The 72,089-nt window shown below is 42.9% G+C and overlaps 1 pseudogene across 1 annotated transcript; it reads right to left on the reverse strand.

Moving 5' to 3' along the window:
• Window positions 1-14,554: 14,554 nt before the first annotated feature.
• Window positions 14,555-21,626, reverse strand: LOC308535775 (ornithine aminotransferase, mitochondrial-like; annotated as a pseudogene). The gene is made up of 4 exons: window positions 21,468-21,626; window positions 20,000-21,097; window positions 16,388-16,476; window positions 14,555-14,625 (listed from the first exon to the last, which is right to left on the reverse strand). The product of its transcript is annotated as an ornithine aminotransferase, mitochondrial-like (transcript).
• Window positions 21,627-72,089: the final 50,463 nt, after the last annotated feature.

The raw sequence follows: 72,089 nt of genomic DNA on the forward strand, positions 1-72,089 counted from the left end.
ATTTTAACAACTTCACACTCAGAAGTGGTTCTGAGTTTACTGCCAGTGAACACTGACCAAACTGGTTTTTGTTTTTAAGTTTTCTAAAAAAAATATATTTTATTGACTTTTTACAGAGAGAAAGGGAGAGGGACAGAGAGTTAGAAACATCAACGAGAGAGAAACATCAATCAGCTGCCTCCTGCACACTCCCCACTGGGTATGTGCCCGCAACCAAGGTACATGCCCCTGACTGGAATCGAACCTGGGACCCTTGAGTCCGCAGGCGGAATCTCTATCCACTGAGACAAACTGGTTAGGGCTTTTTTTTTTTAAGTTCATTCCTTTGAATCTTGCCTGTAATGGCTTAGGGAAGCACAGGGACAAAGTCCACCTGGATGAAGAGAAACTAATCCATGCTGACTGAATCCTGTGGTTATTTCCTACCAATCCCCATCGCTCTCCTTCACCCCTGCAAAGTCCCCCGGGTTGATTGGCACCCTGTGATGTCCTTCATAGGACCATCAAGTTTGTCAGGTTCCCCTCCAGAACCTCTGAATTCGGCTATAGCCCTGAGATGTGCTTTGACTAATAAAATGTGTTGGGAGTGAAACCTGTCACTACTAACATGAGTGTGGAACCGGAGACTGGCAGTCTCTCTGTTCATTGCTACTAACACCTAGCAGTTACCTACACGGTAACTGCACCTTTATCCTGGTCCCTAGAGAACCAGGGAGGTCATGTGGCATGAACAAGAAAGAGACCTTCTTTAGTATAAGCCACTGAAGCTTTGGGGCTGTTTATTACTCACTGTAACATCTAGCTGATAGGTCCTCCCTTTCCACAACTGGTGGGCGGAGTATGACATAACCTGTGGCCTGGAAATACCTGAGTACCTATCCAGACACCTTATATGGACTATACATTGAACCACCAATCAACACCTGCCAAATACCCTAAGCCTTTGTTCCTATATAGGACCTACATTTAGCTACCAATCAGTGCGAGCCAAGTACACTAAACCCCCAAGCCTTCCCATTCCGCCCCTCAAAAGGAGTGCCCACCTCTTCATGAGTTGCTGTTCTCCCATTGTGAGACAGCCCAGCAGGTCTCATTCTCCTAATAAAGCCTGTAATTCCGGTTCTACATCCTGCTGGATTTGTCTTTCCAGCAGAATTTGGCTCGAACCCTCATCATAGCCACTCCAATCCCAACATATTGGACCACTAACTTAACTCTTACCTATACCAGACCTCAACGCACCCTATACAACATCTCTCTCTTTAATACAGAAAACACTACCTGTTTAACAAATACCTCTCAAACCACTAGCTCAACTACTCCTACACCTTACTACCGTGCACAATCTATAAATTTACCCCCTCCCTTAGCCTCCCCTCCACCGGGTATTTTTCTCCTCTGTGGGACTACAGCCTACACCTGTGCTCCCCAGGACTTGTCACACTCGCTCTGCCTTTATGTCTTCCTAACCCCCAATCTTTCTATCAGAACAGAGGGAGAAGTCGAATCCCCTCGTGGTCTTCTCAGACCTCGCCACAAAACGGCGACCCTTGTTCCCCTCTTAGTGGGTATGGGAGTCCTCACTGCAGTAGGGACATGAGTAGGAGGCATTTCCTCCTCTGTTTATTTCTACCACAAATTGTCTGCTGAATTTTCAGAGGCTATCTCCATCATTAGAAATTCCCTTGAATCCCTTTAAAGGCAGGTAGACTCCTTAGCAGTGGTAGCCCTACAGAACCGGCGCACTTTAGATCTCTTGACAGCAGAAGAAGGAGGTACCTGTGTCTTTCTTGGAGAAGAATGCTGCTACTTTTAAATGAATCAAGAATTGTCACAGATCACATTAAATCCCCCTGGGACAGGATTGACAAAAGACGATGTAACCAGCTAGCAGGGGTTATGCCATCTTTGGCTCACTTACTCCATGACTCCTCCCACTATTAGGCCCACTGATATTTATTCTTTTAATTTTGCTCTTTGGCCCCTGTCTCATGCACTGTTTTACTAGCTTTTGCAGAACAGAATGCAGGCGTTTGCCAACCAGAAGGTGGGAGAAATCTATCTGGCCTTGAATTCAGAACCTAAAAACATCTACGTCACCAGAATCTTCAAGACCCCAGGGAGATGCCCCTGACGATGCCCCCTCTCAGCAGGAAGTAGCTACGTAAGACGGACCCTCACCCCCTGACCTTGCCCAGACTCTCAATTTTTTTACTATAACCAAAAGCCTGGAATGATAGATCCTCCCTTTCCCCAACTGGTGGACAGAGTATGATGTAACCTGCAGCCCGGAAATACCTGAGTAACTAACTATGTACCTTATATGGACTATACATTGGACCACCAATCCACACCTGCCAAGTACCCTAAGCCATTGTCCTATATGGACAACACAGTAAGCCACCAATCAGTGTGCACTGAGTACACTAAGCCCCCACCCCTTCCCATTCCGCCCCTCAAAAGGCATGCCCACCTCTGCACGTGCTGCTGTTCTCCCCTTGCAAGACAGCCCGGCAGGTCCTTCTCCTATAATAAAGCCTGTAGTCCTGGTTTTCATCTAAAAGTCCCTGGTTCGATCCCGGGTTTCGGCACCAAAAGTGAAAAGTCAGACAGAGGCCAAAAACCAGGACGACAGGCTTAATTAGAGGAGAAGGACCTGCCGGGCTGCCTGGCAAGGGGAGAACAGCCACTCGTGCAGGGTGGGCACGCCTTTTGAGGGGCAGAATGGGAAGGGGTGGGGGCTTAGTGTACTTGGCGCACACTGATGGTGGCTTTCTGTATGGTCCATATAGGAACAAGGGCTTAGGGGATTTGGCAGGTGTGGATTGGTGGTCCAGTGTGTAGTCCATATAAGGTCCATGGTTAGTCATTCAGGTGTTTCCGGGCTGCAGGTTATGTCACACTCCGCCCACCAGTTGGGGGAAGGGAGGGTCTATCATTTATCTTCCGTTTTCTGACCAAAACCTTAAACCAGATAATGATAAGGAAATAAATGTTGACTTTGGTACCATGGGGATGATCTGATACAAACATGTATTCTACATAATACACTGTTTCCATGCAATTGTTTGAAAGTAAGCAGCATGCAGGAAAGATTAATAAGATGCTCCAGGGTCCCCAGGTCGAAGGACTAGAACAGATGTAAGAAAGTCCCAGGATACCGCTATTTCAGAGGTCATGAGGTCAGGCAGGCATCCAGAGTGGTTAGGGGCAATCACACAGGCAAGCAGGTGATCAGTTAGTAAAAAAACAGTCCTGGATTGCAATAGGGATGCCCAACTGCCAGTTTAGGCCCAATCAGGCCTTATTGGCAGTTGGACATCGCCCAAGGGGTACTGGATTGCGAGAAGGTGCAGGACAGGCTGAGGGACCCACCTCCCCTCAACTCCCCATGCATGGATTTTGTGAACTGGGTCTCTAGTAAAATATAATGATTTGCTCCTGAAATAGCATATCATATCCTTGTTCAGTGCCATCATTTTGACTGTTTGAAACTAACCACAGTGAGGGTATTTACATGAGTGAAATTAACAAAGATAATAAACTTAGACTTCACTTAATGTATTATTGAATGCTTATACTTATAAAAGAGTGGTGTAGAATGTTACCCATGCATATAAAACCTGTAGGTATAAGGTATATGTGGGTTTAAATTGTACATAGAATAAAAATTGAGAAAATCAGTTTTTCTTACAGTATTCAAAACCCATAGTTCCATATAGGAAAGGAGTCAGTTGAGTTATAGAGGAATGAGTGAAATTCAAATATATATCTCAGATTGTGAAATATCCTCATATTGGTTAAAATAATAAATTATTTTAAAATAGGCAAAAATTTGGAGTCAACATTTTAACAAATGAGATAAAGACTATGTCAATACATATATGAAAAATGTTCACCATAAAAAATTCGTATGGAATGGAATTAGAACAAAATCAATTTCACATATAAAAAAATTCAGGCCAACTATTTAAAAAGAGTAAGATTCACATGTGATGGCAGGGTTGCACAAAAAATGGAATTTTTATATACTGTGCCTGGGTGGGAAGGCAAAGTGCATGACCATTTTAGATCACAGCTCTGCAAATGTTAAAATGTGAAACATTAACCTAGAATGAAAATGTTTCAGTAGTAAAAGATCTATAAAAATAACTGAACACAAATATTCCAAACGTATTTATTTATAATACCCCAAATCTGAAAATAAACAATTTTATAGACAGATCAATAGATGAAGTTGGTTATCAAGAGAATACAGTACCACTCAGCAATAAAACAAATTCAATATTCACATAAGCATTTGTATTGGATCTCAAAATATCTGTGGCATTAAGGATATCAGTATTTATAAAAAAGTACACAACTTATAGTGCATATAAAATTATGAAAAAATATGAATTAATCTAATATAAAGGATGGAAGATGAATGCGTGGGAGACTGGGAAAGTCAGAAAGAGAAATAAGAAAAGGGCAGGAGGAAAATGTAGAGTGTGGGAAATGTAGGATTAGGGTTGTTGATATGAAAAATAATTAATACATAAAAATGTGGAATAAACTTTTCTTTCACTGTGTACCTCAGCTGCGGGGGGCGTGTCATCCAGTGCACTGAAACGTTCTGGTTCAATTCCATGTCAGTTCACATACGTGCCTGGGTCCCCAGTAAGGGGTGTGCAGGAGAGAGCTCAGGTATGTTTATCTCTCTCTCCTCCCCTCCTCTTGTCCTAAAAATAAATAAAATAAAGGTATTTTTAATAATATTTTTTAAAAGCATAAGCGGTGCGGTTTGTATACTCACAACAGAAAGTCTGCTTTTGCCACACCTTGAATATAGTGACAGATAAGATTTCACCTGTGGTGGTTTCACAGCTTTATGTCTAGGTCAAGGCTCACAAAATAACACACATTAGAAAAGTGCACTTTCTTGCATATCAATTCTCATTTCCTGGGAGGAACAGCTTTGCCTCAATGGCAGCACATATTAGCAAGCAGTGAAGATTATGCCATGGATTCAACAGGAATGCTGACTGGTTACAAAAGACACATCCTGGGACTGATTACAGGATTATCCCTCCTTCAGCCTTGAGTTCTTACATATTGAGAAATGACCTTGAGGTGAACACCATATACAGACCAGGGGAATCCACAAAACCATTAAATTGTTTTCTCTGCCAATGACTTCAGCTACAGGAAAAAGTTCTGGAGGCGCTGAGAATGTCTGTACACAAAGGACACACAAGCCACAGGCCCAGTAACATTTGTGGATTTACATTCAAAAGAGACACTTTCCATTTAATTTACTGCACTCTCTCCCATCACTATGAATACAGTGTGTCTGTCTCAATAGTAGGTTACCTCAGAGACTTACAACAAATGTCACAAGATTATGAAATTTTCTACTTAATGTCACATGGCTCCTTTGCAGTATGTGGGGAGCAGCTCCCCTAAACATTGCTGAGACTTATGTAACACATACTGTGAACAGAGAACATAATTCATATTGTTCACAGAAGGACAGCAAAATCCTCCTCTTCTGGGTGACCACTGACCTCACCAATAACCAAGGTACCGGGATGTAAATTAAAACCACAAAGTCATGCCATCTTTCTTTCAGGGCCTTGGGCAGCAACGCAAAATAAGCCGGGACTGGACAAAGAGTGATTTTCTGCCATCATGCTCTGCCTTCTGAAGCACTGAAGTTTTGATGCCTCCACAATATCTGTTCACATCTACATGTTGACAGATCACAAGAGTGCTTTCAAAACATGGCAGGAAGTGAATAGAACCAACACAATGAAAGGTACAACAGAAAAAACACCTTCACTGAGATACCATAAACCAGAGCCAGTGGGGTTCAGATTGGTGAAATAGCCAATCATCACAGCATAATGTGAGAACCACCTTAAGAGGTACTACTTCTTTGCTGCAGATGGGTATTCTGGACAAACCTTGAGTCAGGCCCATTCCCTAGTCAGAGAGGAAGGAGTGAAGATCCTGCCAAGAGTTCAGAGTATTCATGCATTTGTTTATTTATTTACTTTTAAATCAGAGACTTTATTTAAATTTTTCCAGTTCTTTTATAAAAAATATTTTTTAAAATTTATTTCAGAGAGGAAGAGAGAGGTAAAGAGACATAGGAACATCAATGTTGGGAAGGAATCATTGATCAGCTGCCTCCTTCATGCACCCCCCTCGGGATATAGCCTGAAACCCCAACATGTGCCCTTGACTGGAATCAAACACAGGACCATTCTGTCTGAAGGCCAACACTTTATCCACTGTGCCAAACTGGCTAGAGCAGCCGTGGGCAAACTACGGCCCGCGGGCCGGATCCGGCCCATTTGAAATGAATAAAACTATTGAAAAAAAAGACCATACCCTTTTATGTAATGATGTATACTTTGAATTTATATTAGTTCACACAAACACTCCATCCATGCTTTTGTTCCGGCCCTCCGGTCCAGTTTAAGAACCCATTGTGGCCCTCGAGTCAAAAAGTTTGCCCACCCCTGGGCTAGAGTGTGTTCAGAGTATTTAGAAATTATTCAAGCACAAGAGACCATGCAGGTTTTTGACTGATTCACACTGTTCAGGTGATCCAGGTGGTAGAGAAGAAATCACTTGAGCCATACACCCTCACAGTGACATCAATCACATAGTAGACCTAAGCAGGATAGAAAGAGAAAGCAGCTCCTTATGACCTCACTTGTACCTGAAACTTATGAGGAATCTAGCAGAGTGTATGTCCTGATAAAAGGGGAGTATATTAAGGTAAATGTGTATCATAGTCTCCTTAGTGTTATTATTCTGGGGAAAAAAAAAAAAAAGGAAACATTCCCTATATATTTAAGGCTTTTTCTCCAGTGTGAAGCCCCAGGTGTCTTTTAACGCTTCATTTTTGGGTAAAAGATTTCCCACAATCTGTACACTCCTAGGGCTTTTCTTCAGTGTGAACTTGCTGATGTTTATTGAGATAAGACTTATTTCAGAAGGACTTCCCACAATCACTACACTTACAAGGCTTTTATTCAGTGTGAAGTCTCAGGTGTATCATAAGGCTACCTTGTTGGTTAAAAGATTTCCCACAATCTATACACTCATCTGGCTTATCTCCAGTGTGAACTCGCTGGTGTTTATTGACATCAGACTTACTTCTGAAGAAATTTCCACAATCACTACACTTATGAGGTTTTTCTCCAGTGTAAATTCTCTGATGGCAAGTGAGGGTAGACCTTTTACTGAAGCACTTCCCACAGCCTATACACTCATATGGCTTTTCTACAGTGTGAACTCGCTGGTGTTCATTAACATAAGATTTACTTCTGAAGGACTTCCCACAATCACTACACTTATAAGGCTTTTCTCCAGTGTGAATTCTTTGATGTTGAATGAGGATGGAACTCTTACTGAAGGACTTCCAACAATCTGTACACTCATATGGCTTTTCTACAGTGTGAACTCTCTTATGTTGAATGACTTTAAAGATTCGTTTGAAAACTTTCCTACATTTGTCACACTGACAACTCAGTTCTCCAGAACATACACCCTGAGATTCAATAACATTCTCGTTTTGGCTGGCAGCTATTTCACATTCACCCCACGGGTGATGACTTTTTCCACTACAATATTCTTGTGAAACCTCACTGCCCCAGTGTGGCTCCTTGGTGTTCTGAGAGACCTGGGGCTGGAGAAGCTCTGAGTGAGCTTGGATGTCTTCCCCAACTTCGCAGTTGGTTAAAGGCACCTCTGATAAGTATGAGCTTCACCAGGTCACAAATGAGGGCCTGCCCATAGCTTCTTTCCATGATGTCTCTCCACTGACATCCTTCTATTGCTGGTGAGGGTTTGCACTGAAACAAAAGTCTCTCACACATGCATCACTGAAGAAACATCTGTGCTGAAAGTACTCCGCTTGTGACTCAGTCAGGTGCAAAATATCTTTTAACACTGAGAAACACCACTTACAGGAATGCGACTTCTGGGTTACTGGAGCTTTCTTAGAAGCCCTGCCATGTGACTCTCCTTGTACAGATACTCTGTGATCAGAACAGGCCTCTTCCTCATCCTTTTTATGCCAACAACCTGAAAACAGAAAAATGGTGAGCAAATGAATGAAGACTGCGGTGACAGGGGGAAGTTCCATTACAAAAGTATGTTGCCCTTGACACTTTGGCTCCATGCAATTTTCTGAAGAGATGTGCAGGAAGCATTAATAAGAGGCTTCTGTGAAATTCTGGGCCTCCGAAGATCATAAAAGTAGGCAGACCATACCAGGAATATGACACAAAGATGGCAAGCACCACATGGAAGAGAGGTAAGACTTCCAGGCCCTCCTTAGACTAACAGTGATCGGTAGGGCTTGTCTGCAGGTCACATAGGCAAGCTCTGCAGAATTTTGCTTATGTCTTATTTCAAGAATAATTCAATAAATGAGTAGCTGGTGTTTGAAACCTACTTAAGCATGTATGTGCACTTCAGAACACATGTGTAAGTCAGTGTTAAAGAATACTGCAGATGCAGCAATGCAGAGGAACAGGTGATGTAAAAATGCCACAAAGGTTAACATAGCCCAAAGCCAGGTGAAATGACATGTCAGAAAGAGTAAAATGGATAAAAGATAAGGTAGAAGTGTGGTGTAGCCAGTGGCACCTGAATCTGAACACTGATGGAAAGGAGTTGGTTCCTGGTATGAAGGAGGGTCTTACAAGATCAGCCCATGGTTCATGCAAGTAAAAACCAAAATATGGCAGACAGTCACCCAGGAATTTAGCTATAGGAAAGGGGCAGAAGTGGAAGCCATGGATATGAATATAGTCACCCTCCCAGGAAGAGAAACAGCAGGTGGGATCAGTTAAGCTGTCTGTAAGATCCTTGACTCCCAGAAACTTCTGGCACTTCCAGAGTCAACTGTTGTAAGAGAAGTTTGTGGAGTGTATTGCTCAGGGCTCTCCACAGTGTTCAGCACTGGCAGCCACGGCACATTTGAAAAGACAGTGAGGAATATTTGTAGAACCCATGGTCTGTCTGTGAGAGATAGAGTGCTATGCCTGGAGAATAATGTGAGAGAGAACATCACCTCAGGACACTGGGAGAATGTGAAGTTCTTATCTACAGATGCTACAAGTGCAAACACTTCCAGCATCACACTGCAGTACAGATGTCTCTGAGCCTCATCAAGAAGACCCCACTCCTGAGAGAAGGCAATGCCCACATCCTCAAAGTTCATATCCTATCATAACAGGGACAATACAGACCATGATCAGATTCTCTCCTAACATTCCAAGTCTGTCATACCCATCTGCCCAATCTACTCCCACATCAGAGAAAATACCAGGCCTTGGTCCCATTAAAGTCAATCTTTCCTTATAGTCCTACTAATGCTGTGTATTCCCACAGCAATAAAGAGAGTTGAGCAGATAGAAGATACCTGTGCTCTGGGTCTCAATGTGAGTCACACTACCCCGTCTCAATAACAGTGAGTGTCAGGTGTTAGGGTAATGAGAGCTGTTGCATATAAAGGGAATGTGAGAGAACCAAGATGGCGGCATAGGTTAACGCCGGAGTTTGCTGCTTTGAACAACTACTTCAAAAGTGAAACCAGAAAACGGAAGGGACATCACCCAGAACCACAGGAACGCTGGCTGAGTGGAGGTCCTATAACTAGGAGGAAAGAGAAACGCATACGGACACTCAGAGGAGGCGCAGTGCTGAAGTCAAATTCTGAGGTGCGGAGTGCGCGCGCGCGGAGCGGGCTGGCGGCGGAGGGTGCGGTTGGTGTTTTCAATCAGGAGGGAGTCGCAGACTCTGAGCTCCAGATACAGGCGAGTCTTTAGGGACCCAGACTCAAACGGGAGAAGCGGGACTGTCTGGCTTCGGTCAGAGCGAGTGCAGCTTTCTCTCCGAGGTTTGCAGCCGTTGCTGGGACTCAGAGAGTTAGAGCCCCTGGGGACAGGACTGAGAGCCGCCATAACTGCTCTCTCCGGCCCACCCTGTTGATCCTGTGCGACCCACCCTGCCCAAGCCCTGCACAGAGGCATTTGCCGGATAGCCTCAGGCAAAGGCTGGATTAGCACCTCCCTAGAGGACAGAAGTTCTCTCACTGCTGACACAGCTGATTCTCATAGCCACTTGGCCTGGAGGTCAAACCCTCCCTGGTATTAGCTACAACAATCAAGGTTTACAAGACTGCGAACAAAGACCACTAGGGGGTGCACCAAGGAAGCAAAACAAAATGCGGAAACAAAGAAACAGGACAAAATTGTCAATGGAAGATATAGAGTTCAGAACCACACTTTTAAGGTCTCTCAAGAACTGTTTAGAGGCCGCCGATAAACTTAATGAGATCTATAAGAAAACTAATGAGACCCTCGATCTTATATTGGGGAACTACCTAGAAATTAAACATACACGGACTGAAATAACGAATATTATACAGACTCCCGACAGCAGACCAGAGGAGCGCAAGAATCAAGTCAATGATTTGAAATGCGAGGAAGCAAAAAACACCCAACTGGAAAAGCAAAATGAAAAAAGAATCCAAAAATGCGAGGATAGCGTAAGGAGCCTCTGGGACAGCTTCAAGCGTACCAACATCAGAATTATAGGGGTGCCAGAAGATGAGAGAGACCAAGATATTGAAAACCTATTTGAAGAAATAATGACAGAAAACTTCCCCCACCTGGTGAAAGAAATGGACTTACAGGTCCAAGAAGCGCAGAGAACCCCAAACAAAAGGAATCCAAAGAGGACCACACCAAGATACATCATAATTAAAATGCCAAGAGCAAAAGATAAAGAGAGAATCTTAAAAACAGCAAGAGAAACAAACTCAGTTACCTACAAGGGAATACCCATACGACTGTCAGCTGATTTCTCAACAGAAACTTTGCAGGCCAGGAGGGAGTGGCAAGAAATATTCAAAGTGATGAATACCAAGAACCTACAACCAAGATTACTTTATCCAGCAAAGCTATCATTCAGAATTGAAGGTCAGATAAAGTGCTTCACAGATAAGGAAAAGCTAAAGGAGTTCATCACCACCAAACCAGGATTATATGAAATGCTGAAAGGTATCCTTTACGAAGAGGAAGAGGAAGAGGAAGAAAAAGGTAAAGATACAAATTATGAACAACAAATATGCATCTATCAACAAGTGAATCTAAGAATCAAGTGAATGAATAATGTGATGAACAGAATGAACTGTTGATTATAATAGAATCAGGGACATAGAAAGGGGATGGACTGACTATTCTTGGGGGGGAAAGGGGTGTGGGAGATGCGGGAAGAGACTGGACAAAAATCGTGCACCTATGGATGAGGACAGTGGGTGGGGAGTGAGGGCGGAGGGTGGGGCGGGAACTGGGAGGAGGGGAGTTATGGGGGGGGGGGAAAGAGGAACAAATGTAATAATCAGAACAATAAAGATTTAATTAAAAGAAAAAAAAATGTTATGTGTCTAAAAAAAAAAAAAAGGGAATGTGAGTGATTCGGCACCGCTCTTTTTGGGTAATATGCTCTCAATTATTCCTCCAGGACACCAATAAACATGGCATCACACTTCACCTTTCTGACTCCAAACCCAGATTGCAGAGTCCATTACATTTCACTACATCATATTTCTTCACATAATTCTTTGAACCACACTCCTCTCAAGCAGCTTCATTCCAAGAGGCACAAACTCACTGGTAACACAAATATGCCGTGACAAGCACATGTTGTTTCCTAATTAGCTTCTTTTTCAAAATTCTAATTTATCATCTCTATAATGTATTTCCCTCTTACCGTCTCCCTTCCTCATGCCAGTGGAGGTTTTCAAGCACAGGTGACACTGATGTCTGCTATCTCATTCCTGTTGATCACTGGGGAAGCCCTCAGCAAGAAACAGCAGTTCAGTGTGTGTGTATATTATTTACTATATATCATATAAGCTCTTCATCTGGCATGTAGAACCAATGCTGCTCTTTTCAGGAATTACCCCAAAATTCCCCATATCATACCGTCCAGTCCCCACCAGAAATGGAATTACCCTTCTTTCATTCTTACGTCAATATCAGGTCCCTGCGGTCCATGAATGCACATACCCTCTCCAAGTGCACACCACTTTTTTCTACCACACCTGTCTCACACCTGCACTCCCACATCCTAAGCACCCATAGTCATCCCCTTGACCTCATACTCATTATTGAGCATGCGTGACCCAGATAATGCCTAGAAAATTCAAACTGGGTGATGTACCACCCATAATCTCAAAGTTCACAATCATAAAGGAAGCATTGTGTCCTGCTCTGAAGATTTCCATCGCTGATTTTTTTTTCCTTCCACATCTCCTAATATGACCCACATCAGATCTCAGATATTCAGAGCCCACCTTCACTGTTACTGCACTTGATGTCTCTTCACCAGTCTCAGCCTTTCATCACTTATGGCCCTCTACCCCATGCTCAGTGAGTCTCAGAGATGAGCACTCACGCCCCTAAACAATTCCACCAAACTGACTGAAACAACCCACCCAGCCACAGCAATGGTAACCAAAAACCCCAGTAAGTGTTTCTAGAAGAAAATAAGCACCAACCACAGTCTCATCTTGTTTGAAATACTCTTTGGCATCCAATTCAAAACAAACAAACAAACAAACAAACAAACCAATAAAGGTGATCTACAATTCCTATCTGGTCTATACATTTTCCACTACATTTAAGGAAGTCTTCCTACTGAACGGCTCATCAGAATTCTAGGTGCTCTTGAACGGCTCTCTGAAATACCCTAACAGGCCAAGAAATAAAAGTTTTTGTATCTCCTTTGAACATAACACTTTCTACTATGAATTTCTCTGTCTGAGTTGATGGTGCTTTCAAACATTGAGGTGCTAAATCCAAGCCTCAATGACAACTCTGACTCTTACCTCTCTGTCTCTCTCAGCCTCACATTAGAAAATCCAGGTGGCCACACCTAAATCACCGATCCGGAATGCAACTGCTCCTTCCATCTCCACAGCCACCATCATGAGCCAGTTACCATCACACTCACCCAGTCTATCACAGCTGCTGCCTTCCTAGTCTTTCTACCTCCTCCCTCATAGGCATATTGATCATCATGCTGCAGCCACAAGGAGGCAAATGAGACCTGGGTCAGATCACCTGCCTCCACTACTGCAAATCTCCCATTGCTCCCATCACCTGCAGAGCAGACTTCCAAGTTGTCACAAGCTCATCTAGATCTGATTTTAACCCATTTTTACTACTTCCCTTTTTTAAAAAAAAGAGGATGCCTGCAAGCCCCTGAACTGCTTTGGTCTTTACTCCATGTGTTTACACCAGGGGTCCTCAAACTACAGCCCGTGGGCCACATGCAAATACAAATACTGTATTTGTTCCCGTTTTGTTTTTTTACTTCAAAATAAGATATGTGCAGTGTGCATAGGAATTTGTTCATAGTTTTTTTTAAACTATAGTCTGGCCCTCCAATGGGCTGAGGGACAGTAAACTGACCCCCTGTATAAAAAGTTTGAGGACCCCTGGTTTACACGTTCTTGGAGGAATTCCCACATTGCCAAAATCAGGGAGCACATCATACAACACAGTCTCATCTTGTTTGAAATACTCTTTGGCATCCAATTCAAAACAAACAAACAAACAAGCAAAACAAACCAATAAAGGTGATCTACAATTCTTATGTGGTCTATACATTTTCCACTACATTTAAGGAAGTCTTCCTACTGAATGGCTCATCAGAATTCTAGACGCTCTTGAATGTAGACCTGAACTTTGGATTCTGAGCTTAGTGTGTTTTAAAGGTTCCCAGGCCCAAGGGCTGGAAGAGTGGCAGGACAGTCCCAGGACTCCACTATCTCCGAGGCCACAAGAGTGTGAGGCCCTGAAATAAGCTACACAAATCAGTACCCCTAAACGATTCTTCATTTGCAGCAATCTGTGAAAACTAAAGGTCTGTTGAGAACTTGGCAACCACCATCAGGATTCATGGCTCTGCCTGTCAGAACCTTTCCCCAGCCCCTGGAGATGACCGCATTATATCAGGGCCTCAGTCCTAAGGGCACAATCTTGCCGTGTTGGCTATCTTTCAAGGGACTTCTGCTTCCTGTCTCCAACTGGGATCCTCTCGCTTCTAGGTTCATTCCCAGCAGTTGGGAAGAGTTTAAAACTCTATTTCAGACAATGTCCCTCTTTTATTCTCCACCATCGATGGCCCTAGGATCCTGAAAATTAAACGGAAACTTCTCACCAAATACTTTGCCTCGTCTTCTCTGTTGCCTTTAGATACAAAACAAGGCCAGGATTCCCGAGTCCTCCCAGCTCAGCCACACCAACCAAAATCTTACAGGGTGGCACTGCAGCCTGTCACCCTCTTTCTCACATCACACCACGTATCACCCACAAGTGACTCACTGTTCTGGACTCAGTGACCTGGGTTTCAGGATCCGACAGGCACCGGCAGGCAAGGATGGAGGGTAAATGGAGTGAGGCTGAGTAGAAATCTTCAAGCAAAACAGAGTCTGGGACGCACATAGTCCTCAATGCTGACTGTTGCTGCTCAACAAGCTTCAGACAAACCACTGCACCGTGGGGACAGTGCCTCTGAAGCCTGGTCCTAGTTGGGACCCAGCGCTGGAGCCTACAGGTTAACAGAACAAAAAGGTAAAAGTGAGTACCTGGAAGCAACACCCAAACCAATCAGCACTGGATAAGACCCCTGGCCTGGACTTCAATGGGCTAAATGCAGCCATAATTAGGCACGGTGCACTTTGGGTAACTTACTTTTTCAGGCCCAACAGGTGGAATTTAGCTCTCAATCACTGACTGATCATCACAAATACTGGTGTTGGGGACTCCCGGTGGTGCTGGAAAATGACAAATTTAGGATTTGGGGGCTGGTCACAGGTTGCATGACCCCACACACAGGCTTACACCCAGAAAAATTGGCTTGTGCCTCACAAGGAATCTAACTGGTAACCTTTCTGTGCATGGGACTACACTCAACCAACAGACCCACTCCAGCCATCAGATATTTTATTTTTATCAAAACATCCTATTATTAATAGAAAAATCAGGATAGGAGAAAATGTACATAATCCTCTCCTAGTTGTTTAAAAACAAAATTTTAAAGGGTACACGGCCAAGAAGTTGACCTTTCCTACATTGTCTGCATGTTTGCAGTCATCACACATTGTGAAACTATGGAGGTAAGAGTTACTGAATGTTTACTACACGTGCCAAGCCCTGGATTCAATGCTTTACATGAATTATTTCAACATAAATTGCATAATTATAGAGTTAATAAAAGGCAGGACTGGAAGACAAACCCATGTGTCTCTAACAACAGAGTTCTGGCTTCTACTGTTAGGCTCTGTAACTATTAGGATTGGCTAGATGTTGTTATAAATTACAAACAGACCCAAAGATTTATTGGTTTTTATATTAAAGAAGGTATTTTTCTTATTCATGCCACATGCTCTCCCTGATTCTCCTTGGACTTGTATAAAGAGAAGCCACCACATACATACCTCCTGGATATATCAGAGATGTACAGAGATGGTGGCAAGTCTCGGTGCTTCCAGACTTTTCTGTTAGCAGTGACAGGCTTCACGCTCAACACATTTCATTGGTCAAAGCACTTCACAGGGCTGCAGCAAATTCACGTGGTCAGGAGGGAAGTCTGACATACTTGATGGCCATATTCATGTCACTACATGGGGCCAGCCTCTCTTGGGGCTGTGTATGGGCGAAGAAGAGCAGTGAAGATTGGTAGGAAGTGATAGTGGAAATTAGTTCAGGAGGTTCACTTTCCCCTCATCCAGGTGTGTTTTGTCCCAGAGCTGCCCACGACCACCTCTGTCTAGATTCCAAGGAGTGAACTTCAATAAGAGGAATTTGGTCAGAAGTCATTGGCCATGAACTCAGAGCCCACTTCTGAGTGTGACCTTTAAGAAATCCCTGGCTGCCTCGGTTCCCCCACTATGTTCGAGGTGAAGATCCACATGTTAAGAAGGTTTATTGGAAGGTACAGGACTGCAAGCATTCCAGCATCCATGTACTTTGAAATTAATATCAGTCACTACTCTGTCTCCGAGTCTCTTTATCATTTGCATAGCTCAGGTGAGGGCTCCGTCAGGTGGGGCTGAATGTAAACATGCTGACATTAACATCAATGTTGGTCCTAGGTTCCCATTCATTTGTGCCTGAACCTGTGCTAAATGTGGTCCCTCCATTGTTCTCTTCATCCCCATTGGAGGGAGCACTGGGCCTAATTTTCCCTCCTTGTCTCAATGTTCCTGAGTGTCCAAGCTCACCCAGTAAATGATGAGAGTCCAGAGGTCATCAAGTGATGCTCCGAGCAACCCCAGGCACCTTCCTTATTAGGTGTCAGAATAGCTTACACACGGGCAATGGATTGACCTTCTCTTCAGGGACCAGGAGGACTACCTGAATATCCCAGCCTTCTCCAGGGGTATCCAGGTCATCATTCCTAAGGGGGAATTAGGGTCCTAGGATTCTTCACCCTCAGATTTCCCCCATATGCACCCATCCAGTGATTCCTTTTCAGGGATTCAGGATCTTCCAGATTCTCCTCAAAGGCTTAGAGTCCGCCAAAAACAGTGCCTCCACAGGCTATTCTTCCATTCTGCCACCAGTCTTTCCCGATTCTCCAACTTCACGCAGCCTGCAGTTCTATGTCACTTCACTTCATCCATCCATGAACCTGAGATGGGACCTAAAGGGGTATAACAGTGGCTTGGAAGAGAAGGGGCTCAGCCTGGGGAGCAGAGAAGAACATATTGTGTTCTAAATCACCCCTTTGGAGATTGCCTATGCATTTTCCTGTTGCTGGGGTGCACACATACAATCTCACAGGGAACATGCAGACATCATAAGCACACAAATGCACGGGTACAGAACACCCCCAGGCGAAGATGGGCTCTCAGGTGCAGGGCTTGTGGCCAGGCTCACACAGACCCAGACTATAGACTCGGACATCACTTTGAGGGGAATACACAAATACACACAGATAAGAACACATGGGAACAAGACAGCGTCAGGATGCACACCCACACACACAACGGACACACACAGGCACACACCAGAAGGGACATACGTGGACACAGTAGACAGACACAAAGAAAATAAAAAACAGAGATACAATCAGGAACACTCAAAGGGGCAGCAATTCACACATACAACCAACACTGACAAGCAAAGCAACACTCCCCTTAATGCTGAGTCATACTAATACACTGTTTTGAAGGAAACATTAAGAACTGAGGTGCTGCTGAAACCGGTTTGGCTCAGTGGATAGAGCGTCGGTCTGCGGACTGAAAGGTCCCGGGTTCGATTCCGGTCAAGGGCATGTACCTGGGTTGCGGGCACATCCCCGGTGGGGGATGTGCAGGAGGCGGCTGGTCGATGTTTCTCTCTCATCGATGTTTCTGACTCTCTATCTCTCTCCCTTCCTCTCTGTGAAAAATCAATAATATATATTTAAAAAAAAAAAAGAACTGAGGTGCTTTCTTAAAGAGGTAGTACAGTGGGTTGGAGAATCATCTCATAATGCACCTCCCCCCCCACACACACAGACTTACACAATAGATTGTGGATTTGATCCCTGGTTGGGGCATGTATGAAAGGCAACTGATCCATGTTCCTCTATCATTAATGTTTACTTATTTCTCTCCCTGTTTCTCTTTATTCTTTATCTAAAATCAATAAACATATCCTCAGCTGAGGATTAAAAAAGAGAAATGTATTGAATTTTCAAGAACATAGCATTAAATCCAGAGCAATCTCTCTAGAACAGTTTTCAGAGAATCATCTGAATGCAGTCAATGTGTCTTCTTTTACCTGGGAGGCTAACAGAATCACTATCGCTGATCTCAGAAAAACCCCACATAATTAGTGTCATAGTCATGATCCCCTCCTTGCTTTCATTTAACCACTAAAATATGATGGTTTGTGAATAAAGTCATCCCTTCATTTCCATAACTTAGGTTAGACTTTGAGTGATAAAAATTAACTTATCTTAGTAGAAGCTGTTTCTGAGGGATTCCAACATAACTTTAGGCACTGGAGTGAGTAGAGCCTAATTCTCCCTCTAGGTCCCATGTGGCCATGCACCCCCTGTAGATAACTAGAACCTAGAGGTCGAGGAGTGATGCTCTGAGTAGACCCAGACATCTTCCTCTATTAGTTTTCAGCTTAGCTTTCACATGGGACAACCTCTCCAGGGATGTCCAGTTCCTCATTATTAGTGGGGACTTAGGAGCCTAGAAGTCTTCCCCTCAGCTATCCCCCATATGCACCCATCTTCACATTCCTTTCCAAGGATCCTGGATCATCCAGCTACTCCAAGAAGGCACAGTCTTCCACAAACATTTCCAATCCACGCTCTATACCTCCTGTCTGTCATCACAGTCTGCCCCAATTCCCCACCTTGCTACAGCCTGAGGTTCTTGGCCCTGTGCTTAACTCATACCCGAGATGGGACCTCCAGATGCCTCAACGAGCAGGAGAATAAGGGGCTCAACTGGTGGTGGGGAAGAAAAGCAGGTAGTCCTCTACATCTCCTCTCCTTCAGGAAATGCTTGTACTTCAGAATGGTCTCACCATTAAAAACACAGAGCACCATTTCCTGGAGAATCCATGCTACCTCCAGACCTGGTTGGGCAGTGGTATTTTTAATGAAATGAAAATGGAAAATTACCCAGAAATGCAAAAATAGAGAGATTGAAACAATGCTCGTGGGGCTTAGGAGAGTGTATGGGCTCCTCAGAGGTCGGTGAACTCATTTGAGGGCCTCAAGTATTAGGGGCTGCTCCAGAATGCCTGGGAGGGATCTGGGCTCCTCAACTACCTGAATCCAAAATAGCCCAATCTCCACCCCTGGCTGGAAGGTGCTGAGACCACAAAGCCCATGTCCAGTCCCGGAGCTTTTCCCAGCCACTTAGGGTTTAGTCTCAGGGAGCACAAATGCCATGATTACCTGTGGATGACTCAGCTCAGCCCCAGTTCCCCACCCTCCACACTGACAGCAGGGTCCCTCCCCTCCTGTCCTCTCCCTCACTGTGTGCTCTGCCCTCATGAGAACCCTCATGGCTGGTTCACCACAGGGTCCCTGCCTGGTCTGTGATGGTGTTCGCATGTGTTGACTCGTTTTGTAAAAATCACACAAATATATTGATGAGAGAGAAAGAGAGAGAAGAATAGGGAGAGGGAAACACCCATTTTGTGTTCCACTAATTTTATACATTGTTTGATTCTTTTTTTAATATAAGCTTTATTTTAAATGTAAAGAAAAACTGAAAGTAAGTATTTTTTTTACAAATTATACCAACATTGAAAACGTAATTTGGGAATGTTGAACATTAGTTCTCAATTCAAAATAATGACGTCTTGGTGTTGGCTAATGTAAAGTTTATTTAAACCTAGGACTTTATAAAGCTTAACCATTTCATCCTTCCTAAAATTCAGTGATTATGATTCAATTTGATAAGGTTAAAGCAGTCTTCTATGTAAAACCCCATATAACTTTTTGAAATACAATATATTTACTCCAGCGAGGAAATGATAAAAACCTGTAAAAACCACATGGGACTTGCCGAAAAGGCTGCCTACATACAGAGAGAGCATTTCGCCTCAGCACACACACGTGATCAAACAGACTCCCTCACGTTCTCTTACACAGCCACCTGCGTGGTTATAAATGCCGCTCTAGCATGTATGAACTGAAAATAACATGTTTTAAAAGGTCCCTGAAGACACAGGGGAGTGGAATGAGCCCGCGCTGAGAGCAGCACCACACAGGCTGTTATGAGGATGTGGCCAAGCTGCCATCCCAGCTGGCTCCGCCCCCGGGGAAGCAGGCCCCGCCCTCAGGGAAGCAGGCCCCGCCCCCAGGGAAGCAGGCCCCACCCCACAGGGAAACAGGCCCCGCCCATGGGAACAGGCCCCGCCCCATGGGAACAGGCCCCGCCCTCAGAAAGCCAGCGGAGGCGAGCCCAGAAAGACTGATGATCTTGTTGATGATCTCCTCGGCCTCCTGGACCTCGTCCTCCTTGATGACCAGCGGAGGCGGAACCTGATGATGTCGCCGTGGGTGGGCTTGGCCAGAAGTCCATTATCTCCAAGGCGCAGGCGCACCTTCCAAGCATCGGAATCTCTGGTGACGATGGCGTTCAGCAGCCCCTTCCTGCGCACGGCGGTCACGATGTCCGAGGGCAGCTTCCTGAGCTCGTTCTCTTCTTCCAAAACCTCGCGGGGGGCAATGGCCCCGCGGCTGCCCAGGGGGTTGCCCCCGTGCGTGGAGCCGCGGTCCCGGGCTGGATGGTCATCATGATCTCATGGTCACACAGCGCCGCCCACACGGGGTACAGGCCACCGGAAAGGGCCTTGCCCAGGAGGCCGAGGTCAGGCCTGACGTTTTCATGGCCGACCGCCAGCCACCGGCCAGTCCTGGCCAGTCCCGTCTGGGTCACATCCAATAAACAGGACCTGGTGGGGGGCGCAGAGCTCGCGCACACCCATCAGGCAGCCTGGGTCGGGACAATGACGCCCGCCTCGCCCTGAATGGATTCGACCATGAACGCTGCATCTTTTGGATCCTGAAGAGCACTCTCGAGAGCAGGCAGGTCGTTGTAGGGAATGGTCTCGAACCCCGGCATGAGGGGGCCAAAGCCGTCGTCGCTGCTGGGGTCCATGGAGCTGGAGATGGCACACAGAGTCCTGCCCCAAAAGTTTCCAGCTGCGAAGACGATCTTGGCTTTGTCATTGGGGATGCCCTTCACGGTGCAGCCCCACCACCGCGCTAGCTTGCAAGCGGTCTCCCCGGCCCCACCCTGTGCTCATGGGGAGAACCTGGTGGTAGTTGAGCTTCGTGATGATCTCCGTGGCCTCGCCCGGCACATTGTTGTAGGAGGGCCGCGAGGTCGGCGTCAGCTTCTCCTCCTGGCTCTTCAGGGCATCCACGATCTTGGGGTGGCAATGCCCTTGCTTGACGGCGCTGTGCGCACTCAGGAAATCAAAGCATTTCCTGCCTTCCGCCTCCCACAGGGAAATACCTGTCCCTCTCTCCAGGGTGAGTGGTAAGGGGTGGTAGAGTGTCCCAAAATTCACGCAAGATTTGAATTTTGCATGGGCATTAACAACAACAAAAAGTAAAAGCCTAATTTTACTTGGTTTATTGAATCAGATTCTAATATCTGTTACCCTGTGACTTCAATCCCTTCAATTTGATAAGCATTACCAAGTACCAATGATGGCCCAGGAGCAGGGACAATGAAGACCAATGAAGACCACGGGTTTGCGTATGTGCCAGCAAAGCCGTGGAGGCCATTTACCTGATGTGCTATTCCATCCATAACCCTATACTGTATACTTTATGAATCAATAAAAAATTTACAATTTTTAATTATAAACCTGTTTTCTACCAAAATTACTTCTTGCGTGAATTTTGGGACACCCTTTAGTTGTGAGCGCCATACTTGGCTTCCCGTTCAAAATCGTCCTCAGACGATAGACGGCCTTGGACCATCTTCTTAGTCGCCACTGATGTAGCAGAAGCCACTGGCGTGTGGGCGCCCCGCAAAGCCCCGCCACAGTCTGCAGACAAGCTAGCTTGGAAAGCATTGTGTCCTTGGAGCAGGAATCCCACCGCCCAGCTACCCTTTCTTCCCGTGGTTCAGACCGAAATGCAGATTGTTCAGCCTGGATCCAGGGACGATCTGCTGGGTCCAATAAGCCCTGGTGGCGCCTCCGGCTCCGGAACCAGCAGCTACGTCTCGGTGGCAGCACATTGTTTGATTCTTGCATGGAGCCTGTCAGAGGATGGAACCCACAACCTTGGCACTACTGAGATGATGCTTTAATCAACTGAGCTCTCTGGCCAGGGAGAAACTTATCGGGGGTTTTTAGTAAAATAAGTCACTAATGTATCTGAGAATGGATAGATACCAGAACCACTGGGATGAGAGATAGTGATGGAAGGCAACGGCGATTCTCGGTTCACGCATCCCGGAACCAGAGAGGAGGGAGCCTGATTCTGGGTTGTGTCACCTGACAACTGCCCTCTCATAATCCAGGACCCCTCAGCAGATATCGGAGAGCTGGTTTCGGCCCGATTCCCTGCAGGCCAGGCTGCAGGACCTCACCTGCCAGAGGAATCCCACTCACTCCACAGACACCCTTGAAGCCAAGGCGCTGCCCCAGGTGCGGCCTAAAGGGGAGGGACTGGGGAGGTTTGCACTAGGGTGCGAGGGACCTCACTTGTCATTTTCTAATTAATTTCCTTTCAATGTGCACAAGTCCATACCCCCAGTCACTAGTAAAATATAATGATATACTACTGAAGTATCTTATATCCACGTTCAGTGCCATCATTTTGGCAGTATGAATGTGGTGGTGATATTTACACCAGGAACGTTTTCAACTACTACAAACCTAGACTTCAATGTATCATTAAATGCTTAAACTTAAAGAACACTGGTGGAGAATTAACAATGCAGATTAAATGTATAAGTGTATGGTACAAGTGGGCTATAAATCATACATAGGGTAAAAACTGAGAAAAACCATTTTGTTTATAGAATTCCAAAACCAAGAATTCCATATGGCCAAAAAATCAGTCGAGTATCTGAAGACTGAGTGAAATTCAAACATATGTCGTAGAGGCTGCACCACCTCCTATTGGTTAGAATAGAATAATAAATTAACTTTAAAAGTAAACAAAAAATACTGAGCATTTTAACAAAGAAGATAAAGACAGTGAAAGAAATACACGAAGAAATAATCACCATCAAACATTTTCATGGAAATTACGTTGAAACAAAAGCGAATTAACAGTACACTCATTGATGGGGCTAGTACTTAAAAAGATTAACCTTTGCATGTGCTGGCAGAGTTGTATAGAATTTTCTGGGTGGGTGGGAAGGCAAAGTGATTGACCATTTGAGGTCACAGTTCCATATATGTTGAAATGTACCACATTCACTGACACTGGAACAATTTAAGACATACATCTGTAGAAAGAATGGAATACAATATTCTGAGCTGTTTTATTTATAAAACCCCAAACATAGAAATAATTCAAATCATAGGCAGCTCAGTAGTAAAAGTGGTTATCCATAGAATACAATGTTTTCTAGAAATAAAAAATTAACTATTTATATAAACGTTCGTGTTAAATCTCAAACTATCTGTGTAGCATGAAGGAAGCCAGTGTTTGTTAAAGAGAATTCACCTTATAGTGCCAATAAAATTATGAAAAATATGAACTACTCTATTCTAAAGGAAGGTAAATCAATGTCTACATGGAGGGTTGGGGAAGCAGAAATATTACAAAATGACTGGAGGTAAATACAGAGTGTGGCAAATTTAGGTTTAGAGTAGTTGGTGTTGAAAATAATGCACTAATAAATAACAACACAAATATAAAAACACCTTTAGAAAAAAGATCATAAACCAGAGCAGAGGAGAGCTCAGAGTTTGCAGGTTGGTGAATAAGAAACCCTCAAAATTTATCAAAGCATAATGTGAGTACCACTATGTCCCTGAAAGAGGTAGCACTTCTTAGCTGAGAACGGGTGCTCCGGATGAATCCTGGGTCAGGTCCATTTTCTAGTCATAGAGAAATGAATGAAGATACTGTCAAGAGCTTGGAGGAACCATAATTACCTCAAGCAGAAGCGAGAACACAGAATACATTTCCCTGAGCACCCAGGGAATGTGACCGATGCACACTCCTCAGGTGAGCAGGTGTTAGAGGTGAAATCTCTTTAGCGATAAACACTCACAGTGACATCATTTGGGTTGTAGGTCTGGACATGTTAGCAAGTACAACACAGCTCCTTCAAGTCTCACTTGTACCTCAAATGTATGATGAATCTAGCAGAGTGTATGTTCTTATTAAAGGGGTTTACATTCATGTAAATGGGTCCCATAGAGCCCCTTAAGTGTTCTTATTCTTAGTGAGAAAAATAAAACAATCCCTGCACATTTACATCTTTTCTCCAGTGTGAAATTTCAGGAGTCTAACCAGGTTGTGGTTGTAGCTAAAAAGAATCGCACACTCACTACACTCACCAGTGTGAACTCTCTTGTCTTCACTGGGGATAAAGCTTTCACTAAAGGATTTCCCACATTCACTACACTCATATGGCTTTTATCCAGTGTGAACTCTGTGGTGTTTAGTGAGGGCACACCTTTCACTGAAATGCTTCCCACATTCACTACACTCATATGGCTTTTCTGCAGTGTGAACTCTGCAGTGGTAAGTGAGGGTAGCCTTTTCTCTGAAATGCTTCCCACATTCACTACACTCATATGGCTTTTCTGCAGTGTGAACTCTGTGGTGTTTAGTGAGGGTAGCCTTTACTCTGAAATGCTTCCCACATTCACTACACTCATATGGCTTTTCTCCAGTGTGAACTCTGTGGTGTTTAGTGAGGGCAGTCCTCTCTCTGAAATGCTTCCCACAATCACTACACTCATATGGCTTTTCTCCAGTATGAACTCTTCGGTGTATAGTGAGGGCAGCCTTTTCTCTGTAATGCTTCCCACATTCACTACACTCATATGGCTTTTCTCCAGTGTGTACTTTGTGGTGTACAGTGAGGTGAGCTCTTTGACTGAAGGACCTGCCACATTCACTACACTCATATGGCTTTTCTCCAGTGTGAACTCTGTGGTGTCTGGTGAGGGCAGACCTTTCTCTGAAACGCTTCCCACATTCTCTACACTCATATGGCTTTTCTCCAGTGTGAACTCTTTGGTGTATAGTGAGGTGACACTTGTGACTAAAGGATATCCCACATTCACTGCACTCATATGGCTTTTCTCCAGTGTGAACACTGCGGTGTTTAGTGAGAGCAGTGCTTTCACTGAAGACCTTCCCACAATCGGTACACTCATAAGGCTTTTCTCCAGTGTGAACTCTCCCATGTGCAGGGTGGTTAAACATTTGTCTACACACTTCCCCACATTTATTATACTCATAAATCATATCTCCAGAGCAGAGACCTTTCTGATAAGCAACTTTCTGTTTCTGGCTGGCAGCTCTTTCACATTCAACCCACTGGTGATGTCTTTTTCCACTGAGACTTTCCTGTGAAATATCATTGTTACTGTGTGGCTCCATAGTGTTAAGAGTGGCCTGGTGCTGGAGAAGCCCTAAGATGGCTGGGGAGTCTTCCCCAAGCTCTGTACTAGCTACAGGCATCCCAGATAAGTAGAAGCAGCAACTGGTCACAAGCAAGGTACTCTCCATATCTTCCTTCCAGGGCTTCTCTCCACTGGCATCCTTCTGTTGCTGGTGAGGGTTTGCACTGAAACACAAGTCTCTCAAACATGCACCACTTAAGAACACATTCTTCTCAAAGTAAACCACTTGTAACTCACTCAGGTGCAAAATGTCTTTTAACACTGAGAAGCACGGCTTACACAGATGGGTCCTCTCGGTGGCTGCAGCTGTCTTGGAAGCCCTGACCTGAGAATCTCCTACAGATACACTGTGCTCAGAATAGGCCTCCACATCATCCATCTTACGCCAAGGACCTGAAAACAGAGGAATGATGAGGAAATGAATGTTGACTCTGGTGACAGGGGGAAGTCCCATCATAAAAGTGGGTTGCACATACTACATTGGTTTCATGCAATTGGCTGAAAATAAAAGACCTGAAAGATGGACTAGTAAGAGGTCACTGTGAAGTTCTTGAGCACTGAAGATCACAAAACAAGGGAGACTTCAACAGAAATAGAGCAAAAACATGACAAGCACCACATAGAAGAGAAGCGGACTGTTCAGCGCATTCTGCTGCTAACAGCATTCAGTAGATCAGTGATGGCGATCCTATGACACGTGTGTCAAAGTTGACACGCGAACTCATTTTTTTGGTTGATCTGTCTTTGTTAAATGGCATTTAAATATATAAAATAAATATCAAGACTATAAATCTTTGTTTTACTATGGTTGCAAATATCAGAAAATTTCTATTTCTGACACGGCACCAGAGTTAAGTTAGGGTTTTTCAAAATGCTGACACGCCGAGCTCAAAAGGTTTGCCATCAGTGCAGCAGATCTTCTATGCTGGTGACACGGGCAAGCCAAGGTTGGTTACATCTCATTCCAAGTATTCAATAAACAAGTAGCTGGTATTTTAGGGGTATTTAAGCATGTACACTGAGTGGCCAGATTATTATGACCAGCCAGATTATTATGACCACTGCATCAGTACAATGAAATGAATTAGTTATGCAAATAATAATAATAATAATAATAATAATAAAACCTTGAGAGTATTTGCTTAGGAAGTTTTCAATATTCAGTATTTTCGAAGTGTCAATGAAGTACTGATGGGGTAGTCATAATAATCTAGCCACTCAGTGTATGTGCTCCTTATAACACTTGCATAGGTCCATGTTGTAGAATACTGCAGAAAGAGATGTGCAAAGGAATAGGTGGTGAAAAAGGACACAAAGGCAAAGATAGCCAAAGATAGAAAGTCATTGATGAAATGAGAAGCCAGCAAAGTGTCAAATATGGAAAAGGAAATGCATAAATGAGGGGTGGCCATTGGAACTTGCACCAAACATCATTAGACAGGAGCAGGTTCCTGGTACAATCTGAACACCATCCTTATGTCATACCTCCCCCGAGTTGCCACACAGCCAGGCCAGGCTTCCTCTAGGACCATCCTGTACGTTCACCCTGCAGAAACCAAGGTTCTCCCTGCACCTCCTTCTCTAGAAATATGTACAAACTAAATATTCCAAGTATCAATGAAAGACAACAGAGGTGAGCAGCCATCACTTGCCCATAGCATTCGGCTTGCAATAGTATTCAGAAAAGGTAATATTACAAACAACAATGGGAGGAGGGTCTTACAATAACAGCCCCTGGTTCATGTATGTAAAGAAGATACCTGGCACAGGCATTCACCAAGGTCTTTATCTACAGGAAAGGTGCAGAAGTGGAGGCCATGGATCTGGATATAGTCACCCTTCCTGGGTGAGGAAGAGCAGGTGGGACCCATTAAGCTGTCTGTAAGACTGCTGACACCCAGACACTTCCTGCAGTTTCTGAGGCAACTGGTGTTAGGGAAGTTTGTGGAGTCTATTGCTCAGGGCTCTCTGAGAGCTCAGCACTGACATCCACAGCCCATTTCACAAGACAGTGGGGGAAATTAGCAGAGCCCATGGTGTGGCTTTGAGAGAGAGAGAGAGTGCTATGTCTGGAGAATAAATAAAGAGTGGGCATTACTTCAGGGCACTAGGAGAGATGAAGGTCTTACCTATGAATGATACAAGTGAAAACACTTCCAGCATCACATCACAGTACAGACGTCTCTGAGCCTCATCAAGGATCTCCCACTCCTCCTGAGAGAAGGCAATGGCCACGTCCTCAAAGTTCATGTCCTGTCATAATGAGGACAGTACATCCCATGATAAGATTCTCTCTTGAGATGCCAAGTTTGTCACACTCCCCACCCTACATATCCATCTGCTTCCTCTACACCCCACATCAGGGAAGACAGCAGGCCTTAGTCCCATCAAAGTCAATCTCTCCTTATATTCCTACTAGAGGCGCGGTGCACAAAAATTTGTGCACTTGGGGGGGGGGGGCGTCCATCAGCCCAGCCTATGCCCTCTTGCAGTCTGGGACCCCTTCAGAGGATGTCCACCTGCTGGCTTGGGACCACTCCCTGGGGGATCGGGCCCAAGCTGGTAGTCACACATCCCTCCAGCAGCCCAGCAGCCCTCGGGGGATGTCCATTTGCCAGCAGAGAGGAGGCCTAAGCTGCAGTCGGACATCCTTAGCAATGCTGAGGAAGCGGGAGAGGCTCCCACCACCACTGCTGAACTGGCAGCCATCAGCCTGGCTTGTGGCTGAGGAGAGCTCCCCCTGTGGGAGCACACTGACCTCCAGGGGGAAGCTCCTGCATTGAGTGCCTTCCCCCTGGTGGTCAGTGTGTGTCATAGTAACCAGTCATTCCCAGTCGTTCTGTTGTTAGGGTCAGTTTGCACATCACCCTTTTATTGTATAGGATAGAGGCCTGGTGCATGTGTAGGGGCTGGCTGGTTTGCCCTGAAGGGTGACCTGGATCAGGGTGGGGGGTCCCACTGGGGTGCCTGGCCAGCCTGGGTGAGGGGCTGATGGGTGTTTGCAGGCTGGTCACACCCCTTCAGAGTGGGGGTCCCCACTGGTGTTCCTAACCAGCCTGGGAGAGGGGCTGATGGCTGTTTGTAGGCTGGTCACACCCCCTTCAGGGTGGGGGTCCCCACTGGGGTGCCTGGCCAGCCTAGGTGAGAGTCTGATGGCTGTTTGCAGGCTGGTCAAGCCCCCCCCCCCCCCTCAGTGGGGACCCTCACCCCATGGAGGTTTGGCTAGCCTGGGTGAGGCGCTGATGGCTGTTTTCAGGCTGGCCACACCCCCTTTAGGGTGCCTGGCCAGTCTGGGTGAGGGGCTGAGGGCTGTTTTCAGGCTGGCCAAGCCCCCTGGTGACGGAAGCTCCCAGCCTCTCCTTTTCTTTTTTAATTCTGGGATTTATTTACCTTCTATAGTTGAAACTTTATAGCTTTGAGAGGAGCTCAGAGCTGGCCAGGGTGGGCGGGAGAGAAGCCTCCTGGTTGCTCCAGCTCCGTAGCTACGGCCAGCTGAAAGCAGGTATCTGGGGTTTATTACCTTCTATAATTGAAACTTTGTTGCTTTGAGTGGAACTCAGAGCCCACCATGGTAAGCGAGCAGCTTGGCTTCCTCCATCATTGGGGTAACCAAGCCTCCTGCTTGCTCCAGCTTTGTGGCTGCCGGCTGCCAACTTGTTTGTTTAATTTGCATATAGTCGCTCTGACTGGCTGGTGGGCGTGGCTTAAGGCACAGCAAAGGTACAGGCAATTTGCATGTTTGTCTTTTATTAGTGTAGACTGATGCTGTGTCTCTCACAACAATAAAGGCAGATAAGCAGTTATAACATACCTGTGCTCTGGGCCTCAAATGAGAGTCAGACTGCCCCTTTTCAATTACAGTGCTGTCAGTAACATAGGGTAGGACGAGATGTTGCACATAAAGGGAGTGTGAGTGACTTGACACTGATCTTGTCACGCAGTACCCATGTTGTCCTCCAAATTGTCCCTCAAAGACACCAAAATGGTAATGCACATGACACTTCCGACTCCAATCCCAGTTTGCTGAGGCCATCACTTTGCATTACCTGCTGCCCATAGTTCTTTGATCCACACTTGTCTCACAGCTTCATTCCCAGAGGCACATCTTCACTAGTGACATCAATAAGCCATCACAAGGGCAGGTTGTTTTCTAACTAGCTGATTTTCTAAAATTCTAGTTCACCACCTCTGTAATATATTTCTCTCTCAACCTTCTGTGTTCTCCCTTCCCCATGCTGGTGGAGATTTTCAAGTGCAGGTGACACTGATGTATGCTATCTCATTCCTATTGTTCACTGGGTCAGCCCTCACCTGCAAATGACAGGTGGGCACATATATGTCACCTAAGGTCTGGACCTCGCATGTAGCACCACAACAACCCATCTTGTTAGAAATTATCCTAAAATTTCCCATATCATATCATGAAGACACCATCAGAAATGGACTCCCTTTTCATTCACTCGTCTGTCAATGTTAGTGCCCGGCTGCTCCGGTTTTAGTCCCAGGGACCACACTGATGTCATCATGCCCTGTGGGTGACTGTGCAGCTCAGCCCGGTTCCCCCACCTGCTACACTGACATAAAGGGCACCTCCCATACTGTTCTTTGGATCATTCATTGCATGCTCTGCCCTCAAGAGAACCATGATTGCTAGTCGCCACAGGTCCCTGGGCTGTGCTGGTGTTCACATGTGTGTGGACTGACTAGTTGATTAAAACACATATATTGATTTGAGAAAGAGAAAAAGAGATTATATATATATATATATATATATATATATATATTCAGATTATTATGACCAGCCAAATTATTATGACCACCCCATCAGTACAATGATGGGGTGAATTAGTTATGCAAATAATAATAATAATACCTTGAGGGTATTTTCTTAGAAAGTTTTCAATATTCAATATTTTTGGAAGTGTCAATGAAGTACTGATGGGGTGGTCATAATAATCTGGCCATATATATATATATATATATATATAGAGAGAGAGAGAGAGAGAGAGAGAGAGAGAGAGAGAGATCGATGATGAGAGAGAATAAGTGATCACCTGCCCCCTGTGCACACCGCACTAGGAATGGAGCCCACAACTGGGCATGTGCTCTTGACTTGAATTGAACCTGGGACCCTTCAGTCCACAGGCTGATGTTCAAGCCACTGAGGCAAACAAGCTAGGGCTCATTTTATATTTTTAATGTCTTATTGTTGAAAGAATTACTTATGTCCCATTTTCAACCCTTTGACCTCTCCAGCCGAACCCCTCCTCCCCCACCCTGGCTTCCACTCCCGCATTGTCTGTGCCCATTGATTATGCTTATACCCATACAAGTTCTTTGGCTGATCTCTTATCCTCCAAAACCCGCTCACCCTCTCATGCCTTTTTTCTGAGGTTTGACAGTCTCTTTGATGCTTTTGTCTCTGAATCTATTATTGTTCATCACTTTATGCCAGTGGTCCTCAACCTTCCTAATGCCGCGACCCTTTAATAAAGTTCCTCATGTTGTGGTGAGCCCCAATTTCATTGGTACAAATTGAACATAATTGAAGCATAGTGATTAATCAAAAAAACAATATATAATTATATATGTGTTTTCTAATGGTCTTAGGCAACCCCTGTGAAGGGATCGTTTAATCCCCAAAGGGGCCGTGACCCACAGGTTGAGAACCGCTGGTTTATGCTATTCATTATATTCCACAAATGATGATATCATGTGACACTGATCTTTTTCTGACTGGCTTATTTTGCTTAGCATAATGCTCTCCAGGTAATAAATTCATTTTAAAAATTGTTAAAACATTCTGAGCAGACATTTTAACAAATATGATAAAGACAATGTGAATATATGTATGAAACAAATGCTCACCATCAAAAATTGTTAGGTAAATGAAAGTAAAACAAAGGTGAGGTAATCCTATACTCATTTATTGGGCTAGTATTTAAAAAAATTTACCATCGTATGTGCTGGCAGAGTTTCAGAAAAACGGGAATTTTCATTACTGTGGGTGGGTGGGAATGCAAAGGAAATAAGCATTTTAGATCACACTTCCACATATCTTACAATGTAAAACATTCACCTACACAACAACAGTTTGATCAGTAAAACATACATCTAGATAATGAACTGAACACAATATGCGCAGCAGATTTATCTACAATACCCCAAACCTAGAAAAAACCAAAATCATAGATACATAATTAAAGTAGTAATTCACAGTACACAATTTGTGTTGAATTTCAAAATAACTATGTAGGGTGAAGGAAACCAATATTTGTTAAAGAGCACACACCTTCTAGTGCCTATAAGATTATGAAAAATATGCACTACTGTGTTGTAATGGAAGGAAAATAAATGCCTACTTGTAGGACTCGGGAAGGTAGAGAGAGAGTTTGTAAAAGGGCAGAAGGTAAATATAGGGCATGCCAAAAGTAGGGTTAGAGTTGTTGGTATGGGAAGTAATACAATAATTAACACATAATAATACAAGAATTTACTCTGCCCTGGTTAGTGTTACTCACTCAGTTAGGCATCATCCCCTACATTTAAAGGTCACTACAAGAGGTCAGGGCACAAGAACATGTCTTCCTCAAACCCCAGTAGGGGGCATGCAAGAGGCATCAGATTAACATATGTCTCTCATATAGATGTTTCTCTCTCCCCCCTTCGTTCCCATTCTCCCGAAAAGAATCAATAAAAGCAATGTTTTTCTCTCCCCCCATCCTTCCCATTCTCCCTAAAAGAATCAATAAAAGTCATGTTTAAAATACTTTTTTAAAAACAATAAACTATGCGTTTCGGGTGCTCACTATTGTAAACCTATTTTTGCTCCACCCTGTACATTGGTGACAGATAAGTTTATTTCATGTGTGACAACTTCACAGCTTTATATGTACATCAAACCTCACCAAATAGTACATATTAAAAAAGTGCAGCTTGTTGCATGTCATTTCTCATATCCTGGAAGGAACAGCCTTGCCATAGTCCCAGCAACTATTGGTAAGCAATTTAGACTATTATCATCAGAATCCATAGGAATGTTGATTGGTTGCAAGAAACGTCCTGGCATTGATTATAGGATTATTTTTCCTCTACCTTTGAATTCTTGTATGTTGAGCATCAACCTAGAGGTGAACAGCCTAGGGGGGGCCAGCAGAATAGCAAAATTACAAGATTATATTCTCTGCAAATGACTTCAGTCATAGTAAACTGGTATGGAGGTCCTGAGAATATCTGTACACAAACATCACGCAAGCCACAGGCCCTGCAACATTTGTGGAAAACATTCAGAAGAGGCATTTTTCAACTAATTTACTGCACTCTCTCCCACTCACGATTGAAACAGTGCTGCTGCCCTAATTATGGTTGCACACAACCCCCAGATTCTCACCACAAATGACACCAGCCTATGAAATTTAGTACATCATGACATATGGATCATTTGCTGAGACTTATGTCATACACACTGAACAAAGTGCTTCACAGAAGCACAGCAAAGACCTCTTCAGGGTGACCTTTGACTTCACCAATAATAGAGTTACCAGGCTGCAAATTAGAACCATAAAGTCCTGCAGACTTGCTTTCAAGGCCTTCGACAGAAATGCAAAATGAGCAAATAATGGCCAAAGAGTGATTTTCTGCCATCATGTTGTCCCTTCAGAAGCACTGAAAGTTTGGGATCCCCACAGTATCTCTTCACCTCTACCTGCTGACAGATCACAATTGTGCTTTCAATTCATCCCAGGCAGAGAATAGAACCAATAAATTGAAGGGACAAACGCAAAAAGCACCTTTAGAAAAAGATCATAAACCAGAGCCATATACACCAAGTGGTTTGCATGTTGGTGAAAAAATTCATCACAGCACAATGTGAGAAGCACAATGTCCCTAAAAGGTGTAGCATATTTTAGGATTCTGGTCTGGGGGAAACAATGGTTAGGTCCAGTCCTTAGTCAGAGACAAAGGAGTGAAGATCATAAGAGCTCAGAGTACTCATCATTTCCTCAAACATAAGTAAGAATACAGAATTCATTTTTTTCTGAGCACACAGGACTTCCCACAATCAGTACACACATATAGCTTTTCTCTAGTGTGAACTCTGCTGTGGATAAGGAGGTGATTGTTGCAGGTAAAATATTTCCCATATTCACTACACTCATAAGGTTTTGCAGCACTGTGAACTCTCTAGTATTGAGTGAAGTTACTGTGTTGCCTAAAGGACTTCCCACAATCACTACACTCATATAGCTTTTCTCTACTGTGAGCGCTGTGATGTTGAATGAGGGTAGACCTGTGTGTAAATGACTTCCCACAGTTTCTACACTCATATGGCTTTTCTCCAGTGTGAACTCTCCTGTGGATAAGAAGGTGATTATTGCAGGCAAAGGATTTCCCACATTCATTATATTTATAAGGTTTTTCACCAGTGTGACCTCTCTGGTGTTGACTGATGGTACTGCTTTGATTGAAGGACTTCCTGCAATCACGACACTCATTCAGCTTTTCTCCAGTGTGGACTTTGTGTTGTTGAATGAGTTTGGACCTCAGGATGACAGACTTCTCACGATCACTACACTCATATTGCTTTTCTACAGTGTAAACTCTTCTATGATGAATGAGGATAAAGATTTTTCTAAAAGCTTTTCCACATTTTTTACACTTATAAATCACTACTCTGGAGCAGACAACCTGATGTTGAACAACTTTCTGGTTGTGGCTGGCAGCTTTTTCACATTCAGCCCACTCGTCATGACTTCTTCCACTGAGAAATTCTTGTGAAATCTCACTACACAGTGTTAAAAGTGGCCTGGTGCTGGAGAATGTCTGAGATGGCTGGCAAGTCTTCCCCAACCTACCTAATGCTTGAAGGCACCCATATTAAGTAAAAGCTGCACTGGGACACAAGTGAGGCACTGTCCATATCTTCTTTCCAGGGCTTCTGTCCACTGGCATCTCTCTGTTGCTGGTGAGGGTTTGCAATGAAACAGAAGTCTCTCGCACATATATGTTATGGATGAAGGCTTTCTGCTCAAAATATACTGCTTGTAACTCAGTCAGGTACAAAATACCTTTTAAGACTGAGGAAAAGATAGGTCTTCTGGGTTGCTGGGGCTGTCTTAAAAGCCCTGACATGACTCTCCTGGTACATATACACTCTGCTCAGAATTGGTCTCCTCATCATCCGTTTGATGCCAACAACGTGAAAATAGAAAAATGGTGAGGAACTGAATGCTGACTGTGGTGACAGGTGGAAGTCCCTTTACAAAAGTGTGTTGCACATAACAAGGTTCCGTGCAATTGACTCAAAACAAAAGATCTATAGGAAGTATTATAAGTTACTCCCATGAAGGTCTGGGCTACTGAAGATCACAAAACAAGGAAGATCTCAAACAAAATATGACACACGCAGTAAGCACCACATGGAAGAGAAGCAGGATCTTCAGCTCATTCTTCTGCCAACAGAGGTGAGCATGGTTTGTCTGCTGGTGACATGGAAAGCTGTGCTGAAATATGGTTATGTCTCATTCCAAGTAATCTATATATATAAAAGGGTAATATGCAAAGTGACCCTTCCAGAGTTCAACCTGGAGAACGATCACTCGCTATGACATGCGCTGACCACCAGGAGGCAGTGCGGAAGATGGTGGGTGACCAATGGCAGCAGCAGGGCGTGGGCAACGAGGGAAGGAGGGAAGGAGGAGGCGGGGGAACCATGAGGCAGCAGCGAGAGGCGGGAACCATGCGATGGTGGCACATGTGTAGCAAGGTTGGAGCAGGTCGGGAGGCAGAAAATCTGATCGGCCATAATCGCCGGCCTGGCCTAGGGACCCTACCCATGGACAAATTTCATGCACCGGGCCTCTACTATTCAATAAATTAGTAGCTGATGTTCAAGAACTATTTAAGCTTGTAGGTGCATCTCATAACACATGTACAGGTCAATGCTAGAGAATACTGAAGATGGAGCAATGCAGAGGAACAGGTGATGCAAAAAGGCCACACAGTTGAAGGTAGTCAAAGGCCAGGAAGTCACAGGTGAAATGACAAGTTAGCACAGTGTCAAGGATGGCAAAAAAAAAAGTAGAAATGTAGTATTAGCCATTGCGACCTGACAAGAAGAAATAAAAGGCATCCAAATTGGAAAAGAAGAAGTAAAACTGTCTTTATTCGCAGATGACATGATATTGTACATAAAAAAATCTAAATACTCCATCAAAAAACTATCAGACTTAATAAATGAATTCGGCAATGTAGCAGGATACAAAATCAACACCAAGAAATCTACGGCATTTCTATACACCAATAGTGAACTTACAAAAGGAGAGACTAAAAAAGCAATCACATTTACCATCGCACTAAAAAAATTAGGATACCTAGGAATAAACCTAACTAAAGAGGTAAAAGACCTCTACTCAGGAAACTACAGGATGTTGAAAAAAGAGATAGAGGAAGACATAAACAGATGGAAGAACATACAATATTCATGGATTGATAGAATCAACATCATTAAAATGTCCATACTGCCCAAAGCAATCTATAAATTCAACGCACTTCCCATTAAAATACCAACAGCATATTTCACAGACCTAGAACGAACTCACCAAAAATTCATCTGGAATAAAAAAGACCCCGAATAGCTACAGCGATCCTGAGAAAGAAGAACAAAGTAGGTGGGATCTCAATAATTGATATCAAGCTGTATTACAAAGCCACTGTTCTCAATACTGCCTGGCACTGGCACAAAAGCAGACATACAGATCAATGGAATAGAATAGAGAATCCAGAAATCCACCCGAACCAATATGCTCAATTACTATTTGACAAAGGAGGCAAGAACATACAATGGAGTCAGGATAGTCTCTTCAATAAATGGTGTTGGGAAAATTGAACAGATACATGCAATAAAATGAAACTAGAGCAGCAACTTACACCATACACAAAAATAAACTCAAAATCGATAAAGGACTTAAGTGTAAGACAGGAAATCATAAATATACTAGAGGAATCCAAAGGCAACAAAATCTCAGACATATGCCGAAGCAATTTCTTCACTGATACAGCTCCTAGACCTAGGGCATTGGAAACTAAAGAGAAAATAAACAAATGGGACTACATCAAAATAAAAAGCTTCTGCACAGCAAAAGAAACCATCAACAAAACAACAAGAAAGCCCACTGCGTGGGAGTACATACTCGCCAATGTTATCACCAATAAGGGTTTAATCTCCAACATTTATAGGGAACTCATACAACTTAACAAAAGGAAGATAAACAATCCAATGAAAAAAATGGGCAAAGGACCTAAATAGACACTTTTCAAAAGAGGACATTCAGAAAGCCAAGGGACAGATGAAAAGATGCTCCAAGTCACTAATCATCCAAGAGATGCAAATCAAAACAAAAAGGTATCATCTCACACCTGTCAGAATGGCTATCATCAACAAATTAACAAAAGGCAAGTGCTGGAGAGGATGCAGAGAAAAGGGAACACTCGTGCACTGCTGCTGGGAATGCAGACTTGTGCAGCCACTATGGAAGACAGTATGGAGTTTCCTCAAAAAGTTAAAAATGGAACTCCCATTTGACCCAGTAATCCCACTTCTAGGAATATATCCCAAGAAACCGGAAATACCAATCAGAAAGGATATATGCATTCCTATGTTCATAGCAGCACAAGTTACCATAGTGAAGATCTGGAAACAGCCTAAGTGCCCATCAGCAGATGAATGGATTAGAAAACTGTGGTACATCTACACTATGGAATATTATGCTGCTGTAAAAAAGAAGGAATTCTTATCATTTGCAGCAGCATGGATGGAACTGGAGAGCATTATGCTAAGTGAAATAAGCCAGTCAATGAAGGAAAAATACCACATGATCTCACTCATTTATGGATAATAAAGACCATTAAAAACTGATGAACAAAAATAGATATAGAGGCAAAGCAGCATCAAACAGACTGTCAAAATACAGCGGGAAGGTTGTGGAGGTTTGGGGGACTGGAGTGGGGGGTAAGAGATCAACTGAAAAACTTGTATGTATGCATATAAGCATAACCAATGGACATAAGTCACTAGGGGTTAGGGGTTAGGGGAGGCGGAGGGAATGTCAAGGGGGGGGGAAAAGAGACATATGTGATACTCTTTGTAATACTTTAAGCAATAAAACAAAATTAAAAATAAATAAATAAATAAAATAAAAGGTAGAAATGTGCTACTGCCCATGGTACTTGCACGTAAACACTGTTGGAAATGAGCAGGTGCTTGGTATCATCTAAACACCACCTTACTTACATCATATCTAGCCCGCAGTTGCAACTCAACAGGGCAGGCCTCTTCCGAGACCATCCTGCATGTTCACCCTGTAAAAAATATCAGGGTTCATCCTGCACATTCTTTTCTACAAATACGTACAACAGAAATATTCCAAGTATATGCTAAGTGAAATAAGCCAGTCAATGAAGGAAAAATACCACATGATCTCACTCATTCATGGATAATAAAGACCATTATAAACTTATGAACAGTAATAGATACAGAGGCAGAGCTGCCTCAAACTGATTGTCATGCAGCAGGAAGGCCAGGGAGGGTTGGGGGGCAGGAGGGAGGGGGGTAAGAGATCAACCGAAGGACTTGTTTGCATGCATATAAGCATAACCAATGGACATAAGACACTGGGGGGTAGGGGAGGCCAGGGGATTGTCAAGGGCGGGGGGGGAAAAGGACACATATTTAATACCCTTTGTAATACTTTAAGCAATAAAACAATAATAATAAAAAAAAAAGATGACAGAGATGGGCAGCCTGCACTGGCCTAGAGCAATTTGGCTTGCAATTGTATTTACAGAAGATAATATTACAAGCAACTGAAGTGTGATCTTGTAAGTACAGTTTAAGGTTCATGTAAGTAAAGACCTTAACCTGGCACAGGCAGTCACCAAGGACCTTTGGCTAGAGGAAGGAGGTAGAAATCGAAGTCATGGATCTGGACAAAGTCATCCTCCCAGGGAGAGAAACAGCAGGTGGGACCCATTAAGCTGTCTGTAAGACTCCTGACTCCTAGACACTCCTGCATCCTGCACTGTCTGAGGCAATGAGTGTTAGGGATGTTTGTGGAGTCCTTAGCTCAGGGTTCTCCACAGACCTCACCCATGGCAGCCATAGTACATCTGACAAGACATTGGGGAAATTAGCAGAGCCCATGGTCTGGCTGTACAAGAGTGAAAGCTACATCCGAGGAATAAAGGAAGAGAGGAGATCATCTCAAGACATTGGGAGAATGTGAAGGTCTTACCTACAGATGATAAAAGCGCAAAAACTTCCAGCATCACATCACAATAGAGAAGTCTCTGAGGCTCATCAAGGAGTCCCCATTCCTCCTGAGAGAAGGCAATGTCCATGTCCTCAAAGTTCATATACTGTCATAATGGGGACAGTACAGCCTGGAATCAGATTCACTCCTAAGGTTCCAACTCTGTCATATTCCATCCTACACATCAATCTGCTCTCTCCACTCTACACACCAGAGAAGATGCCAGGCCTTCATAACATGAAAATCACTGTCATCTTATATTTCTAGTGATATTTTGTCTTCCCACAATAAAGGCAGTTGAGCAGATAGAACATAACTGAGCCATGGGATTCACATTTTCGCCATACTTCCTCTTGACAGTAGAGTAGGTGTCAAGAACAGAGGGTAGGAAGAGATGTTGGCCATAAAGAGAGTGTGAGTGATTTGATATTGGTCTTGTCAGGCATTACCTTTGTAGTCCCTCAGATTGTTCCTCAAAGACACCAAAAACATGGCATCACACTTCACCCTCAAACCACAATCCCAGGGTGCTGAGCTCATCGCTTTGTACTACCTGCTGCACATAGTTCTTTGAACACTTCTCGCACACAGCTTCATTCCCAGAGGCACAACTTAAAGGTAATGCAAATTTGCTGTGGCGAGGACGGGTTGTTTCCTAATTACCTTACTTTCCAAAATTATAGATTGCCACCTCCATAATCCATTTCTTTCTTACCCTTCTCCCTTACCCATACCTGTGGAGATTTCCAAGCCCGGGTAACACTGATGTATGCTATCTCATTCCTAAGAATCAGTGTGTCTCCCCCAACAACAAAAGGCAGGTGGGTACATAAATGTCACCTAAGCTCTGAACTTGGCAAGTAGTACCAAAACACCCCTCTTTTCAGGCAATTACCCCCAAATAACCCTTAGTTTATCATCCAGACTCCACCCGAAATGGACTTTCCCTTCATTCACTCTTATGTCAATGTCAGGGTGCTCTGGCCATGAAGTCACACTCCCTCTCCAAGTGCACATCACTCTATCTTCCACACCTCTCTCACACCTCCACTCCTACAGTCCCGGACCCCACAGTCATCTCCTTGCGCTCTTCCTTATTACTCAGCATGTGTTGTCCAGAGAATGCTTGCCAAGTTCAAACAGGATCACGTACTGCCCTGACTCTGATAGTCCACACTCATAGAGGCAGCCTTCAGTCCTGCTATGAAAGCCTCTCTCCATGACTGTTTTTCCTTCAATCTAACCTATGAAGAACCACAATCAGATCTCAGATACCCTGAACCCACCTCCCCTGGTGTTGCACTTAATGTCCTTTCACCAGTCACAGCCAACACCTCTCCACTTAACTGTTACTCAAGTCCCAGCTGTGGAGGCCCTCTGTACCATGCCCAGAGAGTCTCACAGATTCAAGTCGCTAAGCTAATGCACAAGACTGATCGTTACTCCCCCGCCAGGGCACACTGAGGGTCACAACAATATTCTGGAGAGTGTTTACAGAAATAAACATGTACCAACCCAATCTCCTATTGTTTGAATTACTCTCCAGCCTCCAATTCCTCTCACGCCCACTCATCTTTTAAAGGCCCTGGCCACTGCAAAACCATTCTCTCTCCCCCACTCTCTACATTTCAACTTCTATTGCTATGCTCTGTTCTGATACCCACCTGCCACAAACAGTGGACCAGCAGAAAGCCAGGCTCACAGTGTCCCCTCTGAGCTACTAATACCATTTCCACAGTGACCGTGATTCCCTGTATTAAAAGTGATCTGCAGTCCTGGATGATGTGGTTCAGTTGGTTGAGCATAGACCCATGCATTTGTGAGATCTCATGCCTGGGTTGTGGGCTGGATCTATAACAGGGGTTGTGCAGGCAGCAACCAATCCTTGTTTCTTGCTCATCACTGTTTCTCTGTCTCTCTTCCTCCATTTCTACCTCTAAAATCAATCAATCAATCTCTCTTTCTCTCTCTCCATCCTATCTAATAATAGACAAACATGGTAATTGATGGTATCTTCGCTATGCTTCCCATTGGCTAATCAGTGCGATATGCAAATTAACCACCAACAAAGATGGTGGCTAATTTGCATACTGCAGGCGGGACAGCGACAGTCGCCATCCAGGCCCAGTGTGTGACCCCAGAAGCCGCCTGCCTGCCAGCCATGATGGGATGCAATCCCGGGCCGCAGGCCGGCCCAGAAGCCCCAGAAGCCACCTGATATGGTAGTAACTCTATCAGTAAACACTCTGAAAGTCAGTGGCATAAATGCACCAATTAAAAGACAGATTATGAGTGTGAATAAAAAACAAAACCCACTTTAAATATAAAGACACATATAGATTAAAAGCAAATGAATTAAGCTGCAGCCTGTCTTGCTCAGTGGATAGAGCATTAGACCATGGACTGAAGGGTCCAGGTTCGATTGCAGTCAAAGGCATGTACCTCAGTTGCTGGCTTGATCCCCAGTCCCTATCAGAGCATGTGCAGGAGGCAACCATTCAATGTGTCTCTCCCTTTCCCTTTACTCTCTCTAAAATTCAATGGAAAAATATCCTTGGGTGAAGATTAACAAAAACAGAGTAAATGGATTTAAGTAACATTAAAGAGATTATAAGAAAAATATATTCCAAATTTTGTTAGTTGTATAATGGTTATGTTTAAATTATTAACACCTAAGAAATTGGGTGAAGGGTACGTATAATATGCTGTAGTATTTTATAGTTTTTTTTTACATGTATGAGATTCTTTCAAATTAAAATATTAAAAATAAAATATTAATTGAAATGTATCTGCATTACATGAAAAATCTCCTAACTGCTTCTAGCATAATTTTTTTTTAATATATATTTTATTGATTTTTTACAGAGAGGATTGGAGAGAGATAGAGAGTTAGAAACATCGATGAGAGAGAAACATTGATCAGCTGCCTCCTGCACATCTCCTACAGGGGATGTGCCCGCAACCCAGGTACATGCCCTTGACCGGAATCAAACCTGTTGCCTTTCAGTCCGCAGGCCGACGCTCTATCCACTGAGCCAAACCGGTTTCGGCAGCTTCTAGCATAATTCATTAATTTTTGCTAAAATTTACAAGGGTTCAATTAAAAAATATCTTAATTCTAAATGATATGATAGAAAATATATAATAGTGCAGTTATAACCACTTAGCTGAAAATAAAAATTTAAACAAGTGAATTTAAAGAAGGGATTAGCCAAAGAAAATATATGCACTACCCATGGACACAGACAACAGTATGCTGATAGCCAGAGAGAAGTGGGGGGCAAGAGCTGGGTAGAGGGGACAAAAGGGGGGAAATAGGGACATTCTATATAATAATAATAAAAGGCTAATATGCACATTGACTGAACAGCAGAAGAACCGGTTGCTATGATGCGCACTGGCCACCAGGGGGCAGACACTCAATGCAGGAGCTGCCCCCTGGTGGTCAGTGCACTTCCATATGGGGAGTGCCACTCAGCCAGAAGCTGGCTCATGGCTGGCCAGCACAGTGGTGGTGGCAGGAGCCTCTCCCACCTCAGTGACATCACTAAGAATGTCCAACAAATGGTTTAGACCCGATCCCTTGGGGGCCTAAGCCTTTAGTCGGACATCCCCCAAGGGCTCCCTGGCTGCCAGAAGGATGTCTGACTGCAAGCTTAGGCCTGATCCCCTGGGGAGTGGGCCTAAGTCGACAGGTGGACATCCCCCAAGGGGTCCTGGACTGCGAATGGGCGTAGGCTGGACTGAGGGACCTCCCCCCAGTGCACAAATTTTTGTGGGCCAGGCCTCTAGTATGTGTGTATGTGTGTATGTGTGTGTATGTGTGTGTGTGTGTATGTGTGCATAGTGTTTTTTTTTTGTTTTGTTTTTTAATCCTATCTGTCAGTTCCTGATTCAGCTCACTCTTCACTCTAAGCTTTTGCATATTCTGGTCTGTTTACAGCCTGGCTACCAGCAGGCTCTATGGAAGAGGTTCTTAAACTGTGGGTCATGACCCCTTTGGGGGTCGAACGACTCTTTCATGGGGGTCGCCTGAGACCATGGGAAAACACATATATAATTACATATTGTTTTTGTGATTAAGCCTATCCTTTAATTATGTTCAATTTGTAACAATGAAATTGGGGGTCACCACAACGTGAGGAACTGTATTAAAGGGTCGCGGCATTAGGAAGGTTGAGAACCACTGTTCTATGGGCTCACCTGCTCAGCGCCCTTGCCCCGCCCAGAGGGGAGGTCCCTCCAGATGCCGGTGTTATCTCGGGGCTCAGTCCTCAGGGCTCACTCTGCCAGCTGCCTTATCATTTACGGGACTTCCCCTTCTGTCCACAGATACTGCCCTCTGTCTTTCAGTCTGTCCTTCCTCTGAGCAAAGTTAGGAAAAGTTAGAATCCGGCCTCAGAAAATGTCCCTCTTTTTTTCACAACCATCTATGGCCCCAGGTTCTGAGAGTGAAAGTAAAACCGCTCGTGCAAAACCTCCCCTCATCGCTGTTGCCTTTAGACCCACAAGAGACCCGGGTTTCCGAATCCTCCTGCCTCGGCCCCACCGCCGTGTCCTTAGAAGGTGGCACTGCAGCCTGCGGCCCTCTTCCCCCATCACACCCTGTGTCACCCAGGAGACACTCACTGTTCTGGATGCGGCTTCCTGGGCGGCGGGACCCGAGAGGCCGGTCCCCAAGGCTGGGGGGTTCAACGGGGTCAGGCTGCGGGAACGCTGTGGGCAGAGAGGAGTCCCGGGGGCACGGAGGCCCCCCTCCCGGCCTGTTGGTGCCCAACCAGCCTCACACACACCCCGCACAGCAAGGACGCTGCCTCCCAGGCCTCCTCCTACTCACGACCAGTGGGCTGAGGCCTGTGAAGCGTTGAAGAAAGTGAAAGGGTCAAAATACCCGCCAGGAGGAGGAAGGCGGAAGTCCCGCCCTAACCGGATGCCCTGACAACAAAAGTGCCCTTTAGCTCCGCCCACGTCAGGCGTTGCTTTCTGGGTAATGTAGTTTTCTCAAACCCCGACAGGATGGCTAGGTTCCCAGCCAATGACACTGGAGAATAAAGGTGATGTGTTCAGCAAGAGGAAATGGGGAAAGATAAGATGGGACCAGAGGCCTGGCTAACTGGAACGGACTGGCAGATCTCCCAGAAGAGCGTTGTGGGGAGGACTGGGAGAGATCCCCCAAGGAATATATATGCACAGGGGAAAATGGGAGACATCTGTAATACTGTCAACCATTAAAAAATTACTTTTTTTTAATTTTAAATAATATAGCCCAGCTGGTGTGCTTCAGTGGTTGACTGTTGAACCATGACCCCGCAGGTCACTGATCAATTCCTGGTCAGGACACATGCTCAGGTGGTGGGCTGGATTCATATTTTGGTGCATGCAGGAAGCAATCTAACAGCGATTCTTTCTTATCATGATGTTTCTCTCTTTCTCCCTCTCTCTCCCTTCCTCTCTGAAATCAATAAAAATATTTTGAATGTATGCTTTAAATCAATTATACTTACATCAAAGTTTAAAATGTTTAAAACTTGCCACTTTCTATTATTTTACTATATTATCATGAATGCTCTTGAGTATATTTGTACCTACTGCCTCAGCATGTTGGAAATAATATGTAATGATTTGGTACTGAAATACCTTATCAGGCCCATGTTTAGTGCCATCATTTTATCAGTTTGAAACTGATCATGATGACAGTATTTTACAGCAAGAAAATTGACAAATAGTACAAAACTTAACTTCACTAATGTACTATTGAATGCTTTAACTTAAAATGAATAGTGGAGAATGTTAGCAACATAGATTAAACTTAATAGTGTATCTTGCAAGTGGGCATTAAATTGTGCATGAGATAAAGTTTGAGAAAAACTGTTTTGCTTTCAGTATTCAAAACATATAGTTCCCAATGGCAAATAAGCCAACTGGGTCTTTAAGGAATGAGTGAAGTGAATACAGATGTCTTAGATGCTGAACTGTCCTCCTATCAGTTAAATCCTAATTTCATTTTAAAAATTGCAAAAATTTCTGACCAAACTTTCAACAAAAGAGATAAAGACAGCAGAAATAAATGTATAAAGAAATGCTCACCATAAAAATTTCTTATGGAAATGGATTTAAAACAAAACAAGTTAACACTATACTGATTTTTGGGCCTACAATTTAAAAATATTAAACATTGCATGTGTTTATATGTGTTTACAAGGATAAAGAAAAACTAGAATTTTCATTATTGTGTGTGTCTGGGAAGGCAAAGGGAATGACCATTGTAGATCAGAGTTTTGCGTATCTTCAAAAGCATAACACGCACCTACACTGTAACATTTAGATACGTAAAACATTCATTTATATAAATAACTGAATGCAACATTTCCAGAAAATTTTTTTATAATACCCCAAACCTGGAAATAACAAAAACCATAAACAGATCAATAGTTAAAGTGTTCATATACAGAACACAATACTACTCAGCAATGAAAAATAATTAACATTTAACATAAGTATTAGTGTTGAATGTAAAATAACCGTGTATCATGAAGGAGACCAATATTTGTTGAAGAATACGTACCTTATAGTGCTTACAATATTATGAAAAATATGAACTAATCTTGTAAGGGAAGAAAATGAATAAATGCATTTAGGGATGGGGAAGGTAGAAGACAGACAGATGATGAAAGGCAGGAGGTAAATATAGGGTGTGGTAAAGTAGATTTAGAGTTGTTGTATGGAAATTAATTCAATAATCCTATATAATAGAAGGCTAATATGCAAATTGATCAAGGAGTCACTATGACACGAACTGACCACCAGGGGGCAGATGCTCAATGCAAGAGCTGCCCCTTGGTGGTTAGTGCACTCCCACAGGGGTAGCACCACTCAGCCAGAAGCTGGGCTTATAACTGGAGAGTACAGTGGTGGTGGTGGGGGGTTGGGGGGCTTCTCCCACCTCCAGGGCAGTCAGACATCCCCGGAGGGCTCCCGGACTGCAAAAGGGCAGAAGCCGGCCTGAGGCACCCCCCGAGTGCATGGATTTCATGCACCAGGCCTCCATTTCATAAATAATAATGCAAGTATAAACTCTTCCCTCGCCATTGTAGTTCAGTAGGTTGGCACCATCCCTTTCCCTGAAAGGTCACTGGCTCCATTCCAGGTCAGGGAATATACTTTCCTGGATTCCCTTTAGGTGGCATACAGGAGGCAGCTACTTGATGTTTCTCATTCTCTCTCTCTCTCTCTCTCTCTCTCTCTCTCTCTCTCTCTCTCTTCATCTCTTTTTAAAAAGTCAATGGATATATTTTTAAATATATAGAATACTTATTTTATCCTCACCTAAGGTTTGTTTGTTTTTTTCTCATTGACTTCTATATAGAGTGGAATGGTCAGAGGAGGTGGAGAGGAAGAGAGAGAGAGAGAGAGAGAGAGAGAGAGAGAGAGAGAGAGAGAGAATCCTCAAGAGAGAGACACATCAATGGGTTGCCTCCCTTATGTGCCCTGACATGGCCTTAGGATTAAACCCAAACCTGAGGTCTTTGCCCTTGACCAAAATGGAACTAGGGACCATTCGCTCCTGGAGCGAAAGCTCTAACCACTGACTTAACTGGCCAGGTCTTACAGTCTTTCTTAAAACGCAGGAATCCAATAAGGGCATCTTGGAAGCTGATTTTGGCTTTCTAAAGATGATTTCTTGAGATAGATTTATTGTAAATGTCCGAGGCTGCTCATTATCTCAAATTTCATTTCTTTTATTCCATATCCTGTCCTGTTGTTGTGATTTTGGCCAGATCCTCTGAAATTCTGTGGATGCTTATCATCAATTCTGCCTCTGTGTATGTCATTTTCCTCTGGGGTACTATCATTGTGGTGAGTATACTAAAATACCTTACAGATACACTTTTAAGCAAAAGTGTATGCCACTGGTCTTTTTATTTGCATGCAGTTCTGAAAATTTCCCTCTGTGTACAAAGTACCCATCAGAAGGCAGCCTGGGGCTCAAGACAAACTGTGCAGCCTCCTGCAGAGAAGGTCAACTCTGTCCACAGGGCCCACAGTTCAGCCATGACCACGCTTTCTGATCCTGGTTGTCCAAACCAACCACAATGACTATCTTCAGCTTCCTGGTCAAAGAACATGCTAAGTTGTGGGTTCCACACCAACAGGGGGTCTCTAGGAGGTAGCCTATCGATAATGATCTCTCATCATTGATGTTTCTATATCTCTCCCTCTCTCTAACCTCTCTGAAATAAATTAAAACATTTTTTAATTCCGTTATTGATTAAGGTATTAAATATGTGTCCTCATCCCGCCATTACCCTCCCAGACACTCCTACTCCCTGTTGTCTGTGTCCATTCGTTAGGCTTATATGCATGCATACAAGTCCTTTGGTTGATCTCTCCCCCTTACCCCCACCCTCCCCTACCTTCCCTCTGAGGTTTGACAGTCTGATCAATGCTTCTCTATCTCTGGTTCTGAATGCAATTTATAATCAACTGGTAGCCCGATACACAAAAATTTGTGCACTCGGGGAAGGGGGGGAGAGGGTTCCCTCAGTTATTAAACATTTATCAGCAAGACACTGACCAAATTGGTGGTGGTGGTGGTCTTGTCAGAATGTGTTATATTATGCAGATGAAAATCTATTTGAACAGATTTGATGTAGATATTTTCAAAGATGGAAGAATTGTGCCTGTGAACTATTTTAGTTGATTCATATCTTCACTAATTGTCATCATTGCAAAGTTTTCAGTCCCCGTATGGATTGCTGGAGATAATAGGTCATGCACTGTCCCTGTCCTTTGTAGCCTTTGTGACCTTAAGGACTCTAGTTTTCCATTTATATGTTTCAGTACTAACCTTACCGGCTTAAAAATGTAAGCTTTTCACACTGCTCTCTCTGTTCCGTATCCTTCCGAAGAAAAGCGGAGTTGGGTTGCAGCACAGGAGAGAAATTCAGAAGGGGACTATTGAAGTAATGACTGCAGTAGGAGAAGAGGAAACCTATTTCCCTGGCCATAGGTGCTGGCGCACTGGAACACAGGGCTGGCAGCTTCTCTGGGTGGCTGCAGCCTGGGACCTCAGGCAGGTGGCTTGTCCGTCTACTGGGCTGCAGCCAGCCACATATGCTGGCGCCTGGACCAAAGGTGGGCGGCTTCTTCTTCTGGCGGCTTCTTCTTCTGTGCTTACAGGGGGCGGGGGCAGTCACTTATGTGTATATGTGTGTGCATGAAAACATAGGCATCTACACATGTGTATGTGGAAATCTGCTGGGGAAGTCAAAACCATAGAAGAGTTGCCCCCTATCTCTTGAATCTTCCAGAGATATCCCCCACTTTTTTATTCTATCACTACTGGAGAGTCAGTATTTGCAGCCAGCCAGCCAGAGACTCTCTCAGTGTCTATTTCTGACTTCTCTCCCTGTCTATCTTCCAACCCCTAATCATATTTCCACCCGGATGCATCATTTTTACTCCCAATATGCTGTATAGAGAAGGAGTCAGGATGCTGTCTTCCCATGAATAGTAGTCAGTAACAAACCAATTGCATTTTAGTTGGGCAATGCCCCAATGCATTTCTGTTTCCCTTTTTGTTTGTTGGATTGTTCTGCTGCTCCTTCTCCTCACCCCACCACCCTTGGATCATAATGTAAAATTATTTTACCATGTCAAGAAATTATTAAAAATACAGGTACTTTAAAAAAAAATATGAGTACTTCTGTGATCACCGGCTGGCCAGGGCAGAGAAGAGGTGGCTGCTGGCGGCTGCCTCTTCCCTTCCCCGCACGGCTTCTCCAATCACCGGCTGGGGGGTCGGCAAAGGCGGCTCCAGTTCTCCGATCACGGTTCTCCTTTGCCATGCCACCCAGCTCTTGCCTGCCTCCTGGGTTTCCGATCACTGTCAGCGGCAGGCGGCTTCTTCCATCCTTCGCCTTTTGCCTCCCAGCATTGTGTCTAGGTATGCAAATTAACCGCCATCTTTTTTGGCAGTTAATTTGCATATCACCCTGATTAGCCAATGGGAAGCACAGTGAAGGTACTGTCAATTACCATGTTTGTCTATTATTAGATAGGATAACTAGAGGCCCAGTGGTCAAATTTGTGCATGGTTGGGGTCCAGCCAACTCAGCCCCAATTGGGGCCGATCAGGGCCATGTCATCTGGGGAGAGAGGCCACAGGTGATTGGATGGCAGGCAGCACCCCAATTGGGATTGGGGGAGCCGATTGGGGTGGGGTCAGCCATGAGGAGGGGCTGTGGTGGGTGAGCCAGCTGGCCCCGCCGCCTATTGGGTAGGGGGTTGCTGACTAGGGGTCAGTGGCCCAAGGGAGAGGCCAGGGGTGGTTGGCTATTGGGCCCTGCCCCTTTTTGGGGTGAAGGGCCAATCTGGGGTGGGCCCAGGTGGGGGAAAGGGCCACAGGCCGATCAGGGTGGTGGGGGCCCAGTGGGGGTGGGGTCAGTTAGGGGGAGGGGCTGCAGGAGGTTGGCCAGTGGCCCCACCTCTCTGCAGACAGACCTCAGCCCTGAGCTGTCACTTGGATATTTCCCACCCCCAGATTTCACAGCTCCCAGGCCAGGGTAGAGATGGGGCCCTGGAGATCAGCGGGGTATGGTTTGGGTTGCCCCCTCAACACCTGGACCCCATGGTACTGCCCAGGGGGCCCCAAAACCTGGGCTTGGTTGGCTATGTGAGTGAGACATTAGAGTTGGAAGCAGCTGAGGGAGTGATGAACAGGACATGGGAAAGAGAGCGGGAGACCCAACAAGGGCCTGGAGGACAGCGACAGAGGTGATGAGAGGAGGAGCACAGAGGCTTTGGTGGGGGAGGATGGTGAATAGTTTGCTGAGCATTTTGTGATGGAGGTGTCTTGGGACATCTAAGCTGGAAACAGATCTGGAGGTTCCCAGGAGAGGCTGGGGCTAGAGGTGTTTGGAGCATTCTGGGAAGATTGCAATGAAAGCTGTGGATGTGTGTGAGATGGACTGGGTCTGGAGGCAGGGCTGGGAGGTGATAGAAAATTAGGTGCACCCTGAAGTGACCCATGAAGAAGCTAGACCACAAAGAAATGGTGTAGCTAGTGTTGAGGCTGAGGGAAGGGAGGTTCAAAAAGGAAGATCACTGGGGTGAATGCCTAGAGGTGCCATGGGGCTGAGAAGTTGCAGGAGGCAGACAGACCAGTTGACAAGCCCCTGCCAAGACGCAAGGACAAGGGTGTTGTGGGGACCTGTGATGAGAACAGTCAGCTAAGATGGGCAGGCAGATTGCATAACCATTCTCACGTTCAGGGGAGCGATCACCTGTGGGAAGTGGAGAGAGGAGGGGTCCAGCCTGCACCATAGGCTTTTGGCTTCTGTGATTGACAGCTGGTGTGAGTGGATAAGTAGGGAGCCCAGAGGAGCCAGGGAGAGTGGAGGAAGCCTGCAGGGAGGGCAGGGGGTCTAAAGGGAGCCGACCTCAGACCTTAAGCTCAAGAGCAGTCAGTGCTAGGGGACCAGGTGTGCCAGCCCTGCAAGGAGGAGAGAGAGGGCTGCTTCCATGGTGGAACACGGGAGAGAGCACACAGGAAGCTTTAAATGACTGTTTGTGGAAGGAATTGAGGAGTGACAGAGAAAATGGCAAGTATGAGCGCTGAAGACCTGTCCCAGAGGAGAGAGAACCATGGGACAGAGGCTGAGAGTTCCAAGCGGTGACTGGCCAGTGTCAGGTCCGGCAAAAGTCAAAGGCGCAGGGGAGGAGGCCTGCAGGTGCTACTGCTCAGTTTGGCTCAAAGCATTGGGGAAGGCAGCTCCCACAGATGCAGGACCTCAGGGAAGAATAGGGACGGAAGTGACAGGAGGCAACTGACAGGAGAGGTTTGGTGAGGAAGGAAGGTGACATACAGGCGGCAGCTGGAAAGAACACCATCAGATTAGGACTGGAGGGGATCTCTACCTGCCTTCCTCCCTCCCTCCTTCTCCTGACATTCCTCGCTGAATGGCCTTGGAAAAATCCAATGGATCCCTTTAAGCTGACCTCCTGTTGTGATATAAATCCCCTATAAAAATGGGATTCAACTAATAGGAGCATAAAATAAACGCTGTTGCATGGTAAGCAGGAAACTTCCCTTTCCCATGCTCTCCTCCTGGCAAAGGGAGCTGGTGGATTCCAGGGGCCAGGGAGACTGGGAGGAGGAGCAGGGACCCTGGAGACCCAACGCCCCAACAGCACTGCCAGTGACGAGCGGTGAGGAAAACTAGGACTCAATTCTACATCTCATTTAATTACAATCCCGTCCTTGTGTTCCAGAATCAATGGCTACTTAATACAAAATTCAAAGCACTCAGAAAATGGACCAGGTTAACATTTCTTTCTCAGTACTTTAGCTCAAATGGAGAAAATCCTTATAGAACCCAAATCACCAGGTTTAGTACATCCCACAATGAGCACCTTTAGTAAGCAAGAGGAAAAACAATGGGTCACGAATCCGGCCAAATACACACAGCAGCAGATGAGACTCCCAATGCAAACACATGACTCCCTATAGAACATTCATAGAGTGTCCCCCAAGAAAGGTATACAGAGATCAGACTCCCAATGAATATGAATGACTCCCTTTGGAATATAAACATGGAGTGTCCACAAGAATGGTGTACAGAGATCAGACTCCTGATAAAATGAATGACTCCCTATGGGATGTAAACATAGGGTGGTCCAAAAAATGTGCACACAGATTAACAGCTGCTAACTCACTGAATTTTCACCCCTTTTCAAGTTTAACTGATTGGAAAACATGGGTGAAGCCAAACTAAGCTTTGAATGAAGAAAATTTCTCCACTAGGCTTTTTACGGGGATACATAAAAGATAAAGCTGAGGAATCCAGGGCAGCTATGGAAAGAGATACGTACAAACACCAAACCGAAGGAACGATTCTTGTTTGCACTGCCTTCGCTTGCCTTAGTTCTGGTCCAGGCGCTGCTGCCGAGGAAGCAACGGAATCGCAAACACCAAGAATCACTGCGTTCTGTCTGTTCACATCTTCTGTCAACAGCAGCTTCGATGCCTGGACTGTGGCCCTTTCTGTGCCAGACACCTCATCCTTTATGTGTCCCCAAAAGAAAGTCCAGAGGATACATCTTTGTTCAAAGTTTAGTCTGGCTTCACCCATTACATCAAATCTGTTAACCCTGAAATGGAGTGAAAATTGAGTTATCAGCCGTTAAAGTGTGTTTACATTTGGAAGGACACCCAGTGGTATATATATTTGGGGGACACATCAAAGCACATATATTTCACAAGTGTGAACACATGTATGTAATATATTATATTTGGTTCCTACCCTTGGAAGTCACTCAGAAATAATAAATCAAAGTGTCTTCCTCAATGGGGGACGCTGGGGCACTGCAGCCACTTTGCAAATCAGGCTGCACTGCCTCTTGCACATGTTCCCCTCTGCACACTGTGGACACTTGCTGGGAGGGAGCGGGCAGGGCTTTTCACTGCCCCATCACCCAGGATGGGCAGACGCAGTGTTTATAGAAATGTGGCCTCAGGAGCCAGCTGGAGAGAAGCAAAGCCTGAGGACACGTGCCTGGAAGACCGCCCTGGCCTGAAGGACGTGGGGCCCAGGCCTGGCTTGGCAAGGCTCTGGGTTAACAGTGAGCCTGACTCCAGGGTCCACCCAGGGCCTCCAGGTCTTTGTGGTTTGGCGGGTCTGGGCTTCTCCTGGGACCACCAGGCTTCTGGGAGAGGGAGTCGAGTTGCCAGACCACAAGGGCCCAGCCATGAGCCAGTGCGTGCATGTGTGTATCTGCTCACCTGCACATGCACACGCACATGCACATGCATACGCACACACATGCTTTAATGGAGGTGAAGTAGCTGACACGTGTCCTAAGGGGCATGCTCACACAGTGTCTGCCACTGGAAAGGCGGTTTGTCATTGCACTGTGAGCCAAATCCCTGGCCAAAGTGGATTTGTTCAAAAGATACCCGTGGCTGGAGGTTCAGACAGGAGTTTCGCATATGGGGTGTGACCCTTAGGGCTGGCACAGCGTTGTCACTAACAGAACAAATGGAAGCAGCACGGGGACCCTTTCCCCCTTCTACAGCCGCTCGGGCACCACAGGCCGACAGGAGAGGAGGCCGTTGTCTTCAGAAGGCGTGCTGGTAGTTTGAAGGCTCTGGATCTGCTTCGGGGTCAGGAGGAGGGGCCGCTATGGGTGCTCTGGCCCTTCAGTACGGGTCATTGGTGGTCTTTAGGGTTTTTCTTTCTCATGGTTTAGGTATTTTGCATTTTTTGTGTTTTCTTTTTTTGGGTTTTTCATAAATGAGGGAGGGTATTTGGTGGAGGAACTGGTAAAAGGAAGGGAATCTCCAGTATCGGGAAAAGGGAGAACCTATTTTGAAGGGGGTGGGATGTTCAAGGAAGATGAGGACTGACAGCGTTTCAACACAGCCGGGCGGGCCAATGGACACTTGTCTTTGTTCTTCCCTTTGTTCTTTTTGCGCCCAGCGGCTAAATGGTTATCCCCAGGTCACCAGGAGAAGAAGAAAACAACACAAAACAGCAAATAAATGAATTGAAGAACAAATGACTCTACATTGGCTAAATGTACTTGGGAAATCAGAATCCTGTCCAGCACAGGAGAGATGGAAACAATCCCCATGGCACAACCAGAATCAGGACTTGGTGAATGATTAGGCTCTGAGTCCATCTAATTAATTCAGTGGCAACCTTGTGCCAATGCTTTACTGAGCAAGTGAGGAGAAGTGCCCCTCCCCAAGCTTAAGTAGTACAGGTAAGAGAAAACAAAAACTGCGCTATCCTGCCACCTACTGGACAGCTAAAGAAAGACCTCTAATTATCAACCTGCTGAATTGTGGAAAGGAAAATGTTCCTAAATAAGAAAAGTGCTCACCACTTCAAATGTGCCAGCAGAGGAACAACCCATCAAGCAGCATGGACCACCAAGGTAACAATTACACAGGAAGACAATGACTATATTCTCCAGAATGGAACTCAAAATAATGGGCGATTTTGATATAAAGGAGAGAGAAATCAAAACAGCAGTCATGGAGACACTCAACGAGATACAAGAAGGCAGTTCAATGAGCTCAGGAATAAAATTAATGAACAAAAGAAGGACCTTACCAAAGAGATGAAAACTGAAAAATGAACCAAACGAATTATGGAACTAAAAAGCTCAATGAATGAGATAATGAATGGATATATTAATAACTGATACGCAACAAAAGCTAGTTGCTATGTCAAGATGGCCTGACATTTCCATCTTAGTCATCAGTCATTCAAGGGCTGGCAAGATGTAGACATAAGTGAACTTCACTTAAAAATGCAAATATATAAAATAAAAATTCAAATGTTTCCTTCATTTCACTATTTAGAAAATGTACAACTGCTCAGTAAGACATTTTACAAAAACTGAAATAAAATTGCTTCAGGAAAGTAGCAATTAGGAATGTTCTCTATGTAAGAAGATGGCAAAAATTTTCATTTAAAGACAAATATTAACAGTTTAGTATTACAAGTTTATTTGATGCATAAAGAAAGATTCTCAGAGGAGGAACACCAAGTTTCCTATTGCCTGCAAAGCTGTTCTCAGGATTCCCACCACCAGGTGTCTCCAGGACCGGCCTCATGTTAGCAGCACTCAGTCATCTGCTCTGTTGTTCCTGCAAGAAGGAGCACTTCGGTGCTGCCCTCTGCTGGCTGCTTCTGAGCCCTGTGAGGATGGTAGACAGCAGATGCTTAGTATTTTATTTTTCCCTCAATGACTTGCATTTTTTAAATAGCCACTATAATAAATGGAATTTCTCATTAAATTGCATTTTAACAATGAAAATGTGTCAGAGCAGAGCTACTCGATTTCAAGTATAGGTTCTAAACTGTTCTGAAAAGTACTTATGTTTCTAGGGAGTGGGGAGAGGGGGTCCCAGCTAAGGAATCCAAAGTCAGGAGGCTGTCAGAGATGCAGATGGCTTATTGGGTAATACTTGCTGCCTCTGGAAGGGCAGTACTTACAAGATCCTTGAAGATGCCCTTGGACATACTTAGTAGCCACTTTAGAGATTTTTTTAAAAATCCCTCAAAGACATTGCCAAGCATTTGCCTTCACCACCCTTGTACAATACACTCATTACCTTGGAGATGTTAATCATTTGACACTGAGGCATAATTTAGAGCAACAACCTCTAAGGAGAACAAGATAGCCTGGCTGGTGATCAAATGACCGAAAACAGCTCCAGAGGCCATTGCTTATACCATTGCTACCAAGGCGTTAGAGGTGGGATCTGCCCTTTCTGTCTTCCCCACACCCTCCTCCTGCAGATCACATTATTTTTAGCCACTTTGTCAATTTACTGCCCCACACACCTACATTAATCTTTCCCTATTTAACATGTATGTCTTTATATAGAGTAGAAAACTATAAAGGACATTTTGTCTAATGGCGCCCTCTAGTGATAATAGCAAAGGTCACAATCAAGAAAGTAAATTTACCAAGCACCTGATTGTGTTGGAGTAACTTAACCCATTGTGTTTAAGTTGTTATCTTAAATGTTTCTATTTAGGGGAATTCTGACAAGCGATTTTATAATAGTACTAGAGGCCCGGTGCACGGAATTCATGCACTCGGAGTGGGGGTCCCTCAGCTGGGCCTGTGCCCTCTTGTATTCTGGAAGCCCTCGGGGGATGTCCGACAGATGGCCTAAGCCAGTGATGGCGAACCTATGACATGCGTGTCAGAGGTGACATGGGAACTCCTTTTCTTTGTTTGATTTTTCTTTGTTAAATGGCATTTAAATATATAGAATACATATCAAAAATATAAATCTTTGTTTTACTATGGTTCCAAATATAAAAGAATTTCTATATGTGACACGACACCAGAGTTAGGGTTTTTCAAAATGCTGACATGCTGAGCTCAAAAGGTTCGCCATCTCTGGCCTAAGCAGTCAGTTGGACATCCTTAGCATTGCTGTGGAGGTGGGAGAGGCTCCTGCCACTGCCGCTGCACTCGCCAGCTATGAGCCCAGCTTCTGGCTGAGCAGTGCTCCCCCTGTGGGTGCGTAATGACCACCAGGGGTCAGCTTCTGCATTGAGCTTGTGCCCCCTGCTGGTCAGGACCCATCATAGCGACCAGTCGTTCCACCGTTTGGTCGATTTGTATATTAGCCTTTTATTATATAGGACTGCTAAGTTTTAGAGCTTCAAGACATTCAGCTTAAAGACTGGTAGATCAGGTTAACTATATGATAATATTAAGGGGAAAAAATTAAAGGCACGTAAAACCAAAAAAGGAGGAGAGATGCAACTGTCCTGGAAGAACATCTGCATAGTAAGTTCATTTGCCAAAGTTGTACTATTTAGTTAGCTTTCACGCCCCACTAATCTCATGAACCTGGCACAATAGTAATTATGTTTTAAGTTTAGAGGCTAATTACTGAGTTAAGTTCATTTTCTCTGATTCTGCATTTGACTTACAAAGTTTGTTTCCTTTCCAATCATTTGCTGCGTTCCAATACTTCTTGGTAGAGTCACATGTGTTTTTCTGACTCTCTTTCTGCTATCATCTTGAGAAGTTTGCAACAGTGGAGTTCTGAGTTCCAGATGACTTCTATTTGAAGCATTATGAGTACATGTTAACGGCTCTGAGATTTTTTGAGACGCTCTGTGTGTCTAAAGCAAACAAAAAGGATACATTTTTAAAGTAAGTATACCATGAACAGTTACAATTGTCTTCTTTAGTTCTGAGTCAATGACTCAGAGGTCAGTTTTCAGTGTGAAAAGAAGCTGACATTTAAAATATTTATCATCAATGTCCACTGAATTACATCTGAATTATAAGGTTAATCATTCTTCTATGAGTACTCATGTAAACTGATAAATCAAGGAATAATAGAATCAGTTTAAAAATTTTAAAGTAGAAGGATATAACTTAACTCAAGAGTATGGAACAATTTTTAAATCACATTACCCTTTCTTTTTTTTTTTTTTAAATGTTTTATTGATTTTTCACAGAGAGGAAGGGAAGGGGATAGAGAGTTAGAAACATTAATGAGAGAGAAACATTGATCAGCTGCCTCTTGCATACCCCCGACTGGGGATGTGCCAGCAACCAAGGTACATGCCCTTGGCCAGAATCGAACCCGGGACCATACAGCCCACAAGGCGACGCTCTATCCACTGAGCCAAACCGGTCAGGGCCCCCTCTTCTTTCAAATAGTCTTGTTTAACATCAACTGGTCTTAAAAATAAAATGATCCTCCGCTAAGAATCATTCAGAAAGATCAATTCAGTGATAATAATGATGGAAACTGAAATACTAAAAAGGGAAAACAAATGCCACCTTCTTTCCAGAAATCTGTAAAATAAATTGCCATTAAAGGAAGCAAAGGAAAGGCAAAACCCCTGTATTTATCAGAAACGTATTTTGCAGTGAAGGGATTTATAGCACATTAAATCAATAAATTAACCTGTAAAAATAAGTCGAGTTGTGTCATGTTGTCTGTTATATCCTTTACCAATTCATCAAGATTCGGTGTATGCTTTTCTACTTCAAAGTCTTCTGCCATATGCTTGTCCCGATATCTTCTCAGCATTTTTACCCTTTGTTTCCACTGCTCTGTCTCAGCCTCTAGTTCTTTACATTCCTTTAGAAGTGCTTCCCTCGATAACTCCTCTTGAGCTGTCTTTTCTTCATCCAGACGTATACAGTTTGAAGATGACGGTTGCAGTTTTCCAATAAGATCATCATTCTGCATGAAGAACAGGATCTAGTTTGGTTATGAAGGTGTGTTCACCAGTATGACATTTTGAAATGAATTCAATGGCAATAGCATGTTATCTGTATGGTGGAACCTTAATTACTCAGAATCAAAACCAAAGTTAAAATGACCAGGAGTCACAAAAATACATTTACTGGTGCCGCCTTTGCCCCACAACATCTGCACTTGACTTTATGCTCCTTTTTCTATGACTGTTTCATGTCTTTCCTCCACAAAATGACTACCTGTTGGCCCTTAGTAGAAAGTCTCTTACCTCTTCCCCCACCTTACTTCTTCACAATCTTTAAAAAAGTTTTAGAGATATCATATTGTGGTTTTCAGAACTGTCATCAAATGCTTCCCAAGATAAGACTTTCAAAATGAGACTAATTCATGACTCTTACAAATATGGATTCTAATGCCATAGGTCTTTTACTGAACCAAAAACATTTGGTGCTAATTAGAATTGCATTCCAAGAAGAAATGATTCCCTGGATTACGGAGAAATTAAAACTCTTACTGTTAAAGTTTAGCTCCATAAACTCTACATTTTTTTTAGAACCAAAAAAGTGGGCGTGGGAGGCTTAACTCAATAATGCTATCTTGAAATTCTTTGTTACTTCCCACAAAATAAGGGAACATAGTAAACAAAACAACATCATCACCATCAACAACAAACTTGCTGTCAGGTCAGTGATGATGGTGACTGCTGTGTCTGGTGCCCTCTGACTCTCTCCCCAGGGAAGCTCACTCTGGGAACCCAGCCACCACGGTGTGAAAAACGAAGCAGCCCCGGCCACATGGTCAGGCCTCATACCGGTGTCCAGCTGAGACTGCCCCAGGGAGCGTCCCAGCCAGAAGCCCACTGCACCTGACCAGCCCGTGAACAAACAAGCCTTTAGATAAGCAGTTCTCAACCTGTGGATCGCCAACCTGCGGGTCGTGACCCCTTTGGGGGTCGAACGACCCTTTCACAAGGGTTGCCTGAGACCATTAGAAAGCACATATATAATTACATATTGCTTTTGTGATTAATCACTATGCTTTATGTTCAATTTGTAACAGTGAAAATACATCCTGCATATCAGATATTTATATTACGATTCAAAACAGTAGCAAAATTACAGTCATGAAATAGCAATGAAAATACTTTTATGATTGGGGGTCACCACAACATGAGGAACTGTATTAAAGGGTCCCGGCATTAGGAAGGTTGAGAAGCACTGCTGTAGATGATTCCACTTCCCAGCTTCAAGTCATCCCAGCTGGTGGCAAGTGGAAATGAAATGAGCTGGCCTCACTGCAGATTTGTGCACACGGTAAGTGCTGCGTTAAGACACGAGGTTTGGAGGTGGTTTATTAAGCAGCAATAAGTAACTGGCACAGATACTGACATTGAGAACAGAATGCTGGTTTTCAAATGGCAGCCAAATAGGTGGACGTGTCCTGCGCCTTCTCACGGAGCAGACAGAAGGGACAACTAAGTCGAATAACATCCACTCGGAATTGGCGAGTTAAACAGCTGGTGAGACAATCCATGCCCCATATTCACGCTGTATACAAGAGACCCACCTCAGAACAAGGGAGTCCCACAGACTGAAAGTGAAGGAATGGAAAATATCTGCCAGGCAAATGGAAAGGAAAAATAAAGCTGGGGTAGCAATACCTGTGTCTGACAAAATAGACCTCAAAATGAAGGACATAACAAGAGGTAAGGAAGGCACGTGCATGGAGATGAATTTGCTGGCTCCTTCTTTCCCCCAGGCCTGAGCCTCCAAGCAGCCTGGGATGAGCTGGTGATCCCAAAGGCCTGACAGTCAGCCTGGTCCTCCCGCCACCCACCCCGATCCCCTGTTCACCATCGCTGGTCCATCGGAGCCTCGGGTTGGGGGGGGGGGGCAGGAAGGCCAAGAGGTCAGCAGTTCAGCCTGCTCACCAGTCCCCAGTCCCGCCTGACCCCTCTCGTGGGCTGTGGGGAGAGACCAGCAAGTGGTCAATGCCACCTCACGGCGACGGGTCGTTTGGTCAGTCTGGTCATTTGGTCAGTCTGGTCATTAGGGACATTGGCTTTACATATATTAACCACAATGAAATACACAAGAAAGCTGCCATGAAAAGTAGTACCCTAAAACACTTTATATTATTTAACCAGCTATAGATTAACTGATGACAGGTTAAATTTCATACATACTTGACTTCTGCTTTGATCTAGCTTGTTCTTGAAATCTGGTTTCTTATCTTCTAAATGCATATGATGACGTGATTCAATCTCCAGAAAAGTCTCTGTTGTAGATAGTTTTCTCCTGGTATCAGCCAGTTCTTGTTGAAGTTGTCTCACAGTTGCCTAGGAAGATATTTCTGTTACTGATTTTATAAATCAGATTATTTTAAATTATGTTACTAATTGACTAATTATTGTATTGTTCTCCATACAAACAACTATAAACCTACTTTTGCCCTACCCTGGGTATATCTTGTTAGAGTCATATATTATTATCATAATGTTATGACAATCATCTATGACTGGAAAAATATCACCAGCTACATCAATTCACCTTCTTTTCCTCATATGGACATGCTCCTGTTTGCTTAATCAGGGTAAAGTCACAGAAAATTTAACCCTCCTGCCTCATCAGACAGCTGATTCAGTCCCACTCTCAATCCCCCTCCCCCATAAATCTCAAAGCTTTACAGTCTACTAACATCTCAAAGAGAAATGGGCATTAGGTGGATCAAGTGGTAGTAAATTCGATATTATGGAAAATTTTCTCTTTTTATTTATTTTTTAACCAGAGTCTTCAATTAACTTTGAGTTCCTCACACATTCAATCTCCTGCTCAAATCCTCCCAATAGGTTCCTAACTTAGAAGGAAAGTCATTCCAATGGCCTTCAAGGCCCTAGGTAATCAGGCCTTCACCTCCCTTCCTGCTACACATAAACCCTGCCAGCCCTCACTAATCTGAAATGGAGATCCAATGCCAAGGTAATGAATCACAGAGAGCTACAATTCTCTCTGTGTTGGACAAACTTATCCCCAAATGATAGTAATTAGGCCTCAAAATGAGAAACATAAGCACATTATTTGTAAAAGTATTCAAAGAATATTATAAATAGTAGGGGGAAGATTAAATCAAGTATAGATTTGCAAAAACTCATCATATTTGTCCCAAATTATGATGTAACGAAAAGTAGATGCCTTGAAAAGGGTTGAGAGGTCATATGAATATATTACTTGAGACTGAAATATTTCCAAATTTAATTCAAATTGGCATGAATAAAAATAACATTATACCAACTCAAATATATAAGATGCTACTGAAGGAAAGGTACTATATGATACAGCATCTACATTTCAGTTCATCTGGAAATCTGAACTTAGCTGTCAAATTAATCCACTTAATTGTATCTTAATTTCAAAGTACTCATTTTAGGTTGAGAATTTCCATTTACCTACTTCCTAATGGTTTTAAATTTGGTGACAGAAAGATTAAAATTATTATGCTATCAATGTAAGACCAAATTATTAATATAAATCTATATCTATTAATAGTCTATAAAGTAACCTCTTAAAATTTCATGGGCAGCAAATGTCTTTATTCAAAACAAAGCATCTTTCAGGTCTAATGTTCATCTACTGGATACAATGTCTGCTTTGAAGCTGATAGAGCAAACACATTTATAAACTATACATTTTATATATATATATATATATATATTTCAGAGAAGAAGGGAGAGGGAAATAGAAACATCAAAGATGAGAAAGAATTATTGATTGACTGTCCCCTGCACTCCTACTAGGGACTGGGCCTGCAACCGGGCATGTGCCCTTGAGCAGAATTGAACCTGGGACCATTCAGTCCTCGGTCAATGCTCTATCCACTGAGCCAAACCAGCTAGGGCTATAGTCTCTACATTTTTAATATTCAACTAGATTCAGCATTTAGCCATCATCAAATATTACTCTGAATTTTCTCTTAGGAAATTTGAAAAATACTTATGTGCCTGGATACTTACATTTCTTTCTGCATTAGTATTTTCATACTGATATATTGTTTCTTTAAAACCATTCCATTTGGTGATTAAGTCCATCATTATTCCATGCAGCCGAAGAACATACTTTTGATTTTTACGATCAAATATTTTTATGATATCCCGAATCTGAATCTGATCTTGGGTGTTAATTACCGTCTTTTCTTCTCTGTCAGCTTGGTTGTGATCCTGATCCAGTTGCTGCTGAAGCAACATCATTTCACTCTGTAGCTGAGATAGCCTCTCCATGAAGGATTCCTGCTGTCCAATGTCTTTATCCACTCCACCTGGCTCCTTTTGATACACGTGTTCAGTTTCCTCCTTTTGACACTGTTTTTGACTGAGGTCTCTTTCTACACCTTCTGAAACCAATGTCCTTTCTTTGAGAGCATCTCTCATGTGGTGAAGCTCAATTTCTAAGCTACTGTTTTTACTTTCCACTTCAGAAAGTCGTTGAGAAAGAATCTCATTGTTATGTTTTAGGTTAGACATATCCAAATTCATTTTGTCCCATAAACAAAAATATTCACCTCTTGCTCTCTGGAAAGCCAGTTGTAGCTCTCTTTTGGATGCCTGACAATGCTCATGATCCTGTACAGCTGTAGCTAGTCTAGACCGGTATGACTCAACTTGTGCTTCCAGTCTTCCTCTCTTTTGTTGTTCAATCTCCAGTTTATGGTTTAGCATCCTAACCTCAGCTCTCAGAACTTCAAGCTGCGCATTGTGTTGAGATTCTGTTTCTGTTATTGTCCTTTGAGGATCGTCCTTCTTTTCTTTGCCAATTGCAACGTCCTCAAAATATCCTTTTCCCATTTCCAGGGTCTGATTTTTTACTGAGTCCATTTCCAGTCTTAGCTTGGCAATTTCTTCCCACAACATGCGCTTTTCATCCAATCGACATTTTTCTTTTTCAGAACTCCCAGAAACCTGAGGGACACAAAGGAGACTGTGAGCTAAAACACTGAAATGACACGTCATGATCGCCTCTGAAATTAAAGAATAACCTGTGTTATGATAAAAGGTTGCAATAGGTGTATATCTCACTGGAAAAAAATAGATTTGGATCCAAACCTCTAACTTTATACAAGCACAAATTCCCCAAAGTTCAAAAATATAATGTAATATGATAAATTTTAAGTGAAAAAACACACAACAGAATTTTAAGAGTCTCAGAATTAGAAAGGGTTTTTCTAAATCACCACAAGCCCAGAATGCATTTAAGTAAAAGATTAATAATTCTAATTACACTTACAAATTGAGATTACAGTCTGAACATACCCCACAAGTAAGAGTATTAACCATGCATATAATAGGATAAACTAAATTTCCCAAAATTCTTTTCCCCCAATATCATCCCATAGATATTCTACTTTTCTAATACTTTCATAGTCATTTATAAAAACTATCTCTACTAATAACTGATAATCCAGCACTTTCCTGAGCACTTCTACATCCATCAATGAACTCATTCAGTTATCACAATCTGGAATGGAGGGGTTAAAAACATAAGCAAGTTCAGGATTTCCCCCAGGTTTTCAGACTCTACAATTTGTGATCTTGCACCAATCCATAGTTCTCCTTTAGTGTAGATACAGAAACACAAAGAAGCCTATTTTTCAAAAAACAGGTAGTGAATAATATAAAATTTACAGAGCTCTTTTTAGAAAACCATGAGATTATTTGTTGCTTCAATAGCCTTTATTTCTTGTTCATGATGTTTAAATTAGTATTAACGTGATATGGGGAGGGTGGTTACACTGATCTACTTTACTAGGAATAAATTACTTACCAATAAATTATCACTAAATATATATTATGGCCTGCATTCTCTTCAGAAGTCCCTTCTATTAACATGGGATGCTACTTAGAACAAATTGTTAATTTTCTCAAAAGTAGAAGAATGACATCTAAAATATGATCTCTGAACCTGCTGTACTTTCCTCCTTACCATCACTGGAAGTGAAAAATAACCTCTATATGAATATATCAAGGAAATGAAATCACCACCAAAATCTGGAACATTTGTTGTTAGTAGCAATACCTTTGAGATCATGGACAACACATTGATTCCTATGGTAAATATTAAAAGCCTTCTCTTTGGATGAGGCCATTGTGCATGCCACTGGTTGAGACAAATGGATTTGAATTAAAAATATCATTTATCCAATGGGCTCCAAAAGCCACATCTCTCTCTCTCTCTCTCTCTCTCTCTCTCTCTCTCTCTCTCTCTCTCTCTCATATGCTTTTTAAATCCTCTAGTTTCCATGTGTACAGTATTGTTTTTTAAAATATATACAAACTCACACATACATACATTTGAAAATGCCTAAATAAACTACCTCAGAGTTCATTTTTTATAGGTTATTTCTTTTTTAAAAATATATTTTCTCGATTTTTTTTTCAGAGAGGAAGTGAGAGGGATAGAAAGTTAGAAACATCGATGAGAGAGAAACATCGATCAGCTGCCTCCCGCACACCCCCTACTGGGGACATGCCAGAAACCAAGGTACATGCCCTTGACCAGAATTGAACCTAGGACCCTTCAGTCCACAGGCCATCTTGTAATATGCTGGCGTTCTGTTCTCCAGAAGGTCGCCTCTGAGTAAGGGATAAAGATACATTTTGCTCTTCTACAACCTAGGCCGTGCTCGGCAAACTGCGACCCGGCAAACTGCGACTGGTGAGCCACATGCGGCTCTTTGGTCCCTTCAGTGTGGCTCTTCCTAAGCCTTAGGAGGACCCTAATTAAGTTAATGACAATGTACCTACCTGTATAGTTTAAGTTTAAAAAATTTGGCTCTCAAAAGCAATTTCAATTGTTGTACTGCTGATATCTGTCTCTGTTGACTAATGAGTTTGCCGACCACTGATAGGGTCACATTTCATTTAGTTTTCGGTCTCATTTCATTAAAAAAATTCCAAAGCTTAAGAGCAGTACCTTACGTAAACTGTGAAAAGGATGTAGCCTTTTAGAGCACAAGGATCTTTCCTTTCCATGAAAAACTGAAATTTTAAGTGATAGCTACATTTGTCATAGAGCAAAAATACAGTATACTGAAAGAAAATTTCTTTCTGAACATTTGACTAGTTCCATCACCGTCTCAAGGCAACTTAGCTTGTATGTTAACATTTACTAAGAGTCAGAATGAACATTTATGTTAATGGGTAGGCTCAATTTATTTTCTATTTCTTCATTTAGAAAACATTCACAGAGCATCTATTCGATGCCAAGGACAGTAATAAGTTAATAATAATTGAAATCATAAAGGTCACAGTTCACATTTTGAATGAGAATATTTTTTGTTTTTTTAAATTAATAATATACATTAAATGACAGGCTATAACTATTGACGAAGTACTGTTAGAAATAAGAGATTTTCCCCAAAGATAAATTTACCTCATTGTCTCTTATAATCGCCAGTGTGATGTCTTTTGCTCTAATCGTGGTTTCAAGTGGTGGGTTCATTTCAACTTCTTTCTTTCTTAACTGCACCCTATATTTTTCACATATGAGATCACCTTTTCGTCTCTTCTCTTTTTCTTTTCTTAAGATAAATCTGCAGTTAAATATAACCAATGATGTGATCCACATAAGATAAACTGTTGTAAGATGTCTTATATAAATCTCATGGTAACCACAAAGCAAAAATCTTCAGCAGATTCACAAAAGATAAAGAGCAGGAATCAAAGCACACTATGGAAAATTTTCAATTCACAAAAGAAGGCGGCAGGAGAGGAAGACTGGAACAATGAAACTATAAAACAGCCACAGAACAACTAGATAGCATTAGTGAGTCATTACATGCCAATAATTACTTTGTATATAGATTGAATTCTCCAATCAAATGGCATAGGATAACTTGGGGTGGTGAACACAGAATGCAGTGTACAGATGATGTGTTGTAGAATGTGCACCTGAAACCTGTGTAACTTTGTTAACTAGAGACACCTCAATAAATTCAATAAAAAGACAAAAAGTAGAGAATATCTTCACGGATTAGAATAAGACCTAACTATATGCTGTCTACAAGAGACTAAATTCATTCATTTTCTTAATTTTTTAAATCTTCACCTGAGATTATGCCCAGTGGTCTTAGCAAGAGGGGAATGGAAAGAGAGACAGACAGACAGACTGACAGACAAACATCAATGTGAGAGAGAACATCGATTGGTTGCCTCCCATACATAGCCAAACCAGAGATCAAACCCACAACCTAGGAATATGCCTTGACTGGGAATCAAACCAATAAACTTTTGGTGTAAGAGATGGTGCTGCAACCAAATGAGCCACACAGGCCAGGGCTCAATTCATCCTTAAAGACACTTAAAGGCTCAGTGTGAAGAGATGGAAATGTTAACCTTGAACCAAACAGACCAATGGATTTAACAAACATTTAGAGAGTAGTCATACATTTTTCATCACCGCCTCAAAGAGATAGCTGCACTCCCATGTTCACTGCAGCCTTATTCACAATAGCCAAGATGGATAACCTATGTGTCCACCAATTAATGAACAGTTAAGAGGATGTGGTGTGTATGTATGTATGTATGTATGTATGTGTATTTAGTATGTGAATGTACATGTATATGTGTGTTTATATAGTAAATGTGTGTAAACACATATATATGTACACACACACACACACACAGTGGAATTTTTCCAGGGAAAGAGAAAGAAGGAAATCCTACTGCTAGAGGCAGAAATAGATTGCAGAGACCAGCTATAGTTATAACAAGTATTAATCGTGCTCTGTTAACCGTGATTGTTTTGTGCCAATTAAAGAAAACATATTCTCATCTGGCAGGGAGTTCCCCCCACCCGCCTTGGACTTGGAAATTAACCAGGAAATGTGGTCCATCCTCCTTAACTACCTGTTATCATGGAAAGATTAACCACCTTGTTGATGAAACACTGGAGTCCCAGCATTCATTGGTGCAATCTTTAACCATTATACCCATTTTTATTCCTTCTGCATACTGCCCCATGCCTGTAATATCCATTTTTATTGCATTTGCACCATACCCATTCTTATTTCTTTTGCCTACTTCCCCATGTAATCTTTGTCTTTCTACCCCATATAAACAGCTGGCGTGTGGTGTGGGGGTACAGAATAGATTTTCTTGGATGACCTCCTGCTCTCTCATATTGCCAGCATTATTTAAATAAACGTCATATATGTTCATATACGATTACACCCTGCCCGATGTGCAGCATGGTGCTTATAGTTAACAACACTGTATTATATACTTGAAGGTTGCTAAGGGAGTAGACCTAAATGTTCTCACCACGAAGAAAGAATGGGTAACTATGTGATGTAATGGAAATGTGAACAAAGAATCCCGTGGTAATCATTTAACAACATAAAAGTGTATCCAATAAACACACTGTATCCCTTCAAAATATACAATGTTAATGTCCATTATAGCTCAGCAAAACTGGAGAAAATAGAAAATAGAAAACAATAAAATACCTGCATGTCATCATATACATAGTTAGAAAATGGCAAGAATCCAATTAGTTATGGTTTTCTTTGAAAATGAAATTACTTGGTAACTTTTGTATCTAATCTTAATATAAAAAGCTAAATTTACCAAAAGAAAAGTATACTTACTTTTTTATGGAATAAATGCATGCATAAGAATATCATGATTATATAACTCCACAAATGTTCACAAAAGCCTGGCTGGGAGGCTCAGTTGATTGGAGCATCATCTTATACACCAAAAGGTTGCCAGTTTGATTCCACATCAAGGCACCTACCTGGGTTTTGGGCTCAGTCTCTGGACGGGAAGCATACCAGGAGGCAACCATTGGACCTTTCTCCCTCACACTGATGTTTGTCTCTGTCTCTCTAATCATTAAGAATATACCCTTGGGTGAGGATTAAAATAAAATTATAACCTACATACAGTTATACAAATTACTCTCCTAGGTAAAACTAAACATTTAGACACTAAACATCAATGGATGAGCATCAACCAAGAGGTCACCAGACCAATTCCCAGTCAGGGCACATGCAGGGTTGCTGCATGATCCTTAGGAATGGGCATGCATGAGGCAGCTGATTGATGATTCTCTCTCATCATTGATGTTTCTTTCTCTCCCTTTCCTGCCCTCTCTTTCTAAAATTAATTAAAACATATTAAAAAGGATCTTCCTGAGAGCAATTATTCAACAATTCCTCTTGATCCAAACTTCAAAAATAAGTCTCTAATTATTGAATATGAAATAGTTTTCATTTTGAACATAGCAGATGGAACAGCGCCTACCCAGGTTTGGGGTTCAATCCCAGTTGGGAAGGCCTGTGCGAGGCATGTACTTTGAGTGAAACAGGCAATTAGAAGGTATTGACCAGAGGAACAATACAATCTGACTTATCTTTTAATAGGCCCACTGTGTTTAGAATTGAACACAAGACTAGAATTGATGGTAAGAAAGTAAATAAGAATTAAAGGGAAGGAGAGAGGCAAGGAGGGAGGGAGGGAAAAAGGAAGAAGGAAGGAAGGAAGGAAGGTAGGAAGGAAGGAAGGAAGGAAGGAAGGAAGGAAGGAAGGAAGGAAGGAAGGAAGGGAGGGAAGGAGGGAGGAATAAAAAAGTAAGAAGAAAATCAATTAGCTGACTATTAAGCTGATCTAAATAGTAGATGGTAGTGACCTGGCCTGGAAGATGTGATTGGATTCTGGATATACTGGTACAGTAAACTCTCGATTTTTGTGGACCTTGAATTAACAGACTTCGGAATTAACAGATAAAACTCTGGTCTGTATGTCATGTGTGAAAATAAACGAATGAAACCATTAAATTAAAAATACAACCAAGATGTGCTTATAATTATATTAACAGGTTATTTGTGTAATTAATTCACAGTTATTTTTAACAAATTTTATAAAATAGGCCATATGTTGTAAAACCACTGTAGTAATTTCACCACTTATCGACAAACATAGCCTGCGTATTTAAATCCATGAGACACTGCTCCTAAACAGTGTTAGGCAAATGATCAGGACGTGATCACACCACATGGAGTGTGGACAGTTGGTTTTGTTGGTGAGTGGAGTGACTTTCTGCAGAAGTTTTAACATGTGCTGCCTTCATTCCCAAGTGCACTGAGCTGTGCCCCAGCCATGAGCATTTGCTCATTCTTGGTGACTGGAATTACTAGACCTATTCAGTATAAAGTTAAAATTATGTATATATCTTAAAATACATCATTCCAACCATGACCTTAAAATATAATTATGGCAATCAAATGAATAGCTGCAGAAAGTTTTTAGAGGAAGTAGTGGTTGTATTGCAGAAGGAAGGTAACAATGAACATACAAGAGGACAGCGTACCTTACAAAACTTACTGTTTTAAAGAGTTACCATTTTAAATCAGCAATTTTTGAATTTTGCTGCAGCATGAAAAGAAGTGAAAGTGCAAACCGTGGAAAATGGTTGGAAGAATGTTCTTGACGAGGAAGGGAAACTTGCATTTAGAAGGGCTGGAGGTTACTGATTACTGCGGGACAACACCGAATATTGGTGGAGAAGAAGCAGCTGAGGAAGGTGTTTTACAGTGGTTAGAAGATGAAGGTGACCCTGGGTATCACGCTATGACTGAAAGTGAAGTAGCAGATGAGGCGATGACCTGGGAGGATGAGGATGGGAGTGAAGATGAGGAGGAAGAAGAAACAACACGCCCCAAGCACAAAGTTATCAGCGCTTGGATCCCATCTCCACAGTCTAATAACATTTATTGACAATTCACCAGATAATGAAATTCAGCTTCATTAAACCCATTTTTAAAACATTAGGGAGTTAATTATTTTAAAAAAACAGCAGCACAGTATAGTTTTTTCAAAGCAGGATTACCTAAAGCAAGCCCCTCAAAATCACACATTAAAGTGACACCTCAATTGGAGTGTCGGGATATATCATCATCCAAAGACGATTAAAAGGAAAACTTTTTTTCTGTTCTTATAAAATTTAAATTTTGTTTGTTTTTAGAACATTGTTCATTGGTTGAGTTAAATATAATTAAAATGTATTTTCTGCAAAATGGTTATTTCCACTTAGATTGCATACTTATTACAGTCTCAAAACTACGGTGAATATATTAACAATAATGCGTTTGGAAAACTTCTCTGTGAAATTAGACTTTTCATACATACAAATGTGTCTACATATGTAAAAGCAGGTAAACTAATGTGTAAATTTTTTTCACATACACATTCAGAAAACCTACTTTATTATATATAACTGAATTTCATCTTTAATGTATACCCCTTGCCTGAATTAGTCCCTTATATTCAGGTTCCACTGTATTTTGAAAGTAATCTCACAAGATCTGCTGACACATTACTCAATCCCCAGTAGGGGGTGTGCAGGAGGCAGCCTATCCATGATTCTCTCTCATCACTGATGTTTCTATCTCTCTCTCTCTCCCTCTCCTTTCCTCTCTGAAATCCATAGAAATATATATTTTAAAAAGAGATATTAAGCCGACAGTTTGATATATAGGTCTGGCATTAAGGAGTGAGATCTGGGCTGGGGATATATTTTGAAGATCATTAGTGTATACAAGGTAGTAAAAGTCAATTTTGGTAGAAAAAAGACCAAAGACTGAATCCCAGGACATTTGAATGTGTAAAGGTGGGAGATGAGGAGAAGCCAAACGACTAAGAGACAGGCTAGGCAGGCAAGGGGGAAACCAGGTGAGTGTGTTTTCATGCCCTGAAAACTCAAAGTCCTGAAAGCCAAATGAAAGAAGAGTTTTCCATTGGGTCAAACATTGCTGAGAGGTTATGTAAAACCAGGTCTAAAACATTATGTCTGGATTTATTAGAGGGAAAACAAGTACTAACCTTGAGAAAAACAATTTTATAGAAGAGGGGGCACTGAAAATTACTAGAGTGGGCTCAAGAGTGCATGGAAGGGAAATTAGAATCAGTGAGTACAGATAGTTCTTTGAAGGACTTTGAATGATCTCATCTTCTTCATGTTAACTGTAGCTTTCAATCCTTTCATAGTGACTAGAAAGTATTTTGTAATACTTAAAAGTTTTTTTCATATAACCGTGACATTCCATGGTTAAAAACATGCCAAATTTACAATACTATAAAAGTAAAAGAACCCATGAAATTTCTCTAGATACATAATATTATATAACCTGATTGTGATGTTTCTCATGCTTACAAAGATGACAGAAGGATTTCTTGCTAGATGAAAATCATCCAACTCTAGAATATGTTACACTACTCAAATGTACAAAGTACACTGTAATTAGTCATATTAAATTGTAACAAAAATAAAGGGGGAAACATGCAGGTACTATTCTTACTTTATAAACTGCATTTTTGTCAATTGTGTAATATGTTGAAAAATTGGGTGTGGTGCATACTGAAATCTGTTCTCCTAAGAAAGGAAAGATAAAGGCATGCATGCAGGGTACCTTCCAAAAGAAGACTCACTAAGTTAGGAGCCCCTTGGTTATAATGCAAAGGTCAGCAAATGAATGCCTGCACACCAAATCCAGCCCAGAACCTGGTTTTGTAAATAAAGATTGATTGGAACACAGCCACACCCACTCCTTTACCTAGTGTCTATGACAGATTTCAGAGACCCCCATGGTGCATGAAGCCTACAATACTAACTATCTGGCACTTTAGAGAAAAGGTCTGTCAGCCCCTCACCTAGCAGATTAATCCCTTGATGTGTTTTAATAGGTTTTACACAATATGCTGAAGTTTGTAGATAAGAAATGGAACAAGTTGCCTTGTGAAATCCCTCAGCTTTCAGATTAATTTGAGTGCCCAATATTTGAGAACTCAGGTATTAGGAACAAAACACAAAAATCTAGTAACTAGCAATTTAGGTGCAAACAAAGTTAGAGTGACAGTGTAGCATATAACTTCCTTTTATAACTGAAAAGATATTGAGAGTATTCGCACAAAATTTGCTTAAGACATGACATTAAACCCAATGCTTTAAATATAAGTCAATTGTGAAACAATCAGTATACTGTAGGCTAGAATTACCCCCATTTTTCCTGGGGCTGCATACTACATCCTTTTATGGGTATAATAATGTATTAACTTATAAATAGGTATTTACACTACCTACAACATTTTTGTAAACAATGTTGTAATAAATATACTTATATATATATGTATATATGTAACATTTATGTTAGTATCCTTATTGCATAAATGTATATTATATATCCTTAACATCTGCCATAATATATATATATATATATATAAAGTGCATATAATGACCTATTGTAGCAGAGGTGGGAGAGGCTCCTGCCACTGCTGCTGCGCTGGTCAGTCCTGAGCCCAGCTTCTGGCTGAGTTGTGCTCTCCCTGTGAGTGCGCAATGACCACCAGGGGGCAGCTGTTGTGTTGAGCATCTGCCCCCAAGTGGTCACTGCACATCATAGCCACTGGTCATTCTGCTGTTCAGTTCATTTACATATTACCCTTTTATTATATAAGATATTGCAACATGATCACCACAGTTAGTCTAACTCCTGTTCCTATACATATATACAGAATTATTTTTTCTTTGAAAGGAACTTTTAAGATATATTCTCTTAGCCACTTTCTAATATACAATACCATATTATTCACTATAGTCACCAAACTGTATATTACATCTCCATGATGTATTTATTTTATAGCTGATAATATATAATTGATGTCCTTAGAATGTGTACATGTGTGTATATACAAGTCATATTTTCCTGTAGGCTCTAGTTCTGGAAGTGAAGCTATTGAGACAAAGGAATGACATACTTGAAATTTTGAAACTAACTAAATTACCATTTGAAAAAGATGTGCCAATTTCATGTAACAGTAGT

The sequence above is a fragment of the Myotis nattereri genome (assembly GCF_964212035.1).
Source record: "Myotis nattereri genome assembly, chromosome: 21".
Classification (NCBI taxonomy): Eukaryota; Metazoa; Chordata; class Mammalia; order Chiroptera; family Vespertilionidae; genus Myotis; species Myotis nattereri.